Genomic DNA, 72,089 nt, shown 5'->3' with positions numbered 1-72,089 from the left:
TTCAGGCGCTGGCTCCATGTTTTCCTGAACTTTCTCTTAGCCATTCTTTGTGGTGAGAGATCTTGGTGATCAAGGGATCTGACCCCTATTTTGCACTTTACAATAGGATAAACTGAGGCTGGGAAGGGATAGTGACCGACCCAGGTGGTAGAGCCGATCAGGAGCAGAAGGGGAGCCAGAGCCCAACACTCCAACTTCGCAGCAGCTTTGACCCCCGCCCTAGAGTCAGGTGCCCCTCCACCCCTGGGGGAGACAGTGGGCATGGCTTCTGGACTGTGGCCAGGGCTCTGACCTTAGCCGTGAACTCCACAGACACCCTGGCTCCACACGGGCCACGCTGCCCTGCGCACAGGAAGGATACAGCTGCCATTTCCTGAGCAAGGCTCATCTCCACCAAGTCTACCAAGTTCTTTGTGAAATGGGGGGAGCGCCTCCCTCCTAGGACTGTTGTGAGGATCCACGCAGAGCACTTAACACAGAGGAAGTTCTCAAGAAGTGGGGGCTGTGTCATTGTTCTTATTGTTGTTGTTGCTGTTTTTCATTATTAATAGCAAGTTGCCCGGCAACTAAGGGAGGCAGATGTCATTTTTGCCTGTTCTCCAGAAGGGGAAGTGAGGCTCAGAGTCTCACAGCCAGTGAGCAGTGGATCTGGGGATCCTGGGACTCCAGGCCCTGGTGCCCACACTTGCCTCTGGAGGGCCTCTTCCTTTAGACAATTCTTTTACTCATTCATCTGAGCAAGTATTTGCGCAGGACACACTCTGATCTGGCCCCGTAGTGGACAGAGGGTGCCACGCCCTGGGCCCTGAGGCAAATGACAGGGAGTGGAACCAGCAGATACTGAGGTGGGCCAAGCCCAGAGCCTACGGGCTCCCTGGGTCTGAGCAGTGAGCACAAGGGGCAGAGAGCCAGGCCTGTGGGGGCAGGCTCAGTGCCACCTCTGCCTGACCAGGGCTTGCTTATCTTCCACATAGAATCTCACGTTAGAAGTCAGAGCATCTCCCAGACAGCATTCTGCCGTCTAATAGCCTCAGGGCTACCCACAGGACTGGGAGCTCCCTCAGCCAGGGGCTCCAGAGCCAGAGGGTTCTGCCTGGGAAGAAGGCTCCTGCCAATGGTGTGGGGGGGCTGCTTCTAGGACATCCCTCCTGAGTTCTTGCCCTGCTGTCTAAAGTTGGTTCAGGCCAGTGGAGAGGGGCCACCCCTGGAATGACCTCCTTTGTCCAGCCAGGGGACTATCCAGGTTAGAGGGGCCAGGGTTTGGCGTGGGAATCAGGGCTGAAGGTCATGGTTTGGGGATTATCCTAACAGGTGTTGCCCTTGCAAAAGACAGCGCACGTTGGGTCTGCACAAGCTCACACAGATGAGAAGCCAGTGGGGCATAAAGTCCAGTCCCACACTCTGGTCCACTTGGCACCGCTGGGGGCCCTGGAGGAGGGCTGTGTCCACCTGGAGGAAACAGCTTCTTTTTCTGAATCATCATAGGCACTCCATGGGATGGCAGTGGGCCTGATGGCAGCAGTCACTAAAGCACATCGTTAGGGGAAGGCTTGATGCTGGCCTGGGCCTGGGAGTTGGGCCTGGGGCTCCCGGGCCAGTCCCCGTTTGAACGAAAGAGTTGCAGTGAGGTGGTCTCTTGTCCAGGTCTATGCCCCTGAGGTCTTGCTCACGAGGAGGGAAGAAAGGAGAAGGAGCTAGTCATAGGCTGGCCACCCCCTCAGGAGGCTGGGCCTCTTCTCAGAGGAGCTTCTGGTGCTTTGCTCAAGATACGTCCAACAAGACCCACACCACCACTCCCGGGGGCGCAGAGTCTTCTCCACTTTTTATTCTCCCAGCCCCCTAGTCCAGATTTACGCCCCCCAAATATCTGCTGGTGATGATGGCCAAATTCCTCTGCAGGGTCATTGGTTATTCACCAGAGACACATCTGTCCAGTCTACACCTCTGACAAGCCGTTGCTACGAGACGGACCTCCCGGCTGGGGTGATTCCAAGCCCTAGAACCGTGAAGCCACCTGCCCCGAACACCACGGGGGAGAGCTGCAGTAACAGGAAGTTCCAGCAGCCCAGCAGAGGCCCTAGGTGGAAGTAAGCCTGGAACCCACACGGCAGGCGGTGTGACGAGGGCCTCCCTTGGGGACGCCCCCCCAGGGCAGGGAGGAAGGTGTTCCAGGCTGGGCAGCGAGGCCTCTCTGCAGCCTCCTGAGGCCGTGTAAGGACCCGGCCTGGCCTGGCTCGGAGGTCAGATTCCTCAGCTGAGGAGCTGCAGGCACTAGGAGAGGCAGCCAGTCGTGGCGGGAGGACTCCTTTGTTCCAGGTATTTTCTCAACGGTGGGGCTGGGCTGCCTGCCAGGTGCCAGGGCGCGGCTCTGGCCTCCCGCCGCACAAGCTGCTTTGCCGCCAAGCCCTGTCCCTGGCTCAGCAGCTCCTTGCCGCGCTTCCTCTGCTGGGCCCGGCAAAGTCAGAGGCCCGAGCTGTGGGGCAGACAGAGTGGGCCGGGCGCCCAGCCCACCCGGCCTCGTGTCAGCACTAGGGACTCACTCAGGGTTCCTCGTGGTGTTTGGCGTTTAGAACTACATTCTTCCAGGAGAATGGGTTAAAAAATATAAAAATACAAACTTTTGCTCAACAAAATATGATAAAACTGCGAGTTTGGACATAGGTTCTGTCTAGATTTGAATCCCAGCTCTACCACTTACCAGCTGTCTGACTATGGCAAGTTACTTAACCTCTGTGTGCCTAAGTTTCTTCATCTGAAAACTAGGGACGATAGATGTACCTACCTCATAGGAATGTTAGGAGGATTGAACAAGTTATTACACATAAAGCTCTGAGAACAAAGTGTGGGACACTGTACGAGCTGTGGGAGTATCTGCTGCGATCATGATGGTGACATTAATGGGGATAATGTTAGTCAAGACTCTTGGTTGCACAGAATAGAAACCACTCAGGCCAGCTTAAGCAAAAGAGAGGAATTTAATCCAAGTCTTCAGAAGTGTCACATGGAACCCAAGGGTAGGGGGCAACCAGGCCTCAGCAGGAATGAGAACCAGGATTTCAAAAGCCATTGAGCTTTTCAGCAGGAAGCTTCTCTTCCTCTCTGAGCTCACCATTCTCCACTTTCCTGAACACATGGTCGAACATGGCTCTCAGTCCTCAGCTCAGGTGACCAGCAGAAAGGGACTGGCATCTCTGAATCCTAACAGCAAAATCATGGGAGGGAGACCCAGTGTCCCGTTTGGGTCATGAGCCGAGAGCCCAGCAACTACGGCTGAGGAGCCTGCCAGGAATCCCGGCCTGTGGGCAGTCTAGTGCCCAGAGACAACAGCATGGGCTGAGCAGACATGCCCAAGAGCATCTGTCTACTCCAGGGGTGCTCTGGAGGGGGTCAAGAGACTTGTGCACCAGTCCTGGTGTAGCCTCAGGGAACCCCTTACGTCTCTGAACCCTTCTCCTCTTCTGTTCACTCAGCTCTTTCCTTTATCACAGCATTAGATAATATGTACTATAATTATTTCTCTGTCTTCCTCACTAGATTGCGATTTTCATTCATTCTTTGACATAATAAATATCTACCAAGCACCAGCCATGTGTTAGGGATACAGAGATGGTCCAACTCAATGCTTGCTGCCCTCCGGGAGGCTCAGTCTGGCTTTGCATGTAGTCGTGTGAAACAGGTCAGCCTCAATGCCCAGTTCTGCCTAAGTTCAGGGGCTGGGGACTTTCTTTCCCACACCATTGATACTCAGTGTCAAGATCCTACCTTTTGTTTTATGAGGTTTATAAGGTTCCTGAACTGTTACGAAAAGAGGGTATCCACAAGAAATGGCTCAGATGGGGCATGGCGTGGGTGGGCATCTCTGCTGTTGGGTTATTCGAGGGCAACAGCAGGCAGCTGGCAAGAGGACATCCCCAGCAAGTGAAGAGCAGAATAGTGACTGTGGCTCCTCAGCACAGGAGATGGCAGTGGACCCAGGGGGCCAGGGACGGTTACCGATGTTGGCTTGGCTGTCATAACACGAGCTGGCCCTGCCGCTGGGCAGACTCCTGATGCGGACTCTGCTCCTCTCCACGTCTCTGATTCCATCTCAGACCACTCTGAGCTCCTGCAAGATCAAGTCCTGTCCCTGTTCTCCACCTGAGTGACCCCTAACCAGCCTTCCCATGAGCAGGACAGGCCAGGCACCCTGCTAGGCTCTTTCTAGCCCACTATGAAGGCATAAGCTTTACACCCTGCTTCCTTTAGAAACATTCCTGTGGGTTCTCAGAATCCCTTCTCTCCATAAAGCCCACCACTTGGCTTTCACTATCAAGTCCATGTGGGTGTCCACAATGAAGCCTAGTTTGGAAGTTGAAAAACTAAACACAGGCTTTTTTCCCCCCTTTCTCTTTGCATTTGTACTATAAAAATATTAATTCTTGAAGGCAATGTGAATGACTTGGGGGAGGGTCACATACAAGGAAGTGTGGAAAAGCAAAGCACAAATATTAGTATTTCAAGATGTTCTCCTCCTACACAGATCACCAAATTACTGGGAAGGCAACAAAATAGGTCTCTAGTTTGGGTGTGCAGTGTTCCCAGAGCTCTGGCATGGGGTGAGAGGAGACAGCAGAAAGGCCTGTGCAGAGGAGGTGATATTGAGCTGAGCCTTGAAAGGATGAGTAAGAATTTCCAGGGAAATAAGGGTGTGGGGAGAGCATTCCAGACAGCATCAATGGGACCGAACGAACATCGAATGACGGAAGAAAGGCTAATTGTGTGCCAAGCACTGTTTTAGGAAGTACTTTTAAGATACTAACTTAATCATCACAATAACCTTAGAGAGCCAGATTTTTAAAAAGATGGAACTGAGGCACACAGTGGTTAAGTTATTGGCTCCACAATTCACAGATGGCAAGTGCTAGAGCTGGGATTCAAACCTAAGTTTGGCCCAGAAGCTCTATAGCCCACACTGTTCTGTCTTGAGGAACTGAAAGTAGCTTTGTAATGGGTGGCGGGAAACTTGGCTGAAGGAGTGAGCAGAAAGACCACACACCTTGTACTCCATCAGGAGCTCCGACTTTATCCCGATGGCAAAGGGGAGTCAATAAAAACTTTTAACCAAGAGAGAGGCACACAAGGTGTAATTAGAAGGATAACGGGGGGCTGGCCGGATGGTGTAGTGGTTAAGCTCCTGAAGGGCTGCCCTGTCCCACTGGTCCATCTGAAGATGCAGTGTAGTGTATAAGCCAGTTTAACTCAAGGTATACCTGGGGACAACCAAGGTGTTTCTGACAGTGGCAGAAATCACTCCGTGGAGTTTCCCATGGGTCACAGTGAACATTCAAACACTGAACACAAAGTGCATGGGGTAAAAGTCATATATCACTTAAACAAAAACAAAGCCTGCTCGGCCTGTAGAACAGGTGGGAGCTACGGCTTGATGGCAGATGAGATCATTCAGGGCCTGTGGCCTAAGAGAGCAGGCAAATCAACTTCTCTAGGGTGGGCAAAGGAAGGGACAGAGGAACCCTGACATGCCCGTCTTACATGCCAGGGCTGACATATAGTGAGAATTCAAAGGATGCTTGGTCCTTGGATAATTGGTACTTTATCTTCTGTTGAATATAAAAAAGCAAACAAAGAGAATGTGGAAAAATATGTGTACCAAAAGAAAAAAAAAACCACACACCAGATACACGTTTATTATCCAAATAACTGAATTAAGTGTGTAAGTGTGAACCCGGAGTCTACTCAGAAAGGGCTGACACTGTAAACAATATGAAGTTATCTCAGAAAAATGATGGTCTCACCAGTGAATAAAATAAATGCAAGTTAATTACCTTAAGATAACATTGTATGCCCATAAAACGCGAAAAAACAAAAATAGGTGACAAAGCCCTAAGTTGATGAGGCTGTGGGAAATAAGGGCACCACCACAGATGAGAGTATGTGGCCACACAGAACAGGAGCTAATAATGTGCACGCCCTGGCACACGGGTCCTTGGGTTGCACCTGAAAGAAATCCACTTAAGCAAACATGGCGCTTTTAATAAGGAAACAGCGGCGTCCAGGAACGCAAGGCAGCACCTTAGCCCTCGGGAGGCTCAGAAACCAGGAGCCTCTCTCCTGGTCTGGGTTTCCCTCACATATCTGCTTCTTTTCTCCTGCTTTGCAGATCCTCCTGCCACGTACTCATCCATACAACCAATATTTATTTTGTGCATATGCCCAAACATCACAGTTCCGTGTTCCAGTGTACCCAGGAAAGACGGTGCTGCAATTTGAAATTCTTGGGAGCAGTCTGACTGGCCTGGCCTCGGGTCTGCTCTAATCAGCTAGGACCCAGGGGGATGGGGTATTTCTTACCTCTGAGGGGGTTGGAATCTCTGATCTATTTTTCCAGAAAGGAGCCTTCATCTCTCTGTAAATTAGTGAACGTGATTAGATAAGCTGGGGAGGGGATGCCCCAAGGCAGAGAGACAGCCAGCTTTAACCATTAACCCACCCAAAACTTCCGAGCTCCAGCCCCTGCTTCCGGCCAGAACATTACACTTTTTCCTGCTTCCACAGTGCACATCCCATTCTGCCTTACAGCCCATTCTCCACCTAGCAGCCACACTTATCTTTTAACATGCAAATCAGAGTACACTCTTCCCCTGCTAAAAACAAACAGACAGAAAACCAAACAAATAAAACCCTCTTTAACTCCTTCCACTGGCAATTAGAATAAAATTCAAAATCCTCACCGTAGCCTATCAGGCCCTACCTGGTCTAGCCCCTGGTTACTTCTCCAACTTTATCCTTTACAATCTCCCCGACATTCACTCTGCTGGTAGCCACACTGGCCTGGCTAGTCCTCAAATCTGCCAAGCGCATTCCCGCCTCTGTGCAAAGGGCCTTTGCACTTGCTGTTCCCTCTGCCCCATATTTTTGCACAGTGGACTCTACATCATTCAGGACTCAGGTGACGTCACCTCCTCAGAGGGTCTTCCCTGCTGTCCCATCTAAAACAGTAACGCCCAGCTCAAAACACACACAACTCTAGTTACTCTCTGCCTTGTTTTTCCATTTTTCCTTCCTAGGACTTAATACTTGTTAAAGCTCTCTCGTTTACTAGTTTATTTTCTTTCTCTCCATATTAGAGCATAAGCTCCATGTGAGCAGGGACCTAGTCTGTCTCACTCTCCGATATCTTCCCAGCAGCAGCACTGTGCCTGGCACTTAGGCGACACCAAAAAGCACTCTAAGAGAAGCCTGAACGCTTTGGTTTCAATGTAACAGCACGAGGCGGAGCAGCACGGAACTTCAGAGCCTTAGCGCTGGAGCAGGAGCGCCTGGGGCCACCAGCTTCCTCACTTCCTACCTGTGCAAACTTGCACAAGGCGCTGAACTGACCTGTGTTGCAGTCTCCCTGTATGCAAAATGGGGAGGATAACAGTACAAATCCCATGGTGTGGTTTGAGGATTAAATGAGTTCACACACGTAAAGGGTTTACAAAGTGCTTGCCACAGAGTAAGCACTCAACGTGTTTTCAGTCATTATTCATTATTAATCACTAGTCCAGTCATTCTTGAATTCTTAAAATTCACCTTTCATTGTTCTTTCCATCCGTATCTCCTCTTTTATCTTATTTTCATGTCTTCATCAGTTTCCTCTGTGTTCTGGGACCATCTGAAATTTGTTTTCTTTACCAAGTCGATCTACTGTGTTCAACTTGGCATTCAGTGCTTCCATGTGGTTTTTAATTTAATAGCCACATTTTTAAGCTCCTCTATATTTCCTTATCTCAGATTATTTCATTTGCAGAATTGCTGATGCTGAATTAATTATGTACCATCTTTTTGAAGGCTACTGAAACATCAATCAGGAATTGACTACATTTCCTTCTCTTCCTTGCAACAGGTATTTTTCTGAGGCAGGCAGCTCCTCTAAATCTTCGGAGAAATGGTAAACCATCCTCTTTGCAACTGCAGAATATTCCTTACTTATCCTGATGGAGGGACCTCTACCCCAAGGGTGACCAACCATCCTGGCTTGCCCGGACTGAGGAGTTTCCCAGGATATGGGACTCAGAGCTAACACCAGGAAGTCCCACACAAAGCAGAGTTGGTCACTCTGCCTCCAGCTGCAGACAACGTCAAGGAGGAGCTCTGTCATACTGGCACAGACGTTCCTCCATACCTTTCACAAAAGGAGGAAACCATTTTCTGGTACTTACAACTATTAGCCCCTTCCAAGTAGCACTTAAACACATTCAAGTCTCTCAGAAATAAAGGAAAGCAGCTTCCTTCCACTCCAGGCCTCCCTCTGGCGACCACGCTCTTTCCTTTCATAATTTAAAAAGCTGACCACACGCACTAGGCCACTCTCTTCTCAAACCACTGAGATATGGCTTCCATTTTCTAACCACTGACTGAAACCTCTCTTACCAAGGTTACCACTGACGTGCTCATCACTAAAATCCACTGAAGGCTTCTCATTCCTTGGCGGCCATGGCCTCTACGTGCTTGCCTGCTGATGACGCCCGTCTCAAACCTCTTTCCATACAACCTCCGTGACCGTGATCGCAGCCTCCTGGGTTCTCCCCTCTCCCTCCTCAGTTTCCAATGCAAGTTTCTCTTTCACAATTGTTGACCTTCCTCAAGTTCTGTTCTAGGCCTTTTCTCTTCTCACTACACCTCCTGCTTGAGTGACCTCATCTTCCACAGCTTGAAATATCATCCGTGCTGAGGACTCAGAAATCCCTATCTCCAGCCCAGAATTCTCTCTGGGCTCAACGTGAATATCCAGTTCCTTTCTGTACTTTCCATTAGGGTTCTCCACAGACACTTTAATCTCACCAAGTCCCAAACTAAACTCATCCTCTGCCCTCAGCCCAGAATCCTGCTCTTCTTCCAGTGTTCTCCATCTTGGCCAAAGGAACCACCATCAATCAACTGCTCGAGTGAGAAACCTGAGCCTTATTCTTGGCCCCTTCTTTCCCCTCACCACCAGTATTTAACCAAGCATCGAGTCCTGTAAGTCCATCAAGACCTGCTGCACACTTTAACCACGCCCCCTGCCTCTAGACTGTCTCCAGCCAGTTCAGTCTCCGCATTGCACCAATGAGATCTCTCCAGGAAACACATCCCATGTTGTTTTCTCAGGGTTAATGGTTTACAGGGCTCTCTATGACCTGGTTCCTGCAGACCTCCCCAGCCTTTCTCCTTCCACTCCCCTACCTGGCTCACCCTATTACTCTTCCTGGTGTTTCCTTAGAAGCCGGTTACTCAGAAAGCCTTCCTAGACTCCTCTGAACTGAGTCAGGTACCACCCTGCACGTTCCCCAAATATCTCTACTACAGCATCTCTATCATAACATAAATATATTCACCTTTCATATGCTTCTCCATTATATATATCTCTATTATCCATTGAAACAGTATGAAAGACGTGAGCTCTTTGAAGACAGGCAGTGTCTTGTTCACTGATATATCTCTAGCACCTAGAATGGTGAACAGTAAGCATTCATTAAATCTGTTAAATAAATTAACAAACAGCTGCTCCTGATTATAAAGCTTGTATCTGTTCATTAGATTAGGCTCCCAAAGTCCTCTACTTGCCTTCATGTTAGTCCAGTCCAAGTTATCATGCACCTGAAGAAAAGGACAACTACTTTGTTGGAGTGCTCATCCCAAAATGCTAGAAGCAGCATGGTACCGTAGAAAGAACACAATTCCTAAGCCAGGAGACCAGAGTTTCAGTTACGGCTCTGCTACGCTTTATGCTACTGTGGTGACCCACTTAACCCCTCTGGGCCTCAATTTCTCCATCTGAGAAATAAAATGGCAATCTAGATCAGTGATTTTCAAGGTGTGTTCCGCAGGGGAGCAGACTGAATCAGAGGGTTCAGAGGCCTCTGTGACCCGCCCAGACCCCAAGCCACTCTGCTTCGATCCATGTTATATATTGGAGTTCAGATAAGGTTTCATTAGAGGAAGAAAACAAAAGGATACACAGCTAAAGTAAGTTTGAAAACAAGTGAACCAGATGATCACTGACTTCTCTGCATCCTTTACATGCTGACATTTAAAACAATTGAAAGCTACAAGTGTCACTATCAAAACGGTAGTTTCTCAAAACCATGTGAAGATTCTGATTGTGAAAGTCTGAAGAGGGTGGGCTGGCACTTCCATGTGCCATCAAGAACCCACTGGTTTGGGGCCGGCCCAGTGACGCAGCGGTTAAGTGCACACATTCTGCTTCGGCGGCCCAGGGTTCAGACCCCAGGTGCGGATGTGCCACTGCTTGGCAAGCCATGCTGTGGTAGGCGTCCCACATATAAAGTAGAGGAAGAGGGGCATGGACGTTAGCTCAGGGCCAGTCTTTCTCAGCAAAAAGAGGAGGATTGGCAGCAGTTAGCTCAGGGTTAATCTTCCTCAAAAAAAAAGAACCCACTGGTTTTCATGTAACTCTACCTCATTATGCAGATCTATAAGGACACACAAACATTTCTAGAAAGATCTCTATCCCTCAATCCCCTTGATATTAATAAGGAAGCTCAGGCCAAAGACATAGGCCTAAATGACTTTCAAGTCTTGCTTTCAGGTGGCTCATCACCCCATATCTGGTGGCTCAAAGGCTGATCCCAGCCTCACACCTGAGAATGCACTGTCCTACCGGCTGTGCGTAGATAGGGGCTTCCTTTTGCAGGGGAAGTACTCAGTAGTTAGCATGTGCCACCAAAGGCTGTAGTCAGAGGACCCAGGCTTCTCTCCTGATCTGCCACTTACTGGCCCTGTGGCACTGCTGTGGACACCTATTGTCTCATTTTTAGCATCAATACCATGCCCAGCCTCTTTCTGAAAACTGGTTTTCCCCCAGCCCCCTTCTAGTCTTATGGTTCTATAGGGAGTTGCCATGTTCTTAGGTGACCGGCTCTCCTGATTAATTCAGGGGAAACAACAGAATTCAGCTCTACTTGGAGTCCTTTCTTGGGATTTTATTTATTTATTTTTTTTTGAGGAACATTAGCCCTGAGCTACATCTGCTGCCAATCCTCCTCCTTTTGCTGACGAAGACTGGCCCTGAGCTAACATCCGTGCCCATTTTCCTCGACTTTATATGTGGGAGACCTGCCACAGCATGGCGTGCCAAGTGGTGCTATGTCCGCACCCGAGATCCAAACCAGTGAACCCGGGGCCGCCAAAGTGGAACATGTGAACTCAACCGCTGCGCCACCGGGCCGGCCCCACTTTCTTGGGATTTTTAAACTTGGGGCTCAGGTCCACTTCTTCACAGCGTGGAAAAGCTATAGGATGAGAGGTGTGGAAGCTTCCAATGATCATTTGAAGAAAACTGGTTTGCATGAAGGAAAAAAGTGAAGTCAGTATGCAGAGAAGAGAAAGGAGAGGCAGAGACAGTGCTGGCAGTGCCTGAGTCACTGTGGCAGTTGTTTCTGATGCCCAGCTGCATGACTTGCCCTTCAGGAGGGGCTTGGTTGTTCAACTTGTTCCATGAGCCAGTAAATCTTTCTCTATACCTAAATTAATTCAAATTGGCTCTTAGCCCCTTACAACTAAACTGACACCAACCCTACATTAAGTCACTTAAATAGTATGAGTCTGTTTCCTCATTTGCAGAAACTACTTCAAGATTTTTGGCAAAGACCAACGAGATATGTAACTTTGTTAAAACTGTGCTACGCTACAAATGTGTAATGAATGACTATGATAGATGTCTGATGATGAAGACAATGGCAAGTACAACCCAGGTGGAGTTTAGACTTAGTGTAAGATCACCCCTGCTGCTAGAAAGAAGTGTCTTGCTGACTAGAAGGCAGTAACTCCATAGTGGATACCCACTGCTGGTCTGTCCAGTTGCCCTCCCCTCCTGCCAACCCACACACCCTACTTCCGGGAATCACTCCACCTCCACTCAATCCTTTGGTTTCCATGGGAACTGCCCAATTCTTTCAAGACTCCATCCCTAGCCTGGTTGATGGACCTCATGGTAAGCATCAGACCCAAGCTGGGGTAACGAATCCCTTTCCTGGGACTTTTTTATTTGTGGCAAAATACACATAAAATTTACAATCTTAACCATTTTTAAGTGCACAGTTCAGCAGTGTTAAGCATTTCACGTTGTTGTGCAACCAATCTTCAGAACTTTTTCGTCTTGCAAAATTGAAACCCTATACCCATTCAACAAGTCCCCAGTTCCTGGCAACCTCCATTCTACTTTCTGTCCCTATGAATTAGACTATTTTAGATACCGTGTGTAAGTGTAATCACAGTATTTGTTCTTTTTTGACTGGCCTATTTCATTTAGTGTAATATCCTCAAGGTCCATCCATGTTGCAGCATGGGTCAGAACTTCCTTCCTCCTTAAGGCTAGAATAATATTCCACTGTATGTATATACCACATTCTGTGTATCCATTCATCTATCGATGGACACTTAGGGGTTATTTCTACCTTTTGGCTACTGTGAATAATGCTGCTATGAAAGTGGACATACAAAAATCTCTTCGAGACCCTGCTTTCAGTTCTTTTGGACGTAAACCTGGAAGTGTAATTATTGGATCATATGGCAATTCTGTTTTTAATTTTTTGAGGAACCACCTCAAAAAAAAAAAAAAAGCCTGGGGCTTTGCTGCTTTTCTGTCCTTGAATTTGATGAGAGACCTCAGTAACCCTATCATACACTCATCTTTCTGCTTAAGTTAGTGTTTGGCTTGTTTCATTTGTAACAGCCAGTCTTAACATAAACAACTTAGTGGAAGAGTTAGTTCTTCCGGAATCTTTTTTGCTTTTTCTTGTGCTGATTCCTTCTTATAAGTAGATGGGATATAAATGATCTGTAGATTTAAAAAGCCCTAAAGGAATGCCCTTGGGGAAATGCAGCCTAATGGTTACGGCATGGGTTTGGAATCAGCCCAATCTGGCTTCAAATTCTCAACAAATGTTTACTGAGTGCCTTTCGAGCACAGGCACCCGTAGGTGCCAGGGATAAAGCAGTTACAACGGACAAAAACCCCTGCCCTCACAGAGCCTTCTTTCTAGTATTCAGCAAATATTTGCAGGTGTACTCTCTGCCAGCCACAATTAAGAAGCTTTCTGAATATGCATGCCTGTTTATAAAATGCAGATAACAAAACGCCTTGCCCATTTGTTTGAAGGAATCATTACAAGGTAACCATGTGCCTGATACACAGCACGCACTCAGTAAAGATGAGCGACGGTTCCAGAGATGTGCCTGGCAGGATCAGCCTCAGGACCTATTGGGTGTCCATTGTGTGTCCCACATTGTCTTAAAAATACAACTCACATATTGGCAGAATTTACTCTCCAACGGAAGCAAGAGACAGCTACAGGTGAAGTGTTCTGTAGAAGAGTAATAAGGAGGTAGAAGAATACGGTGAAGAAGAACACAGATTTTGGAGCCACCTACCTAGTTTCAGATCCCAGTTTGCCCTCAGGAACTCTTCTACTCGGTTTCCTCAATCGAAAAATAGAGCTAATAACAACACTGACGACACTACCTCACAGGGCTGTTGTGAGGACGAAATGAGTCATTACATGTGAAGTACTTAGAACGTGCCTGGCAGTCACACTATAAAAGTACGCGCTAATACTATTATAAACTGCTGAGAGAACACACAGGAAGGAGACACTAAGCCTCCCTAAAGGAGGCAAGGAAGCTTTATCTAAGGAGAGGACAGCAGACCGGACCTTAAAGGACATGTAGGAGCTCACCAGGTGAAGAGTAGGGGAAAGGGCATTTCAGGTGAAGAAAACAGTTCAAGCAAATGAGCTAACCCATGAAGAAATCATATGCATTAAAAAAATAACAATAATAACAACTAACAGCTGAAGCCTGGCTGGGTGGCAGATAAAGCTTGAGGCACCGTTTCTGGCCATCAGCACCCAACTGGTCAGCACCCAACTGGTGGACCACCCAACTAGTCAGTTTTAGCCCAAAGTTCGCCCTGATAACTTTTGGGAATTGACACTATACCATAAACCAACACTTTAGTAGCATTAACAATTTTTACCCAATGAAGCAAATAAATCCAATTTATACCTACCATTTACTGGGCACTACCGTGCGAAACACTATGCTGTTTCAAAAGGACCTTGTTGACTCCTTATGATGTCCCCTGGCATGGAGGTAACAAGCCCATTTCATATATGAGGAAGTTCAGGCTGCCTGAGTAATTTTCCCAGCGTCACACAGAAAGTCATTAGATAGGCAGGTGTTCCACTGCAAGTACAAATAGCAGTTTCCTTTTTTTTTTTTTTCCACAGAAAGTCCGGAAGCAGGTAGTTACAGCCCTTAGTCCGGCTATTTCACAATGCCACCACAATACCTTCTATCCTTCCTCCCCACCATCTTTGGAGTGTTAGCCATTGGCCTTAAGCCTCATTCAGTCTCACATTCCCTATAATGTTTTTTTATTCTAGTCTTAAATCCCACCAGCCAAGATTTTGTCAAGCTTTACTTCTTGAAATTTTTCATAGGTCAACTCATACAACTCACTGATTTCACAGATGGGGAAACAGAAAGATTCGCCCCTAGCAAGCTACCAGGGCTAATTAGTTAAACCAGCCTGGAACTCGGTGCTCTTTCCATCATGCTAATTTAGTGGAAACTGCAAACTGCCCACCAAAATCTGTTCTCCTATTCTTTCTTGGCACATGGCTTGACTCTATTTCTCAGTCTCCTCTGCAGGTAGGTGTGGCCATATGACTAAGTTCTTGCCAATGAAAGTGAGCAGCAGTATGCGTGCCCCTACAGGGTCTAGGCCTTAAGGCATCAGATGTGCCTCCTCCCTGCTCTTTTTTTCCTTCTGACTTGCTGGAACCATTGATGACCCAGCTTCAACCATGCAGGTGATGACCCCCAGAGGATGGAGAAGCCACACGATATAAGGAAGCTGTGTCCCTGAATGACCGCTCAGAGCAGAGCTGCCCCACTGACCTGGACCGCTCACTTCAGAAATGTTAACTCCCCTTGGAGCTGCTACATGAGAAAGAAACTTCTTTGTTCTTTAAACCAGTGTATTGCTGAGTCTCTTTGTTACAGCAGCTTAGCCCTTTACCCTAACTAATACAACCAGGCAGCTTCCTTTGTACATATTCAGAACAGCTTTACAAATGACCAGTGAGCCATCTTTTTAGAAAATAGCCCTAACCGCCCAAGTAGGTGATAATCAAACACCGAAATTCCTTCCTGTGGCTACTATCCCAAGATTTCTTCATCCTGGTTAAAGGCTATTTAACAATTGAAACAGAGCATTTATGTAGAGACCCACTTAGCTTTTATGCTCTCCTGCAATTAATTCAACATATATTTGACTTTCTAGTTGCTGGGGATATACAGACAGTCTACTGCATTCATTAAAGCTTGCCTTCTAGTGGTTTTTTCCTTTTCTTTTTTTAATGTTGTGCTGTATGTTTTGTTTTAAGCAGAAAAATCCTCTTTGCAGAATGTGGAACCGAGGCTAAGAATGCGAATAATTACTGAGAGTTACAAAGGATCACACCATGCACCTAGACTATAAATGAAGTGCTCTCTTGCTTAGCCCTAAAAATCAAGCAAAATATTTTAAAGACTAAAGCTCCAGCTCTCTTTTCAGAGTCAACGTATTTCCCAAACAACGCTGTCTGAACTGCAAGAAGTGTCTAAAGCCTAGTCAAGATTTTTACTTTATATGTGAATTCTCTCTAAGTCTGAGGAAAAAACGTTTTTACTGACAGAGGTGGATGGACCTGACTGCTTTCTGAGTGTTGGAATTCCTTACCAAAGCCATTTAGATGACACTGCTATCAACTGCAGACTCGGCACCTGGACTGAAGGGCTCCGCTTGTCTGGGGAGGAGCTGAGGCCAGATGGGACAAAATGGCATTCCTCATCCTGACTCCAGGCTGAACAAATAGTCCAAAGCTGGTCGCTACGCTCCCTTCCCTGCTCTCAAATGAGATTTGGTATGAGATCTAGTAGTTGAGTGAGAGAGGGAACCTGTCACAATTTGCTGTGACTGTGGACCATGCATGTTTTGAGCCCCAGTTTTCCCATCTGTATAAGAAGGTGCTAAGAACCCTCTCATCTCCACATTTATGACAATCGCTAGGAAGAACTCCTTTCCTTCCCTATGCTCAACAGCAAAGTCATCCAATGGGAGCAGGCAGAGAAGGGGAAATCTGCTCAGGGCAGTGCCTCCGACCAGGCACCAAGCAGAAGCCTAGTGAGTGTTCTGCCTTCCCCAATCTCTGCTGCTGGCACAGGAATTCCACCTTGCTGAATTTACAGTTTCTAAGAATAGGGGCAAGGGACACAATGACAGCACCTCACACTTGCTAGGTGCTTCATAAATTTTAGGCACTTTGGTTTTTTCTTTCAAGAAATTCCTGATTTCTAACTGTCATAGAGAGAGAGCGATGAGCTCAACAAGAAGTTGCTGCTCTAGGTACTTCAGTTGCAAGGATTAAAGGCTTTCTGAGGTAGGATTGTTAAAACAAGTTTCTTTCTGCTTGCACACTGCAACTTTTTTAAGCTAAAACATATTTAGCAACTCGAGTGAAGAGCCCTTCAGAGAGACCAAGATTCCTCCATGGAAACAGTCAGCTTAGCACGGGACTCAACAGCTTGAGCTCTGAACTCTGCTGGGTTCACCTCAATTCCAGCTCTGCTGGTTACTAGCTGGACTCCTCTGCTGAGCCTGTTTCCCCAGTGGTTAACAGGAAAAGAAACAGACCTCCCTTCCAGGGCTAGGGGAGAAGATAACGTATATAAAAGGCTTGGTCCTGCTTGACTCATGGTAAGTATTCATCCCCACTTCCAGTGAGAACATGTGGCTTCCTTACCCCTTAGCTCCTGAAGTAGTTAATAAAACTGATGGGGTGAATTCTACTATGTTAAATGTAAACAACAATATGGGGTGGATATAATAATAATTTCTTCTCTGACCAGAGAAAAATTTATTCTTGATTCAAATCAGTGAAAGGTTCAATAAAGCTCAAAGGGCCCAGGACATCCTACAGCCTGGAGGAGGAGGGGGAAGAGAAGCCACTGAAGTCTTGTTGAAAATCCCCGCTTTCCAGGTCATGTGGTGCCACATATGCAGTCCCGGCCCCAGACATAGCATCGTGCCATGCCATGCCACGTGCCTCAGCACATGCCTCCCCTCAGCACACGCACACACTCCCACACACCAAGGTAGGGCAGCTCCTCAGATTACTTGCCCTTACAGCAAGTGTCCTTTCTTTGCAGCCCTTATCACAGCTGTAATTCTCTAATTATTTGATCAATGGGGACTTTTTTGATCTCTACTGTACCACTGGAGTCTGGCACAGGCCCTGGCACACCGTAAAGTCTAAAATATCTGCTGGCTGAATGAATGGGCTGGCTACAGCTTGAGAATTCCTCAGAGGCTGGTTTTGGCCTAAAGTCTGGCATCTGAATGAAGGTCAGTACACAAAGGTGAGTGAACTCTGCTTATGGCCTGGGGTCAACTGGGGGACCCCAGGGTGGGTGGTTAACGCCAAAAATATAACAGAGATGGCAGGAGAAATCCATGCATATCCAGGTATTGCCAACTTGTGCTATATGCTATCTTTTGAGAAAGGAGAAAAATAAGGATATATATTTGTATTCATTCATTTTTGCTTTAAAAAACTCTTGAGGGGGTCAGCCCCATGGCATAGTGGTTAAGTTTGGTGCACTCCACTTCAGCGGCCCAGGTTCATGGGCTCAGATTCTGGGAGTGGACCTACACCACTCGTCAGCCATGCTGTGGCAGTGACCCATATATAAAGTGGAGGAAGATTGGTACAGATGTTAGCTCAGGGCTAATCTTCCTCAGCCAAAAATAAAAAATAAAAATAAATAAATAAAAAACTCTTGAGAGATACGTAAGAAATCAAATAAGTGATTATCTATGGGGGAGGGTAAAGGGGACAGAGGTGGGAGCAGGATTTCTCAATAAATGTCTTTTTATGTCATTTTGATTTTTGAACTAAATTGGGAAATCTAGTGAAAAAATAAAACTTTCAAAAATTGTTGGAAGGAAAAAAAGGTAGGTGAGCTATGGAATTCAGCACTGTTTAAAAAGGTTAATCAAGTTCGGTAGTTCTTTTACCTGACCCTCTCCTTGTATGCACAGCTAACAATACATTTGCCAAGAACTGCTTTTTAAGGTCCAGCAGAAAGGCTCCTTCTTCCATGATCCCTTCCCTTCTGCTCTAAACTGAAGTCCTACACAGCTCTGTTGGCCTTACCTCTTACCTAGATCGGCTGTTTGTGTATATACACACAATATTTACCAGTTTCCTGAAAGCAAAAACCCCATCTCATTCGATCTCTGTACTCCCTCTAGCCTAGCCCAGAGCCTCTCATACAGTAGATTCTGAACAAACAAAATATTACTTGAGTGGGGAGTTAACGCTTAATGGTTACAGAGTTTCTGTTTGGGGTAATGAAAAAGTTTTGGAAACAGCAGTGATGGTTGCACAACATGGTAAATGTAATGCATGCTGCTGAACTGTAAACTTAAAAAGGCTTAATTTTATGTGAAATACATACATACATCTACTTAACACTGCTGGCAGCTCAGGTCACTTCAGAAAGAGAGCTGCAACTAGAAATAACAAATCTCCAGTAAAAGGCCCTCTCCAGATGTCTTCCAGGAGTATAGTAAGTGCTCAATAAACATCCGCTAATTAAAGGAATGGACAGCATGATCCTATGAAGAATGTCAAATCTGAGAAAAAGCTATCATGTTGATGACAGAGTATATTGTGTATAAAACAGACGTGGACATATCTATCTATTTAAGGACTAAAGAGGCTCTTGCAAACTTTTTCTTTATTTAACTTTCAGTAAAAATATAGACTCCTAACTTAATAGAAAGACAGCAGTGACAGTAATCATCACATAGGAGGAGCTCAACAAATTCCAAAGTCTTTAGTTTCAAGTTCCATGTCACAACCACCTTGGTCTGATTCTGTCCTTCCCTACAGAATTCCAAGAGCTGGTGTGGTTCACTTAATCATCTCATTGGGGCCAGTCCTTTCCTGACTTTCACTCAAATCCAGAACTTCTGATTTGTGGCTCACAATACTTCAGTCATCTATAAAACTGTCTGGAAATTAGATATTTTTAGCCCGAGTCAGGGACATAAAACCTCTTTTTTAAGGGATATAGTGAATCCTGGTATTCATCACCAAAAAGATCCTCAAGTGTAAAAAGTACAATCTGTGCCTCTTTCAAAATAGAACGTTTAAGCTTAAAAAAGTTAAAAAAAAATCTCTTCCCAAACTCATTACCAGACACACCAGCCACACCAGGAGCTGACAAGACCTGCTGCTTCCATCACAGAGAACATGAGACTCTAACACCACACCACGAAATGGAAGAAAATGGTGGGAGCTTTCTGCGTGGTGCTCCTCAGTCCAGACTGGGACACAGACGACCATCCCTCCTGAACTGGATCCCCACCACCTTTGCAAAGGCCACTGGACATGTCTCTTAAACACTGAATTTCAGCTCTTCATCATTCTGCCCTGGGGATCCCTTCTCCTTAAGCTCTTTGTCACGGTCTGGGGAAATACTCTGACTTTCTATGGTGGCGACAGCATCTGAGTCCAATTTTCTTCTTTTCTTCAGTTGGTGCAAGTGGGATTTGGATTTTCTATGTGCTAAGACAAAACCAAAACAAAACAAAACTCATTAGGATTTTCTAGAATTAATCCTAGAAGCATCAAAAATTACCTATACAATCCTCTTTAACAATAACAGGATCAATACATGTGCCGTTATAGCTGCTTAGCATTTTTAAGGGAAGATAAGTTATATGGCCAGCTAGCTAGCAAACTGGCACGAGCTACCATGTATCGAGTGTACCCTGCTACGTTCTTTACATCACTAATCCTCACAACAATCTTGCAGGACACTATTATTCAGCTCATTTTACACAGGAGGAAACTGAAGTTCACAGAGAGTTTACGTTTTGTTCAAGATCACCCAGCAGGTAAGCTCTTCCTCTGGTTTACTTGTAGTTCAAAAAGAGACTCGATTTTCCAGTATGGAGCGTCCTGATACAGATAACATTTCAACTCAAATGGCCAAAAAGTTATAAGTCCAAATCCTTGTCTGTATCACAGGACAGATGCCCTGTCCTGCCTCAGGCCTATAGCATCCAGAGCTGTCCTTCCCACTTCTTCCCTGCTTGCACAGGCTGCCCCTCCTGGTCTAACATCCTTATGCCTGGGTCAGAAAAGCCATGTGAACGACCAACCCACAAGGCTCACATTCTCCAGGCACACCATGCATGAGAGACAACAAGAAGCATTTTTCGGGGATGACCCCTTTTTAGAGTCCACAGAAACAGTAAAGATGAAAAGCTACTGTTCCTGATATCAACTTCTGATCTCTCACCTCAAACATAGTTCCCACTCTCTGATTAACTCACATAAGCTCTTTTTTACTATCCTATTCTTTTTCAAGGAAATCTTATTTGGGAACACATAAAGGGATAGATAACTAGATTGGATTCTCTTGTATACATATTAAAAACACCATTTTTAAGAGTTTAGAAGCAAAAATAAGTAAGGAACAGGTTAGAGGTCAAAGAAAAGTTTATTTGGAGGGAAAAAGTCAGCTTTGTTCTCCAACATGAGCCTAAGGCAAAAATGGGCTTCTGGATTGGCTCTCCACGGCAGCAGGAGACGGGAGCAAGGACTTGACAGATGGCACCATAGAAGGGCTTACACAAGCTAAGCTCACAAAGGCTCACAAATGTTGCTTCTCTGAGGCTATCCCTGAAGGACATTCGACAAATCGAACCACTAAGTTTCCTTTAGAAAAGACAATCAGACACTCTTTCTCTTTCCCTTTCATCATTATAAATCAACGACAATCGAGGATTCTTCTGCTGCTTGGGCAATCACAGCCATCCCCAGTCTCTGACAATGGAGTTCATTTTGCCAGAGTTACCAGTTAATAGAACTAATCATTCTATTGGTTGGTATGGGGGGAAAAATCTACTTCTATGAGAATTCTCTGTAAAGCAGTACTCTGAGCAGAAGGATTCCAGCCGCTGTGTAAACTACAAGCCCTACTGTGCCTGAAAGGAGTGGGCCTTAAACAAGTTTCTAAATACAGGGAAATTCAAGGCTTGGAGGCTAACGGCCTTTGAGCATTGACTGTATCTCTAGAGAAATCCGACAGGGGAGCGCAGCGTGACTCTGTGGCAGAGGCCGTTCCAGGCTCTGAAGCAGGGAGACAGACTGGCCACTTAGGGCAGGGTGACTCTGGGTTGGCTGGGTAGCACCTCGTAAGCAAGATATCACCCAACTTCTTGATACATGGCGCACAGTCTTGCTTTCACAGTCTTCCTTAACACTTCTTTTTCATCACAGTTTTAGCAATTACCACCATTTCAATGTACTACCTTAAAAATTATTGAAGAGATACCACTTTTTTTTCTTTTTTTGAGGAAGACTAGCCCTGAGCTAACATCCGTGCCTATCTTCTTCTACTTTATATGCGGGATGCCTACCACAGCATGGTGTGCCAAGCGGTGCCATGTCCACACCCAAGACGCGAACTGGTGAACCCGGGGCCGCTGAAATGGAACGTGCGCACTTAACAGCTGCACCACCGGGCTGGTCCGAGATACCACTTTTGAATAATGTACTCAGGACGAGTAACTGCACTTCCTGCTCCGTGTCGGCTGTTTCTGCTTCTTTGGTCTCTTGCGTGAGTTGCCTGGCTTCCCTTAAAATCCTACCTCAACCCCACTGAGATCTAAACCTGAAAGGCCAAGAAACTCTCATAAGGTAGGATCATGAAAGTCACAGGAGCTCTGGAAAGTTAACTGCAGACCTCTCAGTACAAAATATCTGCTCTAGCCAATGCTAGAGGGCATATGATCTTCCTTTGAAATTCAGAATACAGCGATAACTCTCCAATTTGGGAAGGCCTCCATGAAATCTGACCAGTCTCTCAGAGGAATCTGGCCATCCCTTTACAAAGAAGCAGACTCTGGCACTGAACCTACCAAAAACCTTAAATTTCATGAAGTCAATGTGACCCACCCTTACAGATTATTCCATGCTTTTCCCCAGACTCTACCTGCCCATTCGCGGTCCCCAATGATGATTCGATCACAGAGGTCACACATGTGATAACTTCTCTTGTTCTCAGTTTCATTACATGGCATCTTTACTGGAGCAGCTGCAGGCTGGTGGCCCTAAAAGAACAAGGAGGGGATGGGGGAGAAGCATTTGATTCTAAGAGATTTGAATATCATTCTCTGATATTAAAGGGAGTGGGATTTTCCCAAGATTTCTTTTTCTCATCCCAGAGAGCAGGTGGGCTGTGAACAGATTTTACCGACAACCTTTCTGAATGAGAAAGTAGAAACGCAGCCTCCAGGGATCTAAAAGCAGCCAACCCTTCTGCTTTATTCCATGGAAAAGAGGGCTTGGTTCCCTGGGTAGTAACAAAGGTGTCAGCTAAGGAAAGCTCTCTGAAAACCAGACAATAGACAGTACCATGATTAACATCACCTGGATGAAACTTCGCACGATTTCAAGAGCAGGTTCAAGAACAGACTCCTCCCACTTTGAGACATCAGATACTTCTAAGCCATAGACTGGGGGAACACTGGGACCAGGTCCTAATAAAGACAAAGAAAAGTTGTGAGAGGTCAGCCCCCAAGACCTAATCTACCGTGCTCCCAGGACTCCAAAATTCTCATGGGAAACATATGGGACCAAACAAATAAACATTCTGACCACGCCATTCATTTCAACCAGAAACATGAACCAAACCACTAGATACAATCCAAGAAAGACCTAGAAGGTTGACTGGTCTGCGCGAATAAGTCTAGCTATATAATCCGGAGCCTCAGGTGTAGGATCTTCCAGATCAGTCAGGAAAACAATACAGAGTAATAGTTCTAGCGACCACTGTGTGGGTTACAATATCAAGACAGCACATCATAGGAGGAAATAAACTGACAGCATGAAGTAAGTAAGTGCCTGTTCTAAGTTCCATATCATCTTACAGTGATGTCACTGTGGCAAGAGAGTTCACAGCTCTCTTTAGGAGCAGATAGTAGTCTCAGGATTGTATAGATTCCTTCAGCAGTTTGACATTCATGAAACTCAGTGATACCATATCGATAATCATGGGCTGCTAACAGCATAGTATTAGCCAATGAGTCGCTGAATCTGAGAATTAGAAAGAAGCCTTGGAATTGAACTAGTTGAGGCCCTTCTTTTAGGAAAGAGATCTAGAGGAGCATTCAAGAAATACCTTCTGGCAAACACTTCTGAATGGAGATGAGACTGGTGGTATCCAAGAGTACGGCTACAGGCATTTCTTCCATCTGAGCCAAGCATGTTTAGTCTCTGCTGGTAGCTTCCCTAGCTTGCAGATTAAACTGCCTTCCACAGCTAAGTCAAGTCAGTTGCCTGAAGGCAAAGAGCATCAGCCCATGGACAAAACAGCAAAGTCCTTGGGATGCCAACGGCCGGCAGGTGCTGGCCTTTTGATTGTGCCAACCACAAATAAGATTCTTCATAAACTGGACTGAGCTGCACCTGCCACCACACAGAAAGGTGAGACTAGGAGGGTGCAGGCAGCATCCACAGCACACCTGGCCTTGGCTAAGCTCTGCACCTGTTTCCAGGCCACTCTATATTTTCCTTTCCCCTCTAAGTCCTTTGTTGGGCTTCTGTGCCCTGTCTAAGCACCTTTCAACAAGTTCTCGGCTCCCAGCTGCTATTTCTGGCTTAGGTCCAAGGCCAAGCTGGGGTGGGGAAGTCTCTCTGGCTTCTTGCCAGAACCAGATCCCAGCAGACCAGCCCTAGCCAATCACACATGGCTCCTGATTTACAGGGCAGCTGCGCCTTTCACTCTAGCACCAGGACTGTGCTGGCATACACATGAATAAGGAACAGACATATGATGCACTGTGCCATCAACCCCTCCTGACTGAGACGGGGTAGTTACTGTGGCTTTACCACCAGAGGAAGTTCCAAATCATTACAAAAAACGTCTTTTGTTACAGACTAATTGTTAGCCCTGGGGAAAAAAGAAGCTGCATTAGAAATCTGTAGTAGTAAACTTCCATTTCAGCTAATGCAAAGACTTCTTCTATCTAACAGGACAGGCAGAGAAAGCAGGATAAGGAGAAGAAAACGTAAAGAGCCTTTTGGTGCCAGAACTACAGTGAAGCACTCTGGCAGAGCGAGAACTAGGAGAGAGAACTCCAGCATCCAGTGGTCAACAACAGCCATCAAGGTGTTTTGTTTAGAGACACTGAGGAGCGGGGTGGAGGCCCCAGCTGTCCTTAACTGTAACTGAAAGCGGACATCTAACGGCGAAAGGAAAAGGGGATATTCAGAAGCATATTTAAAAAGTGCCCACAAGACAAAATCGCGTTTCACTTATGCTTAATCCCTTTAAATTAATCTCCTTTTAGCTCATAATCACACAAGTCTTACCAAAGGCCCAATACTTATGCTGTCTAGCTAAACTTACAGCTAAAGGAAACGAGAAGATAGATAAAGGTATAAAGCAAAGCATGGACTTTGGAGCCAGGTTTGCACTCAATACTCTACTGCTTATTAGCTAGGGGATTCTGCCAAGTTATTTAACTTCCTGAAGCCTCCATTTCCTTATCTGCAAAAGAAAAAAAAAATTAAAAAAAGTAACATCTACCTCAAAGGCTCGATAATATACATACAGCACGAAATTTAGTGCCAAGGACGTAGTACAGGGTCAAATGAATGAGAATTTCCTTCCTTTTTCCTTAAAAGTATTGTTCAATTAAGGTTAAAACTGAAGCAGTCTGGGGCCAGCCCAGTGGCATAGTGGTTAAGTTCGAGTGTTCTACTTCAGCCACCAGGGGTTCACAGGTTTGGATCCCAGGCATGGACCTAGCACTGCTCGTCAAGCCACACTGTGGCAGCATCCCACGTGAAACAGAGGAAGATTGACACAGATGTTAGCTCAGGGCCAATCTTCCCAAAAAAAAAGCAGTCTGAAGCACCACGTATCTGAACATGAAAGTATACTGGGAGAAGTGGTGAAGGTTTGATCTTTTCATACTGCTCATCTGGCCCAAGAACCATTTTAATTAGGAAAGCATGCCTACAGAAATCTGATTTTTCTTCAGGTAAAAATTTGAAGCTAAAATCAACCCTGAGCATCAACTTTACCAAGATGATGTTGCTATTTTGCTCTTACCTGTTTGCAACCAGTACTCATGTGTTCAAGGCATAGGGCAGACTCCTTACTAGAAAGATTTAATTTGTTTTCTGAGACATCAGAAGAAAATATCCCAGGACAATCATTTATGCAATAGACCTCCCTCCAGGTCAGGTCCCAAATCTCAGAACAAGCCCAGAAACTAAAGTTCATTTTCTGGGTGAGCTGAGGACTTGTATCTTCTATTGAAAAAAGACCCGGGGGAAAAGGAAAAACATGAGACTTACTGCTCAAAAAACGGTTTTTAACCCATCGGTTTTGCTTCCGGGCATATCTCTTAGTCACTTGTTTCAGAGCCTCAATACCTGAAAGATAAGGTAGATACAAGAACCTCTAATGAAATAGTTCTCACCCTGCCAAAAGGCAGACCCACCCAGCCCAGTGGAAGAGAAAAGTTGCCACAGCAGCACACTGGTGGACACTTCGTAGACAAAAATCTCAATTCTGAGCTGAAGGCCATTTGGGATTCTTCTAACATCATCTCTTTCTCAGACCATACCAGGATACTCTGTCACCCCAGGATGTCCAAGGCTAGGTTAAATGGAGGAATTCACACCTTTCTTTAGGAGCTGGTTACTAGTCTCTGGTGTGCATTTTCCCTCAGTGATCAGGTACTCGTGAAATTCCTTGAAGCCAATTGACTGGAAGATACCATGTTGATAGTCCTGGCTGGGAACAGGAGAGCATCAGCAGATGAGCCATTGCATCTGAGAGCTAGAAGGGGCCTTGCAGATGATCTAGCCAAGCCATTTCATCTCACAGATGAGGAAATTGAGATCCTGAACAGTTACTGCCCCTCTGAAATCCTTCCTCCACCACCCCTCACCAGCTCCCAGCTTACTTCTCTTGAAAATTAACTCCTGGGAATGTCTAACAATTAGAAAATTGCAACTGTAACAAGTACACCAAATCTCCTTCCAAGAAGCCTTGTAAATGCCAAGGACAAAGGCTAATGAACAAGTAGATCCAAAGCCAGTATTATGTTTATGGTCTTTTGACCATAAGCAAGGTATAGAGAGTAGGTCAAAGTAACAGGCAAATCCTCACCTATTTTCTGCAACTTTCTTCTGATTATAGCGTCTGTGAAAATCTCTTAGTTCATCCAAAAGCCCAGCGGCAAGCATGTCATCCACCCTCTTATCCAAGCGCTCATCTAGAACTTGAATCAAATTAGCCCATCAACCAGCAAGCCTGCCATAGGTGTATACTACACATTTACAGAATGAACGGACAGGCTGCCACAAAGAAGAATTTGTTCAAATGGAAGAAAGGGTTGAGAGTCCAAGATTACATAACAATTCATGTTATATTTAGTCATACTTAAGACTCTGCAACTCCAATAAAAACAGTCAGAATGAAACATATGTCTTATTATTATATAAAGAGGAAGCATACAATTACAGCTATTAGGAAGAACAAATACTTTATTCTTGTATGGAACGGATAGCCAGTGTTTATTTTAGAGGCAGCTGAGAACCCCCTGTTTTATCCATCTTACTATTTCCATTAGATTTGTTACTCTAACTTTGTGTTATTTCACATTTAAGGACTCTCAGATGACACCTTGGATAGGAACGAGGAATTTCAATCCAAAGTCATCCAAGGTATATCGTGAACTACTGAACCAGACAAATGAGCAAAGAGTAAGAGGTCATAATCATTCGATGCAGTAGTCAAACACAACTTTATTATTTTATGATGAACTGTACTACATGTTTTTATTTACAGAAATTTCATTAAAAGATTACCTTCTTCTAGAAAGTTCTAACTGAGCTTAATTGAACAAGTTTTCAACATCTCAATCATGTTCTTCTACATCTCTGCCATCACTGTTTCTCGGCCTGCAATAGTAACCTTTTTTTCTATCTTCCTAAAAAGATTCCATTTATTTTTATTATTACTATTATTATTATTATATAATTATTAGTATTATTCCATCCACCATGTGTCAGGCACATTCTGAACACTTTGTATGTATTATGAATTCACCTAATCCTCAATGAAGCTATGAGATATGTACTATTATTATTATTCTCTCCATTTTACAGAAGAGAAAATTAGGGCAGAGAAAGGTAAATTAACTTGCCTTAAAACTCACATAGCTGGAAGATGGTGGAGAGGAATTTGAATCCAGACAGTGTGGTTCAGAGACCATGCTCTTAATCACTACACCCTAGTGCCTGGTCTCATAATCATCTCCTTACCTTTCCAGACCTGGCTAATAGGTTACCTTTACAAATTGGTCCGACTCCCCCCAGAGAATGTTCATCATCCCTTCTCTGGGGCCCCACAGCACTTTCTAGCCCGATATTTATCACAACACAGTATCCATCTCATTACTTGTTGACTCACTAGACTGGGAGCTCCTTAAGAGCAGGCACCGCCTCTTAGACGTCTCTGAAATCCAAGTACTATGCAGAATACTTGACACTTCAATGAATGCTTACTGACTGTCTGTTAGATAAAGGAGTTACTACACTCACAGGGCATTATTATACTTTAGCAAAAGAAAGCACCATCAAGCTAGCTAGCTAACCAACATACCCACTTCTCAGGCCTACTGCTTCTAGAATAATCAGTGATCCAGCTACCAGCCAACCCAGAGAGTCAGACTTCCTTCCAGAGGGGCCTTCCTTCTCTTTCTCCTTTGGATCTTCCCTGGATGTCAGGCTCTTTCCCATGCCATCCACCCCATCTTATCCCACCCTTGGTATCTTATCCTAGTGCCAAGGCTACACTTCCTCCATCTCCAGACAGATACCTAGGGGAAAGGCACCATGCCTAAGTCAACAAAGAATGGCAATGATAATAAAATTAATAGCTAACATTTGTTTCGTGCTCGCTCTGAGCCATTCATGGCTCTAAGCATTTTATATATAGTAATGTATTACTCTAAGCTCTATCTCAGATGGAGTCTAGGACATCAAAGGGCTTTTACCTGTCTGGTCAGTATGAAGCCAGAGGATGCAAGGGTTAGGGAACTTCAGAGGCCCTCCAAGGGGACCACCACCTTCTTCTGCTTGTTGACGATGAAGAAATTCACTATGAGAGATTCCTGTTTCTTCAAATACTTGCAAGCTCCTAAGTCATTTGAAATGGGAGGGTGGGCACTCATAAAAACCATTAGGAAATATTAATTCTCAAGTGAAACAAGGAAAAAGCCTATCTATTATACAACATCTCGTTCTCATTTTCACTGCATAAGCCCCTGAAGATATGAAGATCAAGGGTTACTACAATCCTATAGCTACTCAGAAAAGAGTCTTAAAGAAACTTTGGGTAAAGTAGGAAATAATACCATTCTTTTAAACATATATAAATTTTTCTGAAATCAGTCAAATAGGTTCAGAAACAACAGGTTTCTTCTACACAAACAGAATGGGACTCGCTCACATTTAGGTAAGCAGTAAAAGAGCTTGTTTGGGACACTGCTAGAAGCCAACAAGTCGAGTCTTGCTGCAATGCCTTTCCCACAGTACAAAAGTATGTTGTATATCCAGCTCGTCAACTTTCTTTTTAAATATGTCTAAAATTAATGAAGAATGCTTCTGACTAATTCAGTACTCTACTAGCACAAAGATCACTGAAGAAAGAACTCCCATCCTTATTCTTGAGCCACCATCCACTCTGTCCATATCTACTATGGTATGCAGCACTAGGTAATTTAACTCTCAAATCTATACTCCACTACTCTGTGTGATTGCAACTTATCAGCTTGAAAATGATCTTTCCCTTCCTGACCCAATTTACTTCCTGAAACCTTAACACAAGAGTAGAAACCCCTTGTCTTCCTGTATCACTGGTCACTCAAAGAGGACCTACGAGGTAAAAATGTAGTAACCAATCTCTCATTCATCTGGAAGTTAGTTAGCATACAGCGTCAAACTGAAAGAAAGATGAAAAAAGTTCTCCTGTCGTCTCTAAAAGAGACTCTAGAGCTCTTGCTTAGAACCTACTGACTCTTACTAAGATACAACTCTCAATTCATTACTAGCTTAGAAGGCGAAATGAGGAGAGGTGATAAGGACGAATTGATTGAGGCCAGCCCCATGGTCGAGTAGTTAAAGTTCTGCGCACTCTGCTTCAGCAGCCTGGGTTCACGGGTTTGGATCCTGGGCATGGACCTACACCACTCATCAAGCCATGCTGTGGCAGCATACCACATACAAAGTGGAAGAAGACTGGCATAGATGTTAGCTCAGGGCAAATCTTCCTCAGAAAAAAATAAAAGAAGGAAAGAAGTGATTAATAACAGGAGAGGACAATAAAGACCAAGCTCCAGAACCATATCATAAAACAATATAAAAATGAATGTTCATCATAACGTTCTTGAATTTTTCAAAACTTTTTTGAAAGAGTTCCATTAAAATAAAATGTTTGAATACTTCAAAGTATAAACTTCATTTATCTATAATATACATTATCATCAGGGTAATACTGCCTTCAAGGGGGCAAAAAAATTTAGATATTACAATGATGTGTGGCCATCCAAAGGGCAACCATACTCCCAAAAATCTTTCATGGAGGGTGAGGAGAGAGGGAGGCACAATTAGGGAAAAAAATTCTAAAAAGGCTCAGGGGGAACAATAATTAAAAAAAGGATTAAGAAACACTGATATAGAACATTCATTTGAGTAGAATACTTCACAACCCCTATCAATACCAACTGTTACTATAAGACTTCATCTGTGTAACCATCCATATGTTAGGTCCTTCATTAGATCCTCTACTCTGCCAGATATGGTCTCACTCCCAAGACTTGCAGAAAAATAAACCTAACACATGAGGCTGCAATTTCAAAACAACCTAAGAAAACATGACCCTATGAGTTCATTCATCACCTCTCTCCTCCCTTAAAGCAGGTCTCCCTTTGCAAAGGTGAGCTGATCTATGAGACAGTTTATAAAATCTACCTCCCACTGGGAAAGCTGCTGGGGCAGAACTTGGCATTGCACAATCAATTATGAAACCCAAATCACAGTGTAAACTGCCTGCATGTCAGAAAAAATGTATATGAAAACTGTTATACAAGCAAAGATCAAATAGAAAATGAAGAAAGATTACACAGGCCCTAGGGAAAGAGTATATTGTATTATGCATTTGTAAATGTAACAACAAAGCAGGGTGCAACTATTTATTGAGGGAGTTGGACTGAGGCAATAACTCAGGGCCTCCCAACCTGCTGAGCTAGAACACATCAATCGCCACTAACTACTATTACCAAACTTCTCAGCACCCAGGCACACTGAAGAACCGACTGCCCCCTTAGTCTAAAGGAACTTGGGCTCAGCGAGCCCAGGCTTTCTTACCTGGCCACTTTGCGCTTGTCATGTGGGTGTAGCTTGGCAGCCCTTTCCGGGTCCACCTGGCTTAGGCGTTTGTGGAGTACATGGCCATCCTCCTTTTCAAGCTCTACTTTCCGGTCAATCACCTTCTCAGTGTCCATCTCCTGGGGCTATTAAATGAAGGGTTTACAAGTAAATTTAACAATTCAACAAACATTGAGACATTGTATGTGCCAGGCATTTTGCTAAGTGTTAGGAATAAAGAGTAGAAATGAATCAGAAGGTCTTGCCATAGAGTAAAAGACAGACCATAAAAAAAATTCCAATACACCATGGTACTGCTCTAAGGCCAAAGCAAACACAGAGGAAGGAATACTGCTCAGTGAAGTACTCAGGTACCCTGCCTCCTTGTCAGTAGCACAAATAGGTACCAAGGCTAACACATCTGTATTAACATATCCAAGAGTCTAGTCTTCTCAGCAAGAGAGACTGAGAGTGGACCAGAAGTGCCAGCACATTACAGTTTGCAAAGGCCCACCCTATGCAATAGCACCTCTGTAAGAAAAGTCACAGTTGGACTTCTCCCTGACATATAGATCGTTATAGCCAGGAAATGCTGAATCAGACTAATGTACAGTTAACTTACATGGAGATGCTAATTAACCCACAGAGAAGCATTTTTCCCACACACAGCCCCTGCCCTGAGGCCAGCCTGGAGGAGCACACTTCACATACGGAGCCGGCATTTGCTTCAGATTATTAAGTAGGAAAATTACAGTTGCTGAGTATAAGAAATAGGCAAGAGTCAACCTTCCTCCCACTAAAATTAGCTGGCAAGAAAGAGGAACCCATTTCCTCAGTTCAGTGAGTTACAAGTGAACTAAACATACCTTAGCATTGACAAGAACTTTCCAGAGCAGAGCTTCAATGTAGTAATTGGTTCCTCCCACGACAATAGGAATTTTGTCTCGGGCAAATATATCTTCAATGTGAATATTAAGAAAGACATCACAATATTTAATATCAGAAGAGAATCCTGATTCACTTGGGAAGGAGGGTATTGGCAAGAAACCACATTCATTTGGTTGCTAGAGAGCAGAGGAGAAAGGGTAGAAACCAAGATGTTTCCTTTGAGTCTTCAGAATCATTTCCTATCAGTTCTGAAGACACTTGTATAAACCATAGAGACAAATGCATGATAGTAACTCCTTCCAGTTCTGGAACTTTCTAGGCCTTGCTGCTAAAATTCAAAGCTTGCCTGGTATTCCAAGTCAGTTTAATGAGCATAAGCCCAAGGACTCACAACCAAATGTCAGCTGCTCAGGAAGCCACCACCAAGGTGATGTCCGTTGTGGAACTTTGCCTTCTAAGTCCAATTACAAGCTGGCTTCTTAAAGCCATGGTTCTTAGACTCAGTCAGCCTTCACTATTACGTAGTAGTAGTGTACATTTCAGCCACTTGAGACTCCACCAGATAAACTGAGAAGCATGGGTTCTGAAGACAAGCAGATTTCAACTACCAGCTCCAACTCTTGGGCAAGTTATTCAGCCTGCCTGAGCTTCAGTTTTCTCACCTGTAAAAGCCTCATGAGTTCTTATGAGCATGAAACGTGACAATGCAAGTAAATCCCCTACCACAATGCCTGAAATATTTTTTTCACTTGAGTAAGCACTCAATTTACTTTAGCCCTTATTGTTTTTATACCCCTGCTACTTTAAATTCTTCTCTTCAGAATCTCTGTTGAACAGATAATTATCTACTTTAAGAAGGGCTTTGCTTCTGAGAATAACCGATAAAAAGAGACTTTCAACCCAGATAAAAAGACTCATTTACACACTTCTTCTTCCCCTTGCCAGCCAGTCTGTGGGCACAGGGATAGACGACCTCTTTCCTCTCAGAACCCCACTAACCCTTAAGAGGCTGGAGTAGGGTGGAGAGAAAGATGTTACCAATCAAGGATCATAGAGAAGAAACACTGCTTGTCTATTTCTTTTTTAAAAAGGAAACAAATTCTATACTCCCCCAACTACAGGGAGTGTACAACTACACAGTAATTCCAATAAAACTTTAAATATATAATATGATTAACAAAGGGAAAGGGAGCAAGGGAAAAAAAGGTGAAGAGAAAAATGGTGCAATAGCAGAAGAGGAGAGAGTAGACAAGAGGGAGGGAGACGGGATAGGAGACGTTTGGTGGGAAAAGGTCTAACTTGTTTGCCCAACCATGAAACAACTGTGATCCTGGCCAAAACCCTCCTCCCCTTTGGGCCTCAGTATCTAGTACCTTCGCCTGTCAAATCAAGAGGGTCGACTGGATCCTTAAGGTACTTGCAACTCTGACATTCTGATTTTAGGTTCTCAGCTAAAGTCCCAAATCTGCAACTCTCTAAAGGACCTGATTAAGTGATGCCCTGCCGTTGCTGCCCTGTGAGAAGTTTAATTAGCCCTCCATTTTCTGTCAGCTCTTTCTGAACAGCCCAACTGTCTTAGAGCAACAACGTACATTTGGTGATATGTTTTAATTCACAGAGGGTTTTCATACACATTATCTCATCACATACAACTGCCTTGTAAGGCAGGTAGGGCAAGAATTATCTGCATTTTAATCTCTGACCATTTGATAGTCAAAAAAAAATCTCATTATTTTGATTTGCATGGCCCTGATTACTAGCAAGGGTAAAGCTTTTTCCACGTTTATCACCATTACATTTCTTCCTCTCTGAATTACTATTCGTGCCCTTTAAGCATTTTTCATATTGATTCATAAGAGTTCTTCATATACTAGGTATATTAACCATGTGCCTTTCCTCTGTTCCAAATATTATCTCCCTGGTTTGTAGTCTGTGTTTTAATTTTGTTTATAGTAGGCTGTTTTCCTTATTGTTTTTAATTATAAAACATTCAATACATAGAAAAGAACATATGTAATTTCTATAAATTATGAAGCCTAACAATAAAACTAACACTCATGAACCCAATGCAAAAAAGGGACTATTAACAATTCATTTGAAGCTTTTTGTGTATTCATTTCCACTCCAATTCCCTACTTCCCCTCTCTGAGGGAACCACTATCCTGAATTGTTTTGAGGTTTTTTGTTTGTTTTTCATCATTCTCTTCCTATTCTTTACGTTATTACTGATATGTATGTACTCCTAAACAACATATTGGTTAGTTCTACTTGCTTTTCAATCTTTATAATAAATGGTACGAACATGTATGTAATCCTTCTATATCTCCCACATTTTACAGTGTTTCTAGATTACTCCACATTGATGCACGTAGCTACAATTTATTCAGTTTCACTGCTGAAAAAGTACTTAATTTACACAAACAAAACAAATTTTATACATTCTTCTGTAAGTAGGAATTCAGGTGTTTAATGCGTTTTTGCTGTTAAGAGCAATGCTATCATGAATGAGATCCACCACGTATAGCTCCTGGTACACTTGTGGTGAGGTTTCTCTAGGTTAGAAACCTAGAAGGTCTGGTTGATACACATTGTCGCTAGTATAAATTCTTAATTCTTACCTATTCAAATCTAGCTATTTTCCTTAAAAAAAAAATTGTTATGGAGATGGATGGTGGCGATGGCTGTACAACAATGTGAATGGATTTAATACCACTGAATTATACATTTAAAAATGTTAAGATGGTAAATTTTATATTATGTGTATTTTAACACGAAAAAAAGAAAAAAACTGAAAAATAATTTAAAAATTTTTTAAAAGACTGTATCTACAAAGCCCTTCCCTAAAGGGCTACTCTAAAATCACATAACTACTCAATTACATATTATTCCATTTGCTTTAAAGTTTCATTAAAAATACATCTATTTAGAGCCAACCTTGATGGCCCAGTGGTTAAAGCTCAGCGCTGCTCACCACTTCGGCGACCCCGGGTTCACTTCCCAGTCGAGGAGCCACAGCACTCGTCTGTCAGTTGCCATGCTGTGGTGGCAGCTCACATAGAAGAACTAGAACGACCTACAACTAGAATATACAACTATGCACTAGGGCTTTGGGGAGGTAAAAAAAAAAAAAAAAAGAGCAAGAATGGCAACAGACGTTAGCTTAGGATGACTCTTTCCCTGCAAAAAAACAACAAAAAAGGAAGACTAAAAATACATATATTTAACTGTGAAATCCACCTGGAATTCATGTCATACATAATGAAGACATGATTTTATTTTTTCCCAAAACAATCACTATCCCAGGAATAATTATTAACCGCTGCATTATTTCTCCATTAACACCTTGATCATAAGCTAAATATATACTCATTTGAATTTGTATCTGAGTTTTCCATTCTGTCCCACAAATTTGTCTAGTATTATATAAGTTCCATGCTATTATAATTATTATGAATTTTCAATATGTTTTAACATCTGACAATCCAGATATTTAGGGCAATCTGATTAAAATACAAGGGCAGTCCCCCCTATACTGTTCTTTTTTCAAAACCTTGTTGGTGTTACCCAGAACTAATTTTTTCCAGTCCTCCACCCAACAATCCCTTTGAAATTCTAACTGTAACTCCATTACATTTAAAATTAATTTTTTGTCCCCATTTAAAGAGTGCAAAAATGAAGTGCGAGCGTGGGGGGGGGGGTAGTGGGCAGGGGGAGGCGGGCAGCGTTAAAAGCTTTACCTAATAAAATTCACATGGTCAAAACAGGCAGTTCTAGGCCTAGAACATAGATTTTCTGGTTCCTAAGTCAGTGTTCTCTCCATTAAAACAGCGCTTTTCAAATTTCAATGTGCACACGAATCACCTGGGACTCTTGCTTAAAAGCAGATTCTGATTCAGTAGGTCTGGAGTGAGGCCCAAATTCACGAAGTCTAAGAAGCCCCCAAGAGACGCTGATGGTGCAGTCTGAGGACAAGACTCTGAGCAGCAAGGACACTGTTATCTTCCAAACCATGTAGTCCTGATGGGGATGCTACTTATTGGTAGTTAGGTCTTGGGGGCCCCTGCTTAGAAGAAACGGTCACTAGAAAGAAAACGTCTTTCTTGGCTTGGGCTGCCTTGCACCCACCAAGCCTAGCTGCTGTCTTTTCTAAGGATATCAGAGCAGTTGCCTTGTTCCTGAAGTCCACCACTGTGTAATTTGTCACAAGAGGATCCACAAAGCTGATCATGTGGTGCTGGCACATTCTCTGCTCCCGGGCAGAAACTTTGTTGGTGATAATGTCTAGGCCTTCATAAACCTAGGGGAAAGAAAATTATCATGAGAAAGTCATCTGCCTCCATAAAATGCAACACTTGGAAGGTGGAAATGGTGGTCTGTCCCTCACTCCTGCCAAACACTTGACTGACCCAAAGTACCGGGGTAGATGTGCTCTAACCAGAGCACAGCCAGAGCCACAAAACTCAAGACCAAGGAAGCAGAAGAAAACAGAGCACTGGCTTTCTTATCAAATAGTGCCTATCAGCTGAGACTTAAAGATCAAAAGTGCACATAAACCAGTGCCCAAATGAGAACTAATTCTACAAGATTAACTGGTAGTTCTTTAGGCCTGAACCTGAAGCATTTAAAAATGGGCAGGTTGCTTTATTTATTCTACTTATCACAAGTCTCCAGAAAGGTAACGTTTTGCATTGCTCACAGTTCTACTTCATTTTTTATTTATTTATTTTTTTGAGGAAGATTAGCCCTGAGCTAACATCTGCTGCCAATCCTCCTCTTTTTGCTGAGGAAGACTGGCCATGAACTAACATCTGTGCCCACCTTCCTCTACTTTCTAGGCGGGACACCCGCCACAGCATGGCTTGAGGAGCGGTGCATAGGTCTGCGCCTCGGATCTGAACCAGCAGATCCCTGGCCGCTGAAGTGGAGCACTCGAACTTAACCGCTGCACCACTGGGCCAGCCCCTCATAGTTCTACTTCAAATGATTAGATACTTCTTGGATTTAAATGGCTCTGAAAGGTTTTTAGAATTTGTATAGGATTGGCTCCATTTGTGGAGAAGTGGCCTATCTACAAAGACATATATATAAAACATACACACAAACACTTTGAAGTCAGAACCCCTAATACTGCTGTACTCTAGTGGAAACATTGTGATCTATTCAAATTACTGCTTCAGGGGGTCAGCACGTACAGTCTAAATACTCAAAGGCAATATCCTGTCTGTAAGCTCGTGACATGCCAAATTCAACTAAAAAGTTCAAGTGTACTTTTTCTAAATGCAAGGTCTCAGATAAAGAACAGATCTGAAAATACTAGTTTGAAAATAGGGATGAATGCTTTGAGATTAAATGTTCCCTCTGTAATCACTGATTCTACAGGGAGCACTGAATGAACAAATAATAAGTTCCATAGAGCCCACAAAGATGTTAAAAGCATTTTTTATCTCACATTTCCCTTTACTTACATGGGTGTCAAATAAGTACAGTACAGCATAATGGTTAGGAGGAAGGACCCTGGCGCCAGGCTGCCTCAGATCAATTCCTAGCTCTGCCACTTACTAGTTATTCGTACTTGGAGTCGTCAGTTACTAACTTCTCTGTGCCTCAATCTCTCATCAGTAAAACGAGGATAATACTATCATCTATCTCATAGGGTTGCTTTCCGGATTAAATGAGTTAACACATGTAAAGCACTTCACTTTTGCCTGGCACACTGTAAACGCTATATAAGAGTCATTATATTACTACCCATATTATGACCACTGCCACTACTACTATCACAACAACACGAGGAGAATGGGAAATAATTTTAGTGTCACTATTCATCACTCTGAACCCTCTGTTAGCTGCTGAGGTTATTTACCAAACAAGGATATAAGCTATCTTCAAGCAAAAGAAAACTGTTAATTAGTAAAATAATGCACAGAAAAAAATATCAACAAAGCTATAGCGAAAGACCTAGCTCAGGCTTTAACTCATTGAATCTGTGCTTGACAATAGAATTATATTCTTACACCTGAATATTGACAGAATCTTAAACCACAGGGTGTCCCTTTCTCGGTATCTTGAACAAGACTTCCTTCTGATGTTATCAAGTGCCACAGGGTATACTGTATACGGGAGTCTTCTGTGCACATTAAGACAACTAAAGGGGGAAAAGGAGTTAATAATTGTGTGTTCCTCTCCCTCCTTTCCCACAGCCTTTCGCTGGCTCTGTTGTAACTGAGAATTCCAGATGACCCAATGTGAAAGAACTTACAAAGTAACAACTTGATTTTGCCAGTAGAGGATTTCTGTACTCCGTAAGTGGATTCTCATCTTAACACTGAGGTCAGTATTAAGGAAATTCATAGTTGCAAATCTATTACTCCACACCTCAAAAAAAGTCAAAATGTTAACATCTCTACCAGCACATTCTATCAGATATGTAGACAAATTGTAGATAAATTTTCATCCTGTGTCCTCCTTTAGGTATATCTTCAAGAGTCCCTTAAAATGGCAAGTTTAAACAAACAAATAAATCAAACAGAAGGTAACCCCAGAACTACGCTCACCTTATTTACTAAAGGAAGTGGCCTATTGTACTGTTTATGGTACATAAAAATGTCAACAAATATCAGAAAGAAAAAATATTAATGGTTTAAAGAAAGCAGAGTTCGGGGCCAGCCCAGTGGCACAGCGGTTAAGTTTGCACATTCCGCTTCTCGGTGGCCTGGGGTTCGCCGGTTCAGACCCCAGGAGCGGACATGGCACCGCTTGCCAAAAGCCATGCTGTGGTAGGCGTCCCACATATAAAGTAGAGGAAAATAGGCACGGATGTTAGCTCAGGGCCAGTCTTCCTTAGCAAAAAGAGGAGGATTGGCAGTAGTTAGCTCAGGGCTAATCTTCCTCAAAAAAAAAAAAAAAAAAAAAAGCAGGGTTCTTGCTCAAAGAGTCAACAAACTAAAAACTGTAACTCATATAAAAGTACTACATCTTGGGGCCGGCCCAGTAACATAGCAGTTAAGTTTGCGCATTCCAGTTCAGCAGCCCAGGGTTCGCCAGTTCGGATTCCAGGCACAGGCCTACACACCACTCCTCAAGGCCTGCTGTGACAGCATCCCACATATAAAGCAGAGGAAGATGGGCACAGATGTTAGCTCAGGGCCAATCTTCCTCAGCAAAAAGAGGAGGATTGGCAGTGGATATTAGCTCAGGGCTAATCTTCCAAAAATAAAAAGAGAATTACTATATGAGCCAACAATTCCAGTTCTGGTTATATACCCAAAAGAACTGAAAGCAGGGAGTTCAACAGATATTTATACACCCATGTTTATAGCAGCATTATTCACAACGGCCAAAAGGTGGAAGAAGCCCAAGTGTCCATCATGGATGAATGGATAAACAAAATGTGGTATGTACATACAATATTATTATTCAGCCTTTAAAAGGAGGCAAATTCTGACACATGCTATAACACACATGAACCTTGAAGACATGTTAAGTGAAATAAGTCAGTCTCAAAAGGACAAATACTATATAATTCCACTTATATGACATATCTAGAGTAGTCTAACTCAGGGAGAAAAGTAGAATGGTAGTTGCCAGGGGTTGGGGCAGAGAGGAATGGGGAGTCAGTATATAACGGGTACAGAATCTCAGTTTGGGGGCCGGCCCCGTGGCCGAGTGTTCGCACGCTCCACTGTGGCGACCCAGGATTTCGCTGGTTCGGGTCCTAGGCGCAGACATGACACGGCTCATCAGGCCACGTTGAGTCAGCATCCCACATGCCACAACTAGAAGGACGTGCAACTAAGATATACAACTATGTACCAGGAGGGATTTGGGAAGATAAAGCATAAGAAGAAAAAAAAAAGACTGGCCACAGTTGTAGCTTAGGTGCCAATCTTTAAAGAAAAAAAAAAAGAATTTCAGTTTGAGAAGATGAAAAAAAGTTCTGGAGATGGAGGGTGATGATGGTTGTAGAACAATGTGAATGTGCTTAATGCCACTGAAATGGTAAAACAGTAAATTTTACGATATGTATATCTTATCAAAATAATTTTTTAAAAAAAGACTTGAATGATAGATTTTAGGTACAATGAGAAACTAGTGAATACTAGCAATGACATAAAATTTTCAAAAACCTGTTGAATTTTTCACTTCTTTAGAATATATACTCAGAAGTAGAATTGCTAGATCCATATGGTAACTTTCAAAATTATTGAGAGGGTTGGTAATGTTCTATTTCTTGAACTGAGTTGTGGTTACACAGGTATTTTCACTTTCTGATAATTTACTGAACTGCACAGTTACAAATTATGATTTTATGGTATACATTATTTATCAATTAAAATCATACTACATGACCAAAAAGCAAAAACACAGAGACATTTTACATATCAGCAGTAAAAATATCTAAACAAACTAAAAACCAATCAATTTTACAAATGTCACATTTGGTCCATAAAGATATTCATATTGTTAAGTGCCACAATTGGGCTTATAATTTTATTACCTGCCTAGAAAACATGGTTCTACCAGAATAGGTTAGGTTTGTAGCTGATTGCCTTACATTTCACCTATTTTCCAGCTTCAATTATAGTTTCAGTGTGACTCTATCTATAGAACAGTCAGCCCTGGGTGCTACAAAGAGCTAAAAGGATCTGTGTTATCTTTTAAAGGCAGCTTGTGACTCTGTTCCATTTCCCATTCTCCCAGAGGACACCTGTGATCTGTGTACATAGAAATGACTGGATAAGATGCTTCTCTCTGCACAAATCAGATTCTGGCAATACTAAGGAAACTCTGGCCTCTCTGTGAGGCCTGATAACTGAAAACTTTGAAAAATGGCAGGTTTAACCTACTTAGCCAATTATCAACATAAGTGACTTATCTCAGCAAACATTTATTGGCAGTCTACTATGTGCCAGGTACTCTCCAAGATGTGAGGCATGCAAAGAAGATTAAGAAAGGGTCCCTGTCCTCAAGGAGTTCAGGGTAGCAAGAGACAGAGATACAAATAACTGTACCATAAGGAAGTAAGTGATATTAAAAGTTTGTAAGAAAGATATTAAAGTTTGACTTTACAATCTTTTTTCTTTAAAGATTGGCACCTGAGCTAACACCTGTTGCCAATTTTTTTTGTTTTTTTCCTCTTCTTCTTCTTCTCCCCAAAGCCCTCCAGTACATAGTTGTATATTCCAGTTGTAGGTCCTTCTAGTTGTGCTATGTGGGACACCGCCTCAGCATGGCTTGATGAGTGGTACTCCGCGCCCAGGATCTGAACCAGCAAAACCCTGGGCCGCCGAAGAAGAGCATGTGAACTTAACCACTTGGCCATGGGGCTGGCCCCAACAATCTTCTTTAAATATCATAACCACCAAACATTTAATGTTCTATGTATTTAACTGAGAACTATAGGGAAAAATGCCTCCTTGTCTTATTGCCTCCTTGTCTCTATTGAGGGTTTATTTCCAGACTGAAAAATTTTGGGGAAAAGGCCACAAGGCTAAAATAACCTGAACTCTCCAAACCAGCAGAGCTGAAGTGCCCAGAGGGGCCAAGGAAGGTGAGGGAAATCAACAACAGAGGCCCAGAGGAAAACTAGCAGAACCTCGAGCTATGGCTGTCAACCTGAAGTGAATGTGTCTACCAGGGGACATTTGGCAATGTTGGGAAACATTTTTGGCTGTCACAACTGCGGGGGTGGGGGTGCTACTGGCATCTAGTGCGCAGAGGCCAGGGATGCTGCTAATCATCCTATGATGCAGGACAACTCCGCACCCACAACAAAGAATTACCTGCTCCAAAAACGTCGACAGTCCCAAAGTTGAGAAACCCTGATCCCAAGAAATTTCACCTCGGAGAAATTCCCCAAAATCTTTAAGTGTACAGCCAAAGATCCCACTCAACTAAGGCTCCAACCCTTTGAGGTTGTCATGCTATAGGGTGGTCCTAATGTGTGTGCTAATCAGCAGTATCCTGGACACTGGGCAGATCAGGGAGCTCTGTCTGAGTGCTGGCTGGATGCCCCAGCACAGCTGTCTACAAGCAAGGGGGAAAGCTGCCCCCCTAATTTGATTCCTCCCCGCATTTGACTTCATTTTCTTCTCAATTCAAATTAGATCTGAAGCCCTTCAATCACTTTCTTACCTCTGTGGATTACGGCTGCCTTGAAAATCACAATCTTGGATTATGGATCAATACAACTATCTACCTTCTCTGCTGGCTGCCCCCTACTGCCCCAGGAATATCTTACTCTGAGCCACACTAATGAATCCTGACTGCGAAATACAACTTTTCTACTAAGGTCTCAAAACATGCAACGGAAAAATCAACAATCTGATACTACTGAGCTCTCTCTCCTTCATAAATCATTCTCTTTTGGGGCTTCAATGGCACCAATCTCTCCAGCTTTTCTTCCTATCGCATTGGCCCTTCCTCAGTTTCCTTTACTGAGGCCAGCCACTGATCTATTAGCAATGTTCACTGGTTTGGATCCTGGGCGTGGACATGGCACTGCTTGTCACACCATGCTGAGGTAGCATCCCACATGCCACAACCAGAAGGACCCACAGGTAAAATATACAACTATGTACTGGGGGGATATGGGGAGAAAAAGCAGGAAAAAAAAAAAAAAAAGAAGCTTGGCAACAGTTGTTAGCTCCAATGCCAATCTTTAAAAAATAAAATAAATAAATAAATACCTAGTGTACATTTCCATCATCAATGAGAGGCGTATAATATAGTAAAGTGATTAACAGTGAGGACCCTGGAGCCAGATTGCCTGAACTTAAGTCCTGGCTCCACCACTTAATAGCTAGGTAACTTAGGGCAAGTTATTTAACTTCTCTGTGCCTCAGATTTCTTATTTATAAGGTGAGGATAATCTTAAATCTACCTTCAAAGGGTTATTGTGAGAATTAAATAACTAATAGATGCAAAGCATAGGGAATAGGGCCTGCCCTATAGGAAGCAGTCAATAAATCTTAGCTAGCTATCATCATCACCCCCCAAACAGGCACCTGTAACCTGAGTATGTCCAAAACTGAACTCCTTATCTTCCCAGCCATATTTGAGTGAACCACTTAAGAGAACCAAACCAAAAATCTTGAAATAATCCTAGTATCTCTGTCTGTCTCTCTCTCCCCACATTTCCAATCTGTGTCAACTTCTATCCATGCTAGTTACTAAAATTCTCTCAAAGTTCACCACCAGCACATTTCCCTCTGCCATTACATCAACTGAAGGCTTCATGATTTCTTAACTAGACTATTCTATCAGCTTCCTCACTGATCTTCCTAAGTTCCTTTGATCTTCCTAACTTTAGGGTATAACCCTCCAATTTATGTCCACACTGAATCAGTGATCTTTCTAAAATGAAAATCTGACCTCATCTAGCCCCAAACTCTTTAGCATCACCTCCTAATGAAAGCCTGCCTTGAGATCACTCTCCAATCCTCCCCACTCTCTTGTCCTCTGTGCTCCCACAGTACTCTGCATTTACCTCTATCATAGAACTTAGTGTACATGACTTTAAAATATTTCTATTTTCCTCCCTAGTCTACAGGTTCTGCAGAAGAAGTTGTGTATTGCATCTCTAGCTCCAGTACCTAGCACAGTGCCTAATACATGGAATATACTCAATGAATACTCTGTTCCTGAGGTGCAGAGTGCTAGATCCTACGCTAAGAAAATGTTGTCCTAGGGCCGGCACAGTGGTTAAGTTCACACGTTCTGCTTCAGCCGCCCAGGGTTCGCTGGTTCAGATCCCGGGTACAGACCTACGCACTGTTTGTCAAGCCAGGCTGCGGCAGGCATCCCACATATAAAGGAGAGGAAGATGGGCACGGATGTTAGCTTAGGGCCAGTCTTCCTCAGGAAAAAAAGAAGAGGACTGGCAGCAGATGGTAGCTCAGGGCTAATCTCCCCCCCACCCCCGAAAAAAAAGAATATGTTGTCCTCATTTCACCAATGAGGAAACAGAAACTTAGACACTAGTCACACAGCTAGTTAGTAGCAGAGGGCAAACTTTGAATCCATGTCTTCTGACTTCACAGAGTTCTTTTCCTACTCTGTTGCTAATCTCTGTTCAGTACAAATCAGCTTTGTGACTTTGAGAAGTCAGCTTTCTCTCCTGGAACCTCAAGTTCCTCACATCTAACATCCCATCTAATTCTAATAGTCCAAGCTTCAGAAAAAGAGTTTTGGCATAGGAAGGTGAAAGGAAAAATTACTTTTTTAAAGGATGTTGGCACTCACCAGAAAGTTGATTTTCCTTTTTGATTAAAGGAATTAGAATTTGAATTTGATTATTCAACTGAAGAGATGTCAAAGAGTAGGGAAGAGGTCAGTCTCCTGCCTAACTTTTCTTTCTTAATAAAAGGTGATTTTTTTTTTTTATAAATTGACACTTTACTAGGTTAGAAAGAATGAATTAGCTGCAGGAACATCATGGCAGGCAACTACTCCTTTTAGCTTTGTTGGCAGAAAGTCAACAGCAGACATGCTGAATAAATCAGACAGATTAAGATGCTCAGAAAGCAGGAGAACCTGCACCTGACCTGTTCAGTCAGTCTGGTGAGGGGTGGTTTGGAATTTAAAGTGCAGATCATGGCTTTTACTCTTCCTATGGCTATCTCTCTTTAAAGGAAAAGGGACTAGAATCATAATATAAGGCCATGCTTCTCAAACTGAGAAGTGCATATGTAACATGTATATGACGCATTCTCCTGGAGCATCAATCTTACCTACTGGTAAAAAGAATCTGAAACATTTTTACATCTAAATAAATACAGAGGGCCACCTCTGGTTGCCTAGTTGTTAGATTCGGCAACTTTGGTAGCCTGGGTTCAGTAGTTCCCAGGCACAGACCTACACCACTTGTCTGTCAGTGGCCATGCTGTGGTGGCAGCTCACATACAAAAAGAGGAAGATTGGCAGTGGATGTTAGCTCAGGGCAAATCTTCCTCAGCAAAAAAATAAACACAGACAGACAGACTAGGGCAGAGAATGCAAAACTGGTGAATACTTCTAAGTTAAAACATGAGAAACTTTGCAATGCAGAGCCTTTGCAGTGGCTGCTGAGAAGTCCACCTGCAAATCCTAACGAAGTATGGATATAAGGAAATTCAGAGATCACCCATCCAGTTCAACCACCTGAAATGTCATACTTGAGAATACTGAGGCTCAGAGAGCCTCATATAATTGGCTAGTAGTAGAGACAGAACTAAAGCCTAGATGCTCTGCTTATAAACCAAGCTATTTCTGCTGCCTCTTACCAGTAGAATTTTTATGCCCATTTGACTCTGGTCTGTTTGCTTGCTTGAAGTAATAAATTTCTATTAAGGTGAAATTAAATTCCCGAAGCTGAGAAGACAGCTACCATACACTGAACCCCTTCAAAGTTCTCACGAGGAAATGTGATAGAAAGCTAGAAATAGACACACAGACAATGTCATGTGGCTGTAATGCCGAGACAGAAACAAAAGAGCTCATTTGAGAAAACAAAATTAATTTAAAAAGCTCCATTCTGTGGCCATCTTTACAGCCTCAAGATCGGCTCCCTTTTGATGGTTTCAGTGAGACATTTCTTAGGATACCTATGACAGAATACAGTAGCTGAGGCACTCCATCATTTGGAGGTGTATGTTTCAGCTGGGGAGAGGCAAGAGAGCATAATGAAGGCAGAATGCCTGGGTTCAAATTCTGGCCTACTGTCCAGCTGTAGCTTTCATTTGGCAGGTTAAGCATCTAATTTTTCTTTGCCTCAAGTTTCCTTATCTGTAAAATGGGAATAATAATAGCACCTACACTCCTCACTGGGTTATTCTGAAGATTAGAGTTAATATATGTAAAATGTTTAGAGTAGTGCCACGCAGATGGCAAGCACTCTTATAAGTGCTTGATATTATCTATATTTAATTGGTGGTGGTTAAACAAGATTTTCCTTGGCTCTTCAAGGTGAGCTTCCTGGCTAGGGTTTGAAGGAAGAGAACCACAAAATACCAGAGCTGAAAGGAGCTTTAGAACTGTGACAGACAGACACTATGGTCCAGAAAGCCTAAAATATTTACTATCTGGACCTTAACAGAGAAAGTCTGCCACTCCCTGATCTAATCCCAACAGTTTCCCCCCCAGTACAGTATCCAAAGAGGAAACTAAAGCCCAGAAAGGGGCACTAACTTGTCCAAGGTTATACGTACAGTGAGTTATTGGCAAAGCTGGTTCTCAAACCCAGTTTACCAGTAAATAAAACTGCCTAACAGGCTGAACAGGCTAAATGAAGACCTTACAGTAAAGATGGGCTATAAATTAGGAAAGAATACTGGCATCTGAAGAAATTAGGCAAAGTGTCCTATTCTAACCAACAGATATTTGCTGAATAGTATAAGCCTAAGGATTAGTATTTCTTAATGTTCTCCAGGTGATTCCAATGTACAGCTGGGGTGAGAACCACTGTTATTAGTATTGTGCTAGGCAGCAAGATGTAAACCAAAAAAAAACGAGAGCAAGGAAAGTGACTGAATAGCTAACCAAACGTATCCAGACTTAAGAAAGCCTGGACAAGGCAAGATCCCATATTTCATCTGCAATTACCTACACATATGTGTAGGGGACTCCAAGAGAAGAGCTACAGGTACAGCGAAGGCAAGGAGGCCCTGGGTATATCTTTATCTATGTTAGAGAATAAAAGACTTTTTTTTTAAAGATTGGCACCTGAGCTAACATCTGTTGCCAATCTTTTTTTTTCTTCTTCTTCTCCCCAAGACACCCCAGTACATAGTTGTATATTCCAGTTGTAGGTCCTTCTGGTTGTGCTATGTGGAGTGCTGTCTCAGCATGGCCTGACGAGCAGTGCCATGTCTGTGCCCAGGATCCAAACCGGTGAAACCTTGGGCCACCGAAGTGGAGCGCGTGAGCTTAACCACTCGGCCACGGGGCCGCCCCCTAAGATATTTTTTATTCACATCTGTAAATTCCAACATTTTAATGGATTATAAACTTCAGACATGAATTCTTTTTAAAAGAATGTTAAAAGTAACTTTATGTTAAAAGTAATTGTACTCCTTAAAAGTGTACAATATACAAATTTAAAACCTTAATATGGCAAAAAAACACACAAAAAACCGTCAAAGTCAAAAGACAAACGACTAACTGAAAAAATATTTCCAGGGGCCAATCCCGTGGCCGAGTGGTTGAGTTCACATGCTCTCCTTCGGGAAGCCCAGGGTTTTGCTGGTTCTGATCCTGGGCACAGACATGGCACTGCTCATCAGGCCAGGTGCCAATCTTTAGGGAACAAAAAAAAAAATTCCAACACATGAGACTGTACAGGGAGTTAAAACTCGCAACACACAAAGAGCTCCTACAAATCAATAAACACAAAAATCAAAACCATTATAGAGAAGTGGGCATAACAGGTACGAACAGGAAATTCAAGAAAGAAAAACACAGGGGCTGGCCCCGTGGCCGAGTGGTTAAGTTCGAGTGCTCCGCTGCAGGCGGCCCAGTGTTTTGTTGGTTCGAATCCTGGGCGTGGACATGGCACTGCTCATCAAATCATGCTGAGGCAGCGTCCCACATGCCACAACTAGAAGGACCCACAACGAAGAATATACAACTATGTACCGGGGGGCTTTGGGGAGAAAAATGAAAAAAATAAAATCTTTAAAAAAAAAAAAGAAAAGAAAAACACAAATGGCCAATGCGTCCTTGAAAAGACAATTAACCTAAGAAATGAAATTAAAATGAAATCTATTTCTTGCTTATCAGATTGACAACAAGAAAAACATAACTAATACACAGAACTGCAAGGGTGAGGGAAACAGACATACCACTGGTACAAACTTTCTTGAAAGCAGTCTGGCAATATGTACCAAAATGTAATGTATGCAACTCAACAACGAAAACACAACCAACCCAACTTAAAAATGAGCAAAGGACCTGAATAGACATGTCTCCAAAGAAGATATACAAATGGCCAACAAACACATGAAAAGCTGCCAAACAACATCAGTCATTAGGGAATGGAAATCAAAACCACAATGATATACCACTTTCACACTCACTAAGATGGCTACAATAAAAAGCGGAAAATAACAAGTGTTGGAGAAGATGTGAAGAAATTGGTACCCACAGACATTGCTGGTGGGAATGTAAAATGGTACAGCCGCTGTGTAAAACAGATTGGTAATTCCATAAAAGTTAAACATAGAATTACCATACGACCCAGAATTCCACTCCAAGGTATATACTCAAAATAATTGAAAACAGGTACTCGAACAAATATATGTACACACATGCTCACAGCACTATTCACAACAGCCTAAAGGTACTAATGTTCATCAGTAAATGGACACTTAGTGATCCATAATACAATGGAATATTGAAACATAAAAACACATGCTACAACTAATCTAAGTGAAAGAAGCCAGACATAAAGGTCACATATCGTATGATCCCATTTATATGAAATATCCAGAATAAGTAAAATCTACAGAGAGAGAAGGCAGACTGGTGCTTGCCAGGGGCTAGGAGGAAGGGGAAAGGGAGAATAACTGGGTGTGTGTATTGTTTTGTTTTTGGTGAGGAAGATTGGCCCTGAGCTAACATCCGTTGCCAATCTTCCTCTTTTTGCTTAAGGAAGATCATTACTAAGCTAACTTCTGTGCCAATCTTCCTCTATTTTCTATGTGGGATGCTGCCACAGCAAGGCTTGATGATCTGTGCTAGGTCTGTGCCTGGGATCTGAACCTGTGAACCGTGGGCTGCCAAAGCAGAGCATGTGAACTTAACCACTAGGCAACCGGGCCAGCCCTGAGAATAACTGATTAAAGAAACGAAGAGTAACTGGGTACAGGGTTTTCTCTGGGGGTGATGGAAATGTTTTGGAACTAGACGGAGGTAGTGGTGATACAACACTGTGAGTGTACTAAATGCCCCTGAACTGTTCACTCTAAAATGGTTAATGTTATATGAATTTCACCTCAATAAGAAAAATAATAAGTATATCCTCTAATAAAGCTCTTAGAAAATTGGAAGAAAAAGAAAAAAGTAATACGTGCATCCTCTTATCCAGTAATCCCATTGTAGGGATTTACCCTGAAGAGAGAGCCACACAAGTGCAACGAGATGTATGTGCAAAGATCTTCATCTCAACATCATTTATTATAGCCAAAAACTTAACCCTCTAAATGTCCTTCAGTAGAACCCTGGGTAAGTAAATTATGATACACCTATAAAATGGAATACTACACAGAGATTAAAAACAATAATGTACAAAGTTGGAGAGTTTACACTATACAATTTCAAGCCTTATTATAAAGCTACAGTAATCAAGACGATGTGATATTGGCAAAAGAACAGACACAAGAATCAATGGAACAGAATGGAGACCCGAGAAACAGACCCACACACATCGAGTCAACTGGTTTTTGACAAAGGTGCAAAGGCAATTAAATGGAGAAAGGAGAGCCTTTCAAAAACAGTGCCAGGGGGATGGCCCTGTGGCCGAGTGGTTAAGTTTGCGCGCTCCGCTGCAGGTGGCCCAGTGTTTCGCTGGTTCGACTCTTGGGCGCGGACATGGCACTGTTCATCAAACCACGCTGAGGCAGCGTCCCACATGCCACAACTAGAAGGACCCACAACGAAGAATATACAACTATGTACCGGGGGGCTTTGGGGAGAAAAAGGATAAAATAAAATCTTTTAAAAAAAAAATTTAATAAATAAAAATTAAAAAAAAAAAAAAAACCAGTGCCGGTGCACCTGGACATCCAAATATATCTCACATCTTATACAAAAATTCACTCAAAACAGATCACAGACCTAAATGCAAAATGCAAAAGCTATAAAACTTTTTAAAAAACAGGAGAAAATCTGCATGACTTTGGGTTTGGCAAGAGATAAATTGGATTTTACGAAAATTTAAAACTTTTGTTCTCTAAACGACACTGTAAAGAGAATGGAAAAATAAGCCACAGAGTAGGAGAAAATATTTGTGAATAATATATCTGATAGAGGATTTATACCCAGAATATATAAAGAACTCTTAAAATTCAACAATAAGACAAACATCTCCCCTCAAAAGATCTGATAGGCATTTCACCAAAGATACACAGATGGCAAATAAGCATATGAAAAGGTGCTCAATATCATTGGTCTTTAGGGAAATGTAAATTAACCACCATGAGATACCAGTACACCCCTATTAGAATTGCTAAAAAATTTTTCAAAAAGAGAATATAGGGGCCGGCCTGTGGCTAAGTAGTTGAGTTCGCGTGCTCTGCTTCAGTGGCCCAGGGTTTTGCCAGTTCGGATCCTAGAAATGGACATGGCACCGCTTGTCAGGCCATGCTGAGGTGGCATTCCACATAGCACAACCAGAGGCACTCACAACTAGAATATACAACTATGTACTGGGGGGCTTTGGGGAGAAGAATTAAGAAAAAAAGGGGCCAGCCCAGTGGCACAGCTTAAGTGCACAGCTTAAGTGGCACAGTTAAGTACGCAGGTTCTGCTTCTCGGTGGCCCGGGGTTTGCTGGTTTGGATCCCGGGTGCAGACATGGCACCGCTTGGCACGCCATGCTGTGATAGGCGTCCCACATATAAAGTGAAGGAAGATGGGCACGGATGTTAGCTCAGGGCCAGGCTTCCTCAGCAAAAAAAAAAGAGGAGGACTGGCAGTAGTTAGCTCAGGGCTAATCCTCCTCAAAAAAAAAAAAAAAAAAAAAGATTGGCAACAGTTGTTAGCTCAGGTGCCAATCTTAAAAAAAAAAAAAAAAAGACAATATACACCAAATGCTGGAGAGAATACAGAGGAACAGAAATTTTCATTCACAGCTAGTAGGATTGCAAAAATGGTACAGCCATTCTGGAAAACAGTTTTGTAGTTTCCTACAAAGTTAAATCAATCCTATAAAGTTAAACCACACTGTACATGAATGTTTGTAATAGCTTTCTTTATAATTGCTAAAAACTGGAAACCCAGATGTCCTTTCACAGGTGAATGGATATACTATGGTACATCCACATGATGGAATAGAGTTATGGACTCATGCCACAACATGGAAGAATTTTAAATATATTTTGCTAAGTGAAAAAAGTCAAACACCAAAGGCTGCCTGTTGTTCGGCTCCATGTATATCACATTATGGAAAAGGCAAAGCTATAGGGATGGAAAATAGATTAGTGGTTGCCAAAAGTTGGGGCAGGTAGAGGAGTTGACTACAAAGAGGTGACACAAGGCTATTTTTAGAGTGATGGAACTGTTCAGTACAGTACTGTGATGGTAGATTTCTGACTCTGCATTTGTCAAAACCCAAAGAACTATACACAACAAAGAATGCACTTCACTGTACCCAAATTTTAAAAAGAAATGTCTGGGGCCGTCCTGTGGCCGAGTGGTTAAGTTCGCACACTCTGCTTTGGCAGTCCAGGGTTTCACCAGTTCTGATCCTGGGCACGGACCTAACACTGCTCATCAGGCCATGCTGAGGCAGCGTCCCACATAGCAGAGCCAGAAGGACCTACAACTAGAATATACAACGATGTACTGGGGGGTTTAGGGGAGAAGATAAAAAAATAAAAGAAAGAATGAATTTAAAAAATGATGTCTGGGGAACCCAGGATAGAATGCAGACTGCAACAAATGAATGTATCTGTATTACAAATGTATGACATAACCTCACTGAAGGGGGGAGGGGGAAAAAAGGAGCTGACCTAAGTAACTTTGTAAAACAATGTTTTAACTGGATACTACAGGCTAAAATGAACAACAAGAACTGTATACAAACATTATACTCTAGCTAGTAAATTGGTTTCTCACAGAAGTAACTACTGAAACTACTTTACACTTTACACAAATAATTATCTACACTGTAGACAACAAGAGCCAGATTTCTTACTCAGAGAAAGAAATCACAAACAAGCAAGGGGGAAGGACTAGAATGAACCCTGTGGTACCAGAGTAGAGCCAGAGTTAGCAGTATAAACTCATGTTTATTTTAAAATATCTAGGCAGATACAGAAGTAAATCTAGACATTTGTGTATACATGGATTAGTATAGATACATGTTTCCCGGCTCTTTCCACTGAAGGGACTAGAAGCAATGACATCCCAGAAGCAACAAACACCCCTAAGCACCCAGATCTGATGGTTTCTAAATACCATTCACCAATAAAAAGAACAAGCGCTCCTTGGAAAATTGGCTGTCTCCAGGGCTGAGGGAAGACATTGTAAGCTGGGAGCATCTTCTAGTACCAGAAAGGAAGCAAATGCTAAACAAACAAACAAACAAACATGGAGGCATGCCATAGGACACAAAGAACATGAAAGAGCACCCAATAACCAAAGTTGGAATAATTTGAGCAACAAAATAAATAACTTAGTACTGGATCATAACCCAAGGAATGAAATAAATATCCAAACTGATGTAAGTAAATGATGTAAATAAATAGGGGAGAAAGGATAAATCTTCTTGGCAAAAGAATTTCAATTAATAAGAGCAGAAGGAATGAAGGAAATTATGACAGTAATTGCAGCAGGAAAGATCTACTGATAAACACTAGAATTAGTGGGTGAAACTTTAAGGAGAAACAGGATATCTGCATTACCTCAAAGTATCTCCCCTAAAGTATTTATTAATTACTGTGGTGCTTTTAACATATGCCCACAAATTCTTTGCTATTCCTCCCTCCAGGAGATGGAGCTTAAATCCCCTTCCCTTCAAAGTGGGCTATGCTTAGCAACTCTTTTCTAACAAATAGAATACAGAAAGGAAAAAATTTTGACTTTACAGTAGAGGAATCTGGCAGACACAACCTAAACCAAATGATCAAGGTTAACATCACCAGAAATAACTCATGTTGATATTATGATATCACGCTGATATACTCTGACATGATGCAATGAGAAGGGTACTTCACCTCTGTGGTATGCTTTCCCAAAATCCCTAACGCCAGTCTAATCCTGAGAAACCATCAGACAAACCCAAATTAAGAGACATTCTACAAAATAGCTGACCAGTACCCTTCAAAAGTATCAAAGTCATGAAAGACGAAGACAGACTGAGAAACTGTCACAGATTGGAGGAGACTAAGGAGACATGATGACTAAATGCAATATAGTCTCCTAGATTGGATCCTGAAACCGAAGGGAGACAAAACTAGAAAAACTGGTGAAATTCAAATAAAGTCTACAGTTCAGTTAACATATTACACCTATGTCAATTTATTAGTGCTGATAAATGTACCATGATGATGTAAGATGTTAATTTTAGGAGAAGCTGGGTGAAAGGAACTCTCTGTATGCAGTATCTTTGAAACTCTTGGGTAAATCTACAATTACTTCAAAATTCAAGACAACAACAATAACGTAGAACAGTTTCTCAACCTCAGTACAACATATTGATTATTTTGAACCAGATAATTCTTTGTCGTGAGGGGCTGTTTTATGCATAGTAGGATGATCAGCAGCATTCCTGGTCTCTACCCACTAGATGCCAGGAACCCACTTCCCCAGTTGTTACAATCAAAAATGTCTCCAGAGATTGCCAAATGTCCCCTGGGGGTAAAAATTACCCCAGATTGAGACCACTGATGTAGAGTTATATCCAGTACCACATAAAGATATCCATAACACATTGTTAAGAGGAAAAAAAGGAGGATACAGAATAGCATGAAATGTATGAGTCAATTTATGTAAAAATATATACAGTCATGCTTCGCTTAACGACGGGGACACGTTCTGAGAAATACATCGTTAGGCAATTCTGTCATCGTGCAGACATCATGGAGTGTACTCACACAAACCTAGATTTTTTAGCCTACTACACAGTTAGGCTATATGGTACTAATCTTATGGGACCACCATCCTATATGCAGTCCATCCTTGACCAAAATGTCGTGATGTGGTGCATGATTGTAAACATGGATGAACCTTGAGGACATTATGCTAAGTGAAGTAAGCGAGTCACAAACAACAAATACTGTACGATTCCACTTATAGGAGGTACTTAAGAGTGGTCAAAATCATAGGTATAGAAAGTAGAATGGTGGTTGCCAAGGGCTGGGAGGACCGAGAAATGAGGAGTTACTGTTTAACGAGTACAGCTTCAGTTTTACGAGATGAAAAGAGTTACAAGATGAAAAAATGGTGAAGGTGGTTACACAACATTACGAACATATTTAACACCACTGAACTATACATTTCTGAACTATACACTTAAAAATGCTTAGGATGGTAAATTTTATGTTATGTGTATTTTTACAATTTAAAAAAATTGGGAAAAAACACATATACACATGTGCATAAATACACAGACAAATATCTGGAAGCATGTGTACCAAAATGTTAAAATGTCATCTCTGGTTGCTAAGTCTATGGTGATATTTCCTTTGTACTTTTCTATGTTATCTGGACTTTTTTCAAAAAGCATGTCTCCCTTTGTCAAAACACAAAAGGCTTTGTTCTCCATCATTTTTCCTCACAATGCTTCCAATTCAATAACCAAAATCCTATTCTGTCTCCAAAATGTCAAAGTGGTTACCTCTTTTCCCCTGCCAGAGGCCAACTCAGAACCCTCTCACCGAGGCTAATGTAACAGAATCCTAGGCTGTTTACCCCTCTCTCACTCACTCTCCACCAGCCATCAGAGTTACCTCATGAAACAGATTTACTGTCACGTCCCTGGTTAAAACCCAAACCCTCATGGCATGCACTTCCAGGGCCTCCACCGTTTGGTCCCAGGGTCTGTATTTTCAGTTTCACCTCCTACTACCGTCCCTCAGGCATCCTCTATGCCAGATAGTTGCCAGTCCTTCCTGGAAAACATGCATGCAGCACTTTTACTATTCCTTTACTTTGCTCATGCTCTTCTTTCGTCAGGAATACTCTTCTTCCTTCTCTGCCTGATAAAATGTATACAATGGTACAGAGGAAAAGAATGGGATGGAGACGAAGGGATAAACAAATAGGTAGAGAAAAAAACATCAAATAAAATGGAGATAAGGGTTCAAGAAAGTAATTTTTGGTAGGGGTGAAATAACAATAGTGCCTACCTCATAAGGTTGTGGTGAGGATATTAAATGAGATAATATATGTCAAACTTTTAGAACAGTGCCTGGCACATATATTATTGTTATTGTTATTATTTTCAGTATTACTATTTATTATTATTATTCATGGTACAATGGTAAGAGCGTGAACTCTGGCTGCCACAAACAATGAAGCAGGAGCAATGATGAGGCTCCAGCTCAGAAGAAAGGCCCCAAAAGAGCAAAGAGGCAAACAGGATCCTGGTCTCATTCAAATTTATCTAAAGAATTCAACAAACTACACAAGAAACCAAAATCAATTTGGTTAAGCCATCCTCGAGTACATAGAGAGCACACAGGTGAATTCTTATACATTCCAAAAATCTTTTATCCCTCAAATATACACTCCTTTTTGAAGTGGAGCTGTTTCAATATCCTGCTCCAGGCACAAAGCATCAGGGCAGCACCTCATCCTCACAAATCTGAATCTGCAAATCACACCTGTGCTCTCCTATGGCTTCCCATTTGGTCAGCAGTCACTTCTCTTTCCTTCTGTAACACAGGAGGTGACTCCAAAGTTCTTCCCATAGCTACAAAAAAGGTGAATGTGTGTGTATAACCCACCCAAGCTTAATACTGTAGTCAAAGGGAAACTAAATTCACTCACAATGGAGGTGACCCAAGGGACCTAGAAATTCATATATATATTTCTTAGATGACTCCAAAATTTGGAGATTTCCTTCTTAGCCTCCTGTCAGGCTCAATCCTTTTAAAAGATTGCCACTGCCAGTTGTGGCAAATAGCCTCTGCATAGCCCCCATCTGCCCTGGTTAACAGTTTTTGTGACTTTTATTTCATGTCCTAGTAAGCCACTGTGATCCACGAGCCCATCTCTTCCTTCATACCCCTCCCCTGCGCATCCCACATCTCCTCTGGGCACTATCAGACAGACAGTCCTTTGGTTAAAAAAAAAAAAGGCTCCTAAATTATGTCCCAAAGCAGACAAAAAGAATGCAGAATTCCACATCTATTAAATGACACATAGGCTGCTTACTAGTCAGACTGCCAAAAATCATTTGCTTCTCCTCTTGTAGGTTTAGACAAACACAAAGGGAACTGTGCTCCTATGTATGACTACTGCTTCTCCACAGGCCTTGAAGACTAAGGCATCAGAGATACTTCCTCTCTATAAACCCAAATAGAACACTTTGTTTATTTTCTCTTGGCATATAGTTGGTAGTCTGTATTTCCAAGCAGTCATTGTACATCTTTTGGCAAGTGCCTTCAAGTTTCTCAGTACAATGTTTCATCCAGGCACTGAAGGCGATGCATTGTACCTTGAATACACATGCCAAGAAGACTCGGACTGAAAAGATGACCTTCAGTATCATCTTCCTGTGATATATCAGACACCACACGTGGGTTAGAAGGCCCAGATCCAGTTCCCAGGTGTGCAAGTGTCTTGCAGCATGATCTCTAGACTGCTCTTTAATCTTTCTGTACCTCAGTTTTTCCATCCTGGAAAACAGGGATTGTATTACCTGTCCCTCCTTGAATTCAGACTCGTACTGGCTGACTGAGAATATTTATGTCTCTAAAATTTGTGCAACTGGGGTTTGGGAAACTCAGAAAATTAAGTTCAAACGTTGTTTCTCACTTTTGGCAGAGCTGCCATGCAGAAATACACGGCAGCGCCCAGGAGGAGTCCCTCTGCAAGCAGTCCCTCAGAGGGGAGTTCTGACTTCCCACCAACAAGCCGCAGAAGAATGCGGAGCAAGACACCAGGCAAGACCTTCAGAAGCTACATGGCTACAGAAGCAAGTCATTATCTATCAGGCTCCATGACAATATTATCATTCCGGACATACTGCCCTTAACACTCTGTTGTGGTTTTACCTCAAAGAAGCTACCTCAATACTTATAGCACTTACCTATTCAATGTTTACAAAAACAAGCACTTTCCCTTGATGTGAACTGCCCAGGTAGGGGTTGCCTTGGGATGATCCTGCAGTTAAGGTAGGACAAGGGATGACAAAAGAAGTATGAGGTACAAGACAATTTAAGATTTAAGGCAGTTTTACAATTTTTTTTTCTTTAGGAAGATTAGCCCTGAGCTAACTGCTGCCAATCCTCCTCTTTTTCCTGAGGAAGACTGGCACTGAGCTAACATCCGTGCCCATCTTCCTCTACTTTGTATGTGGGACGCCTACCACAACATGGCGTACCAAGCAGTGCCATGTCCGCACCCGGGATCCGAACTGGCGAACCCCGGGCCGCCGAGAAGCCCAACGTGCACATTTAACTGCTTCACCACGAGGCTGGCCCCTTACAATCCTTTTTGAGTTACTAGTACACTTCTGAAATACAAAATTCTGGAAAGCATTCCAAAAGGGATCACTAAAATGCAAATATTGGTCTTTAAAAAGATCAACCCCAAAACCTGAAAAAACATTCTAATTATCACACTTTCCATTTGGTCACCCTTTGGTCCGTGGCTGTTACAACAGGGAAGTTTACTGCTCTGTCTAGGCTCTCCACAAGGCCAAGCTTCCCCTTTGTTCCAATACACATTCTCTGCCTTTGGGATCATTAAATTATTGACATTAAATTATATCTCTCAGCAGCAGCAAGATGTATCCCCCTAAGCAGTGCATCATGTGGCCACCACTCAGCTCAACACTCCACTAGACAGACATCACCATGAATTCACACTAAGATTCACAACATGCATCCTAAAATACACTTCATGTTCTGATCAAAACATAGCACACTCCTGTGAAGGATGAGTGGCATACAAGTCAAGAAACACTCTCAAATGACTGAATCCCACAGCTCCTGCCTCGTCTGAAAGGGATGATGGCTTTGTGTAGTGGATAAGGCACCGGGCATGGAAAGTAGAGACCTATGGCCAACTCCAGCTCTGCTACTTACTCTAAGACTTTGAGCCTATTTCCTTAACTGTGAAATGATAACACCCTCCTTACAAGGCTGTTGTGAGAATAAAAAAGCATATGTATGCATTTTATAAATACTGCTGTACACATTTAAGTTATTATTATTCTGCCTGTGGATTTATTCGAGATTGAAAATGTTCTTTCAACGAGCTGGTGATCCCAACATTAAGAACGTCATTTTTTTCACACGCTTACCAAAAAAAATTTTTTTCTTCTTCTCCCCAAAGCCCCCCAGTATATAGTTGTATATTGTAGTTGTAGGTCCTTCTAGTTCTTCTATGTGGGACACCGCCTCAGCATGGCCTGATGAGCGGTGCTAGGTCGGCGCCCAGGATCCGAACCAGCAAAACCCTGGGGCGCTGAAGTGGAGCGCATGAACTCAACCACTCAACCATGGGGCCAGCCCGCCCCAAAATTTTCTGAGTCAACCTCAAGTCACTGAAAAGCATCAGCTCCTTCCACTGGCTAAAAAACAAGCAGAGTAGCACTATCCTAACAGCAGCATGGTGAGCAAAGGTTAGAAAGGAAGAATTGTGCATACCCACAGAGAATGGGGCAGAGACACTTTATTTCAGTATTTAGACTGAAAAGTAAAACCAAAGGTCAAAGTTTTCGAATGGGGACCAAGAGGAAATGTTACAAATACTCCAAGTATAATCAAAATTAAATACAACTTATAGCCAGTTCAGAAAGCTCAATAATCTTGAAACTGTTTTTCATATGTTAATTAATCCTCACAGCATCCCAGGGATGAAAGAAATTTAATTCTTTGTATTCTAGTTACTTATAACCACAGAAAGAATCTAAATGGATCAAGAGGTGTCATTTTAATAAGGCAGGTCAACAAATATTCCATCAAATATTAGGGCTCTACCATATCATCAGTACTATATAAGGCGCAAAGTGTCCTACCGACATGGCCTATCTTACAGCCAGCAAGACCGCTAGCAACCGCAACCTTATGGTACAGAGCTATGAGCAAAGAAACATTTCTGAGAAATGGATAATGGCAATTACAGAGCTACACCCAATCCTCACTGCCAGAACCCACTAACTTATTTTAAAAAGATGTAGGGGCCAGCCCCGTGGCACAGCAGTTAAGTTTGCACGTTCTGCTTCGGCGGCCTGGGGTTCACCGGTTCAGATCCTGGGTGCAGACATGGCACCGCTTGGAAAGCCATGCCGTGGCAGGCATCCCACATATAAAGTAGAGGAAGATGGGCACAGATGTTAGCTCAGGGCCAGTCTTCCTCAGCAAAAAAGGAGGATTGGCAGCAGATGTTGGCTCAGGGCTAATCTTCCTCAAAAAAAAAAAAAAAGATGTAAAATTAAGATGATTTACTGAGAACACTTTCCTGACAAGGACTATGTTGGTATGTGGTTGGTATGTGGGGAAGAGGGGGCAGCAGGGAGCAATGGTGTGTTATTCTAAATAGGATGGTCAGAGAAGGCCTCAAAAAGGTGACATCTGAGCCAAGACCTAAAGAAGAGGGGAAGTGAGCCACACGGTAATGTAGGGGAAGAGGCTCCACCAGGCAGAGGGAACAAGTACAAAAGCCCTACAGTGGGATCATACCTGCTGCATTCTCCACACATCCACTAGGCTTTCCCTTGGCGTGTCCTGTTACCCCTCCCACTGTGCCCTGCTAGGTCTTCCTGACTCCCAGGCTCACCATACTCTCGCAGGCACACAAACCCGAATCCTGAATCACACTGCGTGCATTATTCTCGTCTTTCTCCAATCAGTGACCAACTCATACTGTAACAAGACGCTACCTTCAAAATGCTACATGGTTCTCTTCCCCTCCATTCCTAATAACACATCAGCCCAGAATTACAGAAATTATAAAACATTAAGACTGGAATGGACCGTAGATATCATCAGTGTAATTCCATCTTACTAAGGCCAAATTACTCAAGTCTCTGAAGTGCCAGGCCAAAGAGCAATCATTATATCATACTTGGCTGTTTTTCTGTATGTCCCTCCCACCCCCAAATCCAATTCATCATGCCTACTGCTCACAAATGCTTCTTACACACTGCCTTCGCCATGTTACTCACCCCCCATTCCACAATACCTACGACATCTACTGAACAGTCTCCTTTCACAGTCCCACACGCACACTATGCCCATTCACCTTCTAAAGCTTCATCCATGTTCCTTCCTTTGATATAATACCTTTTCTTCTTTCTTCTCTATCCAAACTCACCTATCTTTCAAGTCCCTTTTCACAGAATTTTCCAGGACTATACCAGCCTTCACTGATTTCTCCCTTCTCACAAATCCTATGGTTTATCATAAAATCTAACACCCGTAGTCTCTCTCCTCTCCACTTCGTCCACCTTGCAAAGCATCATTAATATCTCAGTCCCAACACTTACTAACTCTGCCTTGTTTCCTCTTTAGCAGGACTAAAACTCCTTGAGGACAGGGATTATGGTTTTGTCCCTTCAAAAGGGCCTTCCAGAAATAGCACCTACCATATTTTTAGCACTTACCATGTGCCATATGTTGTATTAAGTGCTTTACATACTTTATCTCATTCAATCATCACAATAATGTCGCGTTATTGACATTATTCTTCCTATTTTACAGAAGAAAAAACAATGGCACAAAGAGGTTAGGCTGAAGTCACATATCAGAAAAGACAGGGCCGGGATGTGAGCTAAAGGATCTCTCTCGAAGCTGGCACAAAGTAGACTGCAAACAAATATTTGTTGAATTATCCTAAACATTTCACGTGTGTTGACAATCCTATCACCCCAACTGAACTAAGGGTAGAAACCATGCCTGGAGGCTTATGGGGGTGCAGTGGGGACAAGGACTGCCCCCTCTTGCTGAGTACCCATCAGGTACCAGGTTCAGCACAAGGCACTTCACGTCAAGCATCTCACCCACTCTGTGAAAACTCGTAACTGTAAATAGTCGTCAACAAATAGCGCCTCTAATTCCTCCATCAGAAATTGACCCCAAATGTCACCCACTCTCAATCCAAGCACAAATGCTTCCAGGTGCGACATGTACTACACTCTTCCGGGCCTCCCTCTGGCTCAAAGAAGAGGACAAAGACTCCTCGACTCCCATCAGCCAGTAGGTTAAAAATCTCAGCTTCAACAAGCATTTACCAAGTGCCTTCTTCAGGACAGGTCACCCTGCTCTTCACTCTTAACACTCATGATCTCAATCATTAAGCACCACAGCCCTGTGAGGTAGGTGGCATTTTCTCCACTTTACAGATATATAAAACGACATCCAAAAAACGACATTGTTAAGGTCACGTGGCCGATGGCAGATTCGGAACCAGAATCTAGGTCTCCTGACTATCCACCCTGTTCCATTCCCTCAGCAGACACTGATAGCTGGTAACTGATTTATCCTGGTGTCGCGGGGTCACTCTAAATAGTAAAAGCTCTAGAATAATTTTCACTTAAAAGGTATTTATTGGACGCCTATATGTCAACCTTGCAGATTCAAATACCATCTCTTCCACTTGTGCGCTATGTGACACGGAGAAAGTCATTTCACCTCCCCAGGCGAATTCCCTCATCCGTAAATGGAGATAATAACAGTACCTAACAAACAGTAATGTGCTGAGAAGTAAATGAGATGATAAAGTGAAACACCTGGCACTATGTCTGGCATTTGGTGGGCGCCTAGTAATTATAGACTCCTTCCACCACCACCCCCCCCTCCGCCCCACAAGCCTCGGGGTTCACCCACTACCACCCTGCGACAGAGTATCCGCTCGGCCAGCCGCCCGCACGCGGTCTGGGGCTTCACAGGCCGGGGACGAGCTGCACTGCCATACCTGCATGGAGTCGGCGCTGACGATCTCGCCACCGAGGCGCTGGCCTAGCTGCAACGCCAGGGTAGATTTGCCAGTGCCTGTGGCCCCGAGAATCACTACAAGAGGCAATGTCCCTTGCAGGCCTCGGAGCCCAGGGCCCACAGACACTGCTCGTGCAGCCGCCGCCGCCGCCGCCATGTTGGAAGCATCTGCGCTTGCGCAGGAGCAGCTGTCTCCATAGCAACCGTCAGTGCGCCTGCGCGGATCTCGGACTCGGTAGGAAGAGGCGAGGAGGAGGCGGTGGCAGTAAGTCCCCATGCTTGAAAGCCTCCCAATATGACTGCAGTGAACTTGCTGGTGTCAGAACCTCAACCACCCCTCTCTTAAGTGGGAGATGGCAGTCCTACCTAAAATAGATCTGTTCCTATTATTCTTCCTTTCACGGCACCCAGTTCTTTTTCTTCATAGCACTAATTACAGTATAAAATTATATATTGCCGTCTTGTCTATTGTCTGACTTTCATTCCCGGCTGTTAGTTCCATAAAGACAAGGGACAAATTCTGCCTAGGTCATTGCTGTATCTCTAGTGCCTGGCACAGTACCTGGTACCGAACAGACACTCAAACGTTGTTAAATGAAGAGGAGAATGTCTTGCCTGTCGTCCTCGAGCCAGAGAGCTCAGAGGTGTGGCGTTCTCCTGGATCAGATTTGCACAGTGCTCAGGCAGGGGTGGCTGCTCTAATGTTTTCATTCCACAATTCAAACTCAGACACATTGAGGAGGCAGGACGAATTTCCCATCTCTATGGCCAAAGGTTGCAAGGGATGGGATGAGAACAGACAAAAACAAGCAAGTAAACACCCCACAAAATACAAAGAGGAAAAACGAGGAAGGCGGAGAGGATAAAATAGTAGCAACCCTCAGAGCAAAGTAGAGGTGGGGAAAATTAGGACAAGAGAGAATCAAAATTCAGGAGACTTACAACCATTAAGGACAAGCTCTGAGGACCAGCATGGTGGCCCAGTGGTTAAGTTCCACCCACACGCTTTGGCTGCCTAGGTTCAGTTCCCAGGGCACAGACCTACACCACTCACCTGTCAGTGACCATGCTGTGGTGGTAGTCACATACAAAAAGAGGAAGATTGGCAGCAGGTGTTATCTCAGGGCAAATCTTCCTCAGCAAAAAAAAAAGAATAGGCTTTGGAATCAGATGGACCTGGATCCAAATCCCAGCCTGGCCACTTATCAGCTGCGTGACCTTACACAAATAGCCTCAGTTTTCTTTTTCTTTTTTGAGGAAGATTAGCCCTGAGCTAACGTCTGCTGCCAATCCTCCTCTTTTCGCTGAGGAAGACTGAGCCTGAGCCCACATCCGTGCCCATCTTCCTCTACTTTATATGTGGGACGCCTACCACAGCATGGCTTGCCAAGCGGCACCATGTCTGCACACAGGATCCGAACCGGCAAACCCGGGTCCGCCAAAGCGCAACATGCGCATTTACCCGCTGCACCACGAGGCCGGCCCCTAGCCTCAGTTTTCTTATCATTAACTACCTCTCAGGATTGCCATAAGGAGAAAATGAAGTAATGTCTGAAACGTGCCTGCTACAATGCCCTGGCACATAACAACGACCATTTGTGGAACACTTTGTATTATTATAACAGTAACACCCCATCTGCCTCTCTAAAGAGGTAAGCGCAGCAGCCTAAGGGCAGAGAAATTTTCAGCAGTGTGTAAACGTGCCCAATACCTATTCTACTAACCCTTTGTTAGCCGATTTAAGAGTTCTAGTTGCTTTCTCCCTGACATTGCTTGGCTCTGCCTAGCTCTCAGGTCCTATCACTAGGATCCCTTGGGCCAGAGGAATCACCCCTGGAAGTTTAGAGCATATGATAGGCCTGCCTGGAATAATTGCCAATACATTTCTCAGTCACTTAGATCGTTGTTGGCATAATGGCCACTCTTGCAGACCCAGCTTAAACCTTGTAGCCATATGTATTGTTTGGAGAACACCACATCCCAGGGTCCCCTGTACCTCCTTTTCTCAATCCAGCCTGCTTTGATCAAAAGCCTTGTTCTCTCCATTTGTGGTACCCGCCTGGGGCTGGTTTTAAAATCAAGATGTGTGGCCACATATTGGCAGACACTCTCGCATGATGGTTGTTAACTGTAGAGCCTTTGCCTGGAGACTTTCAGAGGGTACGGTTTCCATGACAACCACCAGAAAGATGGCAGGCCAGAGAAGTGATGCAAATAAAGCAAAAGGAAGGCCAATTTCATGATGACAATCTGACCATGACAGAGTGTGCTCACTCACAGATGGGAAAGCACTGTCCAAGTCATGACCAGGTGACTGTTACTTGAGAGAGAAAAAAAGAGGGGGGTGGAATTTACCACTGAGAGACCAGAAGAGGGAGAGGCTGGTTACCAAGGCAACTGGGGAGAAAGGAATGAAAAAATAGGACTTCACCACAGCAGCAGAAAATTGCTTCTAGCCAAGCAACACAGGACTGTTGCTATAGAAACAAAGAGAACAGGGATCCTGTAGACCATAGGGAGAATTATCACTGAAATGCTGAGCAGGAAAGACTCCTAAATCAGAATGGAGCCCATGGTCCAAAGCAAATAAGGAGAAGGGAGAAAAACATGGTACCATTACCATTCATTGTCATTCTACCAGTCCCTCCAAAAAAGAATGGGAACATTTTTTTTAAATATCTCCAGGCTATTGTATTTGTACCTCTGTTTGTCTCCTTAAGGATCTTCTGAACTCTAAATCATACTAACAATAGTTCCTAAAGGATGATCTGTAACTTGAAATCCTAATTGGAGAGATTAAGTTCAAGGGAAAATGGGGAAATTGAAGTCTATGATCAAGAGTTAATAAGCATTTCTAAAAAACAACATAAAACCCTCTAATAGGAAGCTTTGCAGGGTAATAAGGAGACAAGGTGCAAAAGGGAGTCAGGAAGTCTATTTGTAGTCATGCCCAGGTATTAGCCCTGACGCCCACTCCACCTTCTGCAAGGCCAGATAGGAAGTAGCTCAATGCCTTCTGAAAAACAGCTCAGGAGGAGAGGGAGTGTCTTACTTAAAGTGTATGTGTATGTCTAGAGATGCAGGATACAGAAGCCCATCTCCAACATACTTCACTGCTTACAGATTATTTTGGGTAAAGAAAATTCTAGTTCAAACGGCAAAGATGCCAGAATAGGTTCAGTCTGGAAGAGCATATTTAAAACGCAAGAATGAGGTACTAGGGATACTCAAATAACTTGGAGGGTAATAACTCTTGCCTGCCCTTCTGAAAGTCCACAGTCAGCCACCTAATTGTTACCCCCAGTGTATGTGTGCTGTACTTTAGGGGCAGATGTAGAGTCAGGCTGGCCAACCTCGGCACCTACATCACCTTCTCAAGGAAATTGAAAGCAGTACATGGGGTAGGTTGGGCATGGGAACATGGCAGAAAAGGAGAAAGGAAGAAGTGCAGAAAGGTAGAGGGGAAATCTGGGTGATGACCCATTAGTGTTTATCATAGTATTTCCTGTCCTCTGCATACTTTAAATAATTTATTAAAAAAATTTATAGAAAAAGAAACATAGGAAGAAGGCTAAAGGTGAGGCCATTAGTGTGGAGGGGTCATTCAAAGTGGAGCATCCAGGAAGTCTGAATATTCAAGATGGAATTCTAGAGGATGCTGTGACATTCAGGACAGAAGGAGGAACATGCCTGGGAGAGCTGAGGCATGTTTCCCAGGTAAGAGAAGAAAGTTGGATGAAGATAAACACTACCTTTTTGGTACAACCCAAGGCACCTTTGCAGCCTGACCCCCATACTAATTAGGTACCCAAATAAAAAATATTTCCTGCGTGAGTATTTCATGGTGAACCCAGTGCCTGTATTAGCTTTCTAGGGCTGCCGTAACAAATTACTACAAACTAGGTGGCTTTAAATAACAGAAATTTATTCTCTCACAATTCTGGAGGCCAGAAACCCCAAATCAAGGTGTCAGCAAGGCCATGCTCCCATGCTTCCTTCTGGAGAAGCATTCTCCCTTGCCTCTTCTAGCTTCTGGTTATTGCTGGCAATCCCTGACATTCCTTGGTTTGCGGCAGCATAACTCCAATCCTGCCTCTGTCTTCACATGTCCATCTTCTGTATGTGTCTGTCTCTGTCCTTAGGACACTAGTCATTGGATTAGGGCCCACCTCAATCCAGTGTAACCTCATCTTGATTTGATTACATCTGCAAAGACTCTATTTCCAAATAATGTCACACTCACAGGTTCTGGACGGACATGAATTTGGTGGGGGACAATATACAACTCAGTACAGTGCCGATGAGTAATTACAACACCTTCCATTGATTTGATGAACTGCTGTTTCCATTGGTGATTGGCCAATTCAAATCTGGGAACATCAGAATTGCTCAAAACAAATGAGGGGAAGAAGAAAGTAGAACTCACCATGTTATAGGCTTTACGTTACACTTAGAGTTGAGTTGTAGGGTTTGCTCCAGAGCACACTAGAATGTTCTCGAAGGGAGCTCACTTTCATCCTTCCCAGCTCTCTAAGAGAACCTGCACACCTACATGGGACCCTTGAAGGCTGCAAAATCAAAGTGGGGGAGATGCAAAAGGGGAAAAGATGCAGAGCCATCAGGGGTCCTTTCCAGTTCTAAACTCATGGCTCTTTCAAGCCCTCTCCTCTACTGCTCTGGCCCCCTCTCTTTCTCATGGCTTGGCACTTGGGGCCTTCATCATTATGAGTCTCAAACCTGTATCTTCATTTCAAAGCCCTTTCTAAAGCTTCAGTGTCACGTTTCCAACTTCCTGTTGGGTGCTCTATTTTGGACGACCCCATCACCTCGGTTTCATTGTGTCCCAAACCACAATCAGTTTCTAGCCCTGACTTCCCTATTTCAAAGAATCACAGAGGATGTTTGCTGTTGAAAGGATACCCTTAGAGATCTTGTGTAACTCCTCTTGTTTTGTAAAAATGAGGCCGCCCAGCCAGCAAATCAGACCAGATTCCTCTCTTTTCCCCAGATTCCACACAACCTTCCCAATCCGTCTTCCCCAAAGCTATTCCCTTAGCCTGGAAGACCTACTTCTTCTTCACTTAGCCAAAGCACTGGTACTCCAGTTCCAGTTAAAGTCACAATATCTCCAACAAGAACTTTCTTGATGACTCCAAAGAAAGGGTTCTCTTCCCCTTCTGAGGCTTGTAGTCTTTGTCGGAGACACATATTGCCTTATTTTGTGATCCTGTATGCAAGCTAGGGAACCATAGCGTCATATATCATTGTTCTCACTATGTGGCAGGCACTTCCTTTCATTACTATCTAAGCAGTTTACACATAATAACTTGTTTAATCTTCACAACAGTCCTATGAGGTAGGTATTAATATTATATCCATTTTCTTTTCTTTTTTTTTTTTAAAGATTTTATTTTTTCCTTTTTCTCCCCAAAGCCCCCCAGTACATAGTTGTATATTCTTGGTTGTGGGTCCTTCTAGTTGTGGCATGTGGGACGCTGCCTCAGCGTGGTTTGATGAGCAGTGCCATGTGCGCACCCAGGATTCGAACCAACGAAACACTGGGCCGCTTGCAGCGGAGTGCGCGAACTTAACCACTCGGCCACGGGGCCAGCCCCCCCTTTTTTTTTTTTTTGACAGTAAGTAGGATTTATTGATGGGCATGAGTAAGAAGAGGGCAGTGCTGAGGCTCTCATGAGTGCAGGGCTCGCCATTTGTCCAGGGGGCCATGATTAGGGATGTATTTAACTCCACAGCCATCTGGGATGAGCCACTTTTCAGCCACCCTGTCTTCAAATTCATCTGCATTAAACTTAGTAAAGGCCCACTTCTTCAAGATGTGGATCTTGTGGTGGCCAGGGAACTTGAACTTGGCCCTGCATAGGGCTTCAATCACATGCTCCTTGTTCTGCAGCTTGGTGCGGATGGACATGATGACTTGGCCAACGTGGACCCTAGCCACTGTGCCTTGAGGCTTTCCAAAGGCACCCCGCGAACTGGTTTGGAGCCTAGGTTGGGGATAGCATCCGACATGAAATGTCCACTGGAAAGGGCTGTCTCCAAGGTCCCTTAGGGAAACCCATACAAGCAACAGGCTGCATACACTGCCAGGGAGGCTGCTGTTTGCAGCCACTGCACACCAGACCCCCATGGGGAAAAGGACACGGTCAGCTTAATTGGCTGCAGATATATCTATTTTCAAGAAGGAAACTTCTAGACTCAGGGAGGTTGAGTGATTTGCCCAACATCACACAGAGAATAACCTCAAGTTCCTCTTCTTAACCACTATACTATGCCATCTACCACCTTCTGAGAATATTTTTGTATCTCTGCAGGACCTGGCTCCAACCCTTTATTCTAATGTTTTTCTAAGTGTCACCTTAGGATTCACCTTCCTCCTTGCTTGTCAGCAATGTAGTTTCCTAGCCCTGGACTACTGCGTCAGGGTCTTGGGGGTGGTAGATTTGAAGACACATTCAGGTTTGAGAATCACTGCCTGAAGAAAATAGTCATTCAAGTGTTTAATGACTGAATGGGGTCACTTGACTCCAGCTGTTTGAAGGCACCACAGCGCCCAGTAAGGACAAATGGAGGGCCCATAGGTGCAAAGCAACACAGACTCAGAGCTCCTGCCTGCCATGGGTCATGGGATGCTGTGGACCAGTTGGAGGCTCAGGTCTTTGCTCTCCTTTCCTCCTCTGCCTATCTCAGTCTCCCAAAACCCTGGCTACTCCTCGCCTGATGATTGACTGCCTCGTGAGGCATCAATTTGTGCACTCCAGATTACTTTAAGCACTCCTTCTGGGAAGATTTCTTATTTTACCAATCCCTTCTACCACCTTTTGAATAAGACTAACCTGTATTCTAGGTGTGGCTTGTTAAATGGTTTAAATAATCATTTACTGAGCACTTACATGCTGCTCACAATAACCCAGTGAAGCAGGTGCTATTATTTATACCTGTTTTGCAGATGAGGAAACTGGGGCCGGGAGGTTAATAATTTGCCCAAAGTTATACAGCTGGAAAAGGCAGAGCCAGATTTGAAACTGAGATCTACTTGGTGTGGGAGACCACTTAGCCACACTGCTCCTCTCAAGTTTACAGGTGATCCAGCACTTCGTGGGCTCCTACTGGACCCCCGGCACTGAGTCTAATTGTTTAACAACTCACCTGATTAGAGACTTTAAGAACATATTTACATTTCCTTGCCAGAGGAATAGTAACATTAATACAGTCGATCCCTTTGGCAGCAGTTCTAAATAAAGACATTAACAAGAGCTGCCCACTGGGCTTAAAGTAGAAACGCCCACACCCCCCACACCCCAACCGAACTTGAGCTGACACATTTTGACACCTCCCCTTTACTCCTCCCCAGGCACCCAGTCATCAATCATCTCCCAACTAGTTATCTTATCCTTAGAAAGGAACCTCTCTCTCTCTCTCCTATCACCTTCCAGATCAGCAAAGGCATCCCCATGCCCCCCTTCTCCTTCTAAAGTAAGTATTCTGGAATCTCCTGACCCCAGGGGCACTTTAGACAAATTCAGCACATCTAAAATAGTTCAACCTGTCTCAGTCCCCCAAAATAGGTGCCCATAGGGGCAGGAGTTAGGTACATGCTTTAGCCTTTTCTTGTCTAACAGAGAAGATGACCTTTCTTTTCTACACCAAATGTGGCTTCTCAGCTGCCCCTTATTGTCTATGCCCCCATCCCCAAGTTGGGCACATAGTCCCTTAGGTGTACCATTCAGAAGCAAGCCTAATTTCTCCAAAATCCAGGAATAAACTCTTGGCTATTTTCAGACAAAGATAGAGGTAGGAGTCAGTAGAAATAAGCTAGGAAGGAGCTTAAAATGCTTCACATTCCACAAACACCCTCTCTTCCCCCCCAGGAGATGGCTTTATTCCCACTCCTTTCTCAGAGCAGTGTCGGACTCAAAGGAGCTGAAGCTTGGAGCCAGGCAGCTGGTACTAGCCGTGTGGGTTTAGACAAGTGACTTAAATGTCTCTGAGCTTCAGTTTGCTCATCTGTGGAACGGGGCTGACACTACCCTGTTCTCCAGGTTATTGTGAGAATGAAGATAAGTAACACAACTAGCATTTGTGCCTGCACCTAGGGGTCCATACTATTTTATCGAGGGCCTGTGAATTCTTTCAAGGAGAGAAGTCCTACAAATTAGTCTCTTGACAAGTGGCTTCAAAAAAGAAGGAAGAATACTGTATACTGGGGACAGAATGACTGGAACTAAAAGACGGAAATGGAGTTTTAAGAAAAGAATCTCAGTAATCCAAGTCTGTTTTTATCAGCTACTTATGAACTGGGCTTGGTGAGATAGGAGCAGTGGGGGCCGAGTGGAAAGTTTACCTGACAGGAGACTGGGTTTGGAATTCTGATTTTATTATGCAACCTTGAGCAAGAAACTTCTCTGGGCTCCAGTACCATATGGCAGATTTTGCTTACTTACCAGGTTGTGATGAGGGTCACTTTATAAATATGAGGAATTTATAGTCGCTTTTGGACTCATCTCAAGCTCCATAGCAGTGCAGGCAGGCAACACTGACCCAGGTCTCAGCTCTAAGGCAGGATTAGCTGAGGCCAAGTGGCCTTCTCCCACCACGATGCTCCTGGCCTTTCTGAACAGCAACCATTTTCCTTTCACAGTCCCAGAAAGGGCCTCTTTGGGGCAAGACTAACCCACCCAGCCCACAAATGCAGGAGAGTAGCTGGTCATGGAACATTCGCTCCTCTTCCTCCCAGTAAGTGGTAGGGGCAGTGGCTCCAAGGAGAGATGGTTCCAGCAAGCAGTTAGGTGATGGAGTTCCATGTTGTCCTCCTCCACATACCCCATGCTAACAAAACCAGCTGATCATTACTATAAAGTGGATAAGACCTCTGGCAAAGCTGGTTTCAAATCCCAACTTATTTACTTACTAGCCATGTGACTTCGGGCAGTTTTGTTTCCCTCTTAGAACCTCAGTTTCCTCTTCTGCAGCCCCAGCCCATGTTTGGTGTGGCGTTATATGCAGCAGTGAGCAAAGTACTTAGACATAGGCAGTGCTCCATCAGGAACAGCTATCATTAAATTCTCCCCTTTTGCATCTACGGCAAGTTTATGAGAACTATGGGAGAGAAAAGGAAACTTGATTTTCTCCGCTTAATTGAGGAAGAAAAAAATCACATTACATCACAAATTCTCTGAGGATTTTTAAAAAGACATCCTGCAAAGAGTCATCATACCTCTACAGTAAGCACAGTATCACCCTGGAGAATATAAGGCTTTATAGTTTAGAAAGCAGTTTAAAGTCTATTACTTCATTTAATACCTGCCAAACCCCTGTGAAGTAGCATTTATCCCCATTTTACAGATAAGGACACCAGGGCTCAGAAGGGTAAAGCGAAAAGGCACAGAATAAGTAAGTGGTGGAACCGGGATTTCCAGCTTCTAAAGTACAAATTCAGCACTCTTTGCAATTCACAAGAGAATTTTGTGTTCACCAAGTACTGAGCCTACGTTGTTCAGACATGTCTGAAATGGCATTCCAGGAACCCAAAGTGGAATGACCAGGTTAGCAACATGGTTAGAGAAATGCAACCCTCTGGATCACTTGTGGCCACTCCGAAATAGTTTTCCTTGGTTCAAGGGGGTTCGGTTGGCATAAGCTGCCCCCACTCTGACATATTTGAGAAATCTTTTATTAGAAGATGTCCCAGAAGGCAACATTTTAAAATCAGGCAATCGATAATCACAATGAAATACAAAATTTCAGGTAAACTTGCCTTTCAAAATAAATCAGACTCTTGCAACAGACTTGCCCAAGAGTTTTTTTTCTCGTACAAAAACAACACCACTTTGCAAAAGGCATACAAAAATACAGTATTAAAAAGAAAAAAGACTGCTCCCAGCATAATACCCAACAGCAGCTTATAAAACACAAGCTATTCAGGTGAGACATCAGTAACCGTCATCCACCTTATTTTCTAAAGACAGTTCCAGAAGTCATTTGGCTCCTGAAAACCATGCTGCAGAAGGTAGAACAACTTTTCCCAAACTTCACTGGAGTTCTCTGAGGCCAGGAAGCAACCTCAGAAACAGACTATTGTGCATAATAGGTTTGGAAGTAGCAGCTGGCTTTCCAGAGCCACGAATACTGCTCAACCATCCTCCCCTCCCCGCCTTTCAAACCCACAGCCAGCAGGCACCTGCTGCCCTGGACAGAGTTCTGAAGGGGCCGGTTCTTCTTCCAGGCCAGGCTTAGGTTGCCCTGAGGTTGCTCACATGACACCTGTTGGGTTGGGTGCCTTTCCAAGACTGGAGGCTGCACCTGGAATCCACTTGGAGGTGCTGAGTCCAGCTGGGGCAAAATCCAACATGGTCTGCTGAGCAGAGCTACCGAAAGCTTGTCTAAAACCCACCAGAAAGCTAGTCCACCTTCCGGAGCACTAGGTGAGTCCCAGCAGCTCTCTCAGTAAGAACTTCAGTAAGGCCCAGATTCTGGAAAGGGATCTGACTCATGTCAGGCTGGCAGGGGGCCCAAAGGTGGCTGCAGAGCCAGCAAGCTCCTTGGAGTTGCATGAGGACAGGTTTGCACGGTTCTGGTAGAACTTCAACCTTATCAGTCAGGGACTGAGATGAGGTGGGAAAGAGGAAGTGGTACAGGTCTCCCTCCCCAGGTGCCTGACATCAGCCTTGAGAAAAGATTCCGGGATGGAAAACACCTGGGCAGGGGACACGTTCACAGCCAGGACTCCGAGGCTTCCTCAGGCTGCAGGCTAGGACCCATTTCCATGTGTTTTGGGGAAATATTTCTGACCTGTGGGAAAGAGGTGCTGTAGGGCCCATTGTATA

At 43.5% G+C, this 72,089-nt stretch overlaps 2 protein-coding genes and 1 non-coding gene across 7 annotated transcripts in view; all 3 read right to left on the bottom strand.

The window, feature by feature from the left end:
- Nucleotides 1-18,811: 18,811 nt before the first annotated feature.
- TRIT1 (tRNA isopentenyltransferase 1) lies at nucleotides 18,812-61,537 on the bottom strand. Of its 5 annotated transcripts, none has more exons than XM_044770440.2 (11): nucleotides 61,226-61,537; nucleotides 35,599-35,739; nucleotides 31,421-31,519; nucleotides 30,555-30,700; nucleotides 28,184-28,326; nucleotides 26,293-26,404; nucleotides 25,802-25,914; nucleotides 25,473-25,550; nucleotides 22,521-22,645; nucleotides 22,099-22,216; nucleotides 18,812-19,661 (listed from the first exon to the last, which is right to left on the bottom strand). In XM_044770440.2, the coding sequence occupies exons 1-11, from the start codon at nucleotides 61,520-61,522 to the stop codon at nucleotides 19,492-19,494; spliced, it is 1,542 nt and encodes a 513-aa protein (XP_044626375.1). In that variant the 5' UTR covers nucleotides 61,523-61,537; the 3' UTR covers nucleotides 18,812-19,491. The 5 variants fall into 5 exon arrangements, with proteins under 5 accessions (XP_044626375.1, XP_014684076.1, XP_070366340.1 ...); XM_014828590.3 differs by having other exon boundaries at nucleotides 22,536-22,645; XM_070510238.1 differs by lacking the exon at nucleotides 18,812-19,661 and adding an exon at nucleotides 20,611-20,783.
- A 5,756-nt stretch (nucleotides 61,538-67,293) lies between these two features.
- Nucleotides 67,294-67,428, bottom strand: LOC123286189 (small nucleolar RNA SNORA70). The gene has a single exon (XR_006528459.1). It is a non-coding gene; the product is annotated as a small nucleolar RNA SNORA70 (small nucleolar RNA).
- Nucleotides 67,429-69,626: 2,198 nt separating this feature from the next.
- The window catches only part of MYCL (MYCL proto-oncogene, bHLH transcription factor), a 7,910-nt gene continuing 5,447 nt past the window's right edge, over nucleotides 69,627-72,089 (bottom strand). The window contains exon 3 of the mRNA XM_014828622.3: nucleotides 69,627-72,089. This exon is cut by the window's right edge and continues 1,354 nt beyond it. The gene's annotated coding sequence lies outside the window, so the exon portion shown is untranslated.

The sequence above is a fragment of the Equus asinus genome, chromosome 5 (assembly GCF_041296235.1).
Source record: "Equus asinus isolate D_3611 breed Donkey chromosome 5, EquAss-T2T_v2, whole genome shotgun sequence".
Classification (NCBI taxonomy): domain Eukaryota; kingdom Metazoa; phylum Chordata; class Mammalia; order Perissodactyla; family Equidae; genus Equus; species Equus asinus.
Note: the sequence above shows the minus strand (reverse complement) of the source record. Positions and strands in the feature narration are given on the sequence as shown.

Bases quoted from the DNA above. Each gene is read 5' to 3' on its own strand.
- TRIT1 (XM_044770440.2), bottom strand. From the start codon at position 61,522: ATGGGGACTTACTGCCACCGCCTCCTCCTCGCCTCTTCCTACCGAGTC. The intron at 25,551-25,801 runs GTGTGAATTCCT...CTTATCTTTCAG, and splicing joins TAACCAGCTCCTAAAGAAAG to GTATTGAGGCTCTGAAACAA. The intron at 19,662-22,098 runs GTAGAGTCTGGG...GTTTTGTCTTAG, and splicing joins TGGGGACCGCGAATGGGCAG to CACATAGAAAATCCAAATCC.